Source organism: Larus michahellis, chromosome 1 (genome assembly GCF_964199755.1).
Source record: "Larus michahellis chromosome 1, bLarMic1.1, whole genome shotgun sequence".
Lineage (NCBI taxonomy): Eukaryota > Metazoa > Chordata > Aves > Charadriiformes > Laridae > Larus > Larus michahellis.
In genome coordinates this window covers 169,768,703-169,840,791 of record NC_133896.1, presented here as the reverse complement: position 1 = coordinate 169,840,791, position 72,089 = coordinate 169,768,703, and the positions used below count along the sequence as shown (strand labels likewise).

The following is a 72,089-nucleotide window of genomic DNA, read 5'->3' as shown; positions in this document are numbered from 1 at the left end:
GGAGCCAGGCTATTTTTCGAACCTGCTTTGGCAGGGATGTTGGACTAGGTGGTCTCCATAAGTCCCTTCCAACCCCTGTGACTCTGTGATCCTGTGATTCTCTGCCCAGTGACAGGATCAGAGGCAATGAGAAAAAATTGAGACACAGAAGATTCCCTCTGAACATCAGGAAACACTTTTTCACTGTGAGGGTGACTGAGCACTGGTGTGGGTTGCCCAGACAGGTTGTGGAGTCTCCCTTCTTGGAGATATCCAAAAGCCATATGGACATGGTCCTGGGCAACTGGCTGTAGGTGACCCTGCTTGGGGGGATGGACCAGCTGACCTCCAGACGACCCTTCCAACATCAACTGTTCTGTGATTGTGTGATTCTGTAGTTCATAGTAGTTCATTCTTTCCTCTCAAATGGTGTTCATTTTAATTTTTCATGTATACATGCCTAGTAGCCTCTGGTCCTTTCTCAAACTCTTCGGTTCGTTTTCAAACCTAGCAGAAATTCAGTCTTCCAATGTAATTATTATCTGTCACAACTATAGGTGTCCTCAAATCTTCAGAGTACAAGTTTTGCCTTTAGGCAATGCCCAGCTCTACTTCAATCTGTTTTGAGAGTAGTATTGCTTCTGCACTTCTTCAAATCCCTACTTTTTTAACAAGGAAGAGAAGCAGTATTACATCACATCTGAACTGGTTCTTGAATTCTCCTAAAGGAAAGTTTTCTTTAGGCAACATCCCCATGCAGACCTCATGAACACCTGCACAACAATGGGATATGCCAGATTAAAAGGCTTCTCAACAGAAATCAAGATCCATTTGTGCAGGCAAGCCTGTTCTGTAACTGCAAGTTTGCATACAGAAACAACTATATAGGATGAACTTTATTGGGAATAATGGTCTAGAGAGGTGGTTTTGTGTGACAGCTGGATCACAAAACTTCACATATGAAGGCTGAGCAAGGAAAAGAATTTAAATAAGGTCTTGGTATATCTATTTTCTTACCAAATTTCTTCCATTCCTTTCCACAGGTCATCAGGTACTCAGGAGGATCCTACAGAAAATGACATATGACTCTGTCTCATAAATTCCCTCCAAAGCAAGCATTTAAACACACTCTGTTCAAAAAAGGTCTCTATCGAGTCTTCTGCACAGTTACAATAGTTGCTAGAGCTGGCATAGAGAAATTACTTTGCCTCCAGACTGCGTCCACTTTTTTTTTTTCATTTCCTGTTACACACAGGAATGAGCAGGATGTCAAGAAGAAGACGGATGCAGCCAGAACTAACTGTAGCTATTAGCAGCCAGCTCTGTCTTGAAATTGCAAGGTAATGTAATTCCAATGTACTGTCAGAGCTATTCCCAGCCCTGTTTTCAAGTGTGAATGTGAGGATGTAGGAGGGAACTTCTGTCAAATGTGTTAAGGTTTCTACCTCACTATTGCCAGTTATATTCTGTCTATCTAGAAAGAGAGTACATAAACAGTGCTTACACACACTATACTATATAAATGTACTACGTATTTTTGCCTATTATATACACTGGAGCTAAAACCTACAAGCTAAGGTTTGTAGGCTTTGTTTGAGATTAAAATAGGCTTAAATGGTGTCCAGGTTAAAAGGGGAAGGTCCCTGTATCTCTAACATTTTGTAATCCAGTGAGTACTACTCTAATCTTACCTTTATTCCTTCATTAACTGCTTGAATATTTTAAAACAATGACATGTTCTGCTCCCCTTTCTATTTTATTATCAAAAGAGTAACATTTTTTTGGGGACACCAAAGAAAACAGTAAACCGTTTACATTTCATCACTTGATAGAGAGTGTAAAAATTTGAAAACAACTATTTTAATTTCCTTTTGAATTACAGCCAAGCAACTTTCTTGGGTCTTGATCTCCTCTGGGGCCCTTCTGGTGACCCTCATACCCCAAGTATAATTATTTCTTTGTCTCTCTTTTTATGTAGTTCAAAGTGCCTGGAATAGCATGCAGTGGTGTAACAGCTCAGGAGAACGATTCTTAGAGGACAAAACTGAGCATCTACACTGTATGCCCTGAGATGTAGCATGAGAGCATGTGGGAATGTTTGAGGGTGCAAAACCTGCCAGAAGAGTGGAGAGAACCGCAGACGGTAGAGGAAACTAAAGTTGGTGTAAACATATTAATAACTATCTTCTTGGAGCAACCCTTGAACAAAACTATTCTTGTAACCATATTAAAACAAACTTGGACTTTCAAAAAGATGCTTGGAGAAGTCTAATACAGAGGCAGAGAGTGAGAAAAGAAACATTAGAGCTGATTGAGAGTCTAGTATTTAAGCATTCTCTGACTCTCTAACAGTAGTATAAATATGCCACGAATGCTTTTCTTGACATTTTTTTTTTAAAGTTTTTAAGATGAAGATAAGGTTAATAAGATTTTTTTTCCCTTTGAAACTAAAATGTTATTCCAAACAGAAATTAGCACAGATGGTGGATTCATTTACGTTAATTCTTCTACTTTCTGAAAATACAATAGCAACACATATGTGTTTCCTTTATAATCAGTGGAAAGGAAAATTCCTGTTACTTAACTTCCTGAGTGATCTTAGAAATCTCTCAGTGGAAAAACATATCTTTTTCTATTGAGTGAAAATGAAGCATGGATTTCTGAATTCCTTCTAAAACCCAAATTAAGATGTAAACAATCTCATTCTTACAGGGTACTATGACTGACCAAGAATGTAGAATAGCTTTGTGACATTGCAGTAGTAAAGGCATACCTACCTGACCTCCCTTTAGGTGCTCTATGTAAGTAGGTGTCAGCCATAATAGTCACATCCTTTATTTAAAGCTGTTACTAACATGGCATGTATTAACTGATGCCACATGAATTCAAGAAATTCACATAATAGCACAGAACAGAAGTTTCTGGCTGCCAATGCACTTGTGATTAATATTCCCCTAATAAAGAAAATTATTAAATTAAAATAAAATTATGCATATTCTTTCCAAAATATCATGCTATTCAATTCATACTACAAGCTTTATCAAAAAAAAGTCCTGATTATAAAGCTTAATTGAACCCTTATTAGATCCACAGAGAGGCTATGATCAACTTCAAAACTACACAATATATCAGAATAATTGCTTACATTGTGGTCTAGTGTACTTGAAACATCATGTATACCTATTGCCATATCTTGCATGGCTTAAACACTTAAATGTTTGAATATGGTATTTTTAAATGTTACATTTTGAAAATAATAAATAAAAAACCAAAAAACAATTCTGTGATCAAATTACTGCAAAATAAAGTTATTTTACCTTGTTAAAATATTTATTAGAACATCTGGGCTTCCTCATTTTTATATATATATATATATATATATAAAAAAGCTATTAAGGTGTATGAATAAAAGGGAAAACAAATTTCATAAGACAGAACCCATTATTTCTCACAATTAAGCACCTTATTGGAGTTCAAGCCTACCCTCATTTTCAGAGGTAACATTCCCATGTTTGTATTTTATGCACTCTTTTATAGATAAATGCACAGAAGAGAGGAGGTATTTAAAAAATAAGCAGATGCCAATCTCTCAGTGACATTAAGAGACAGTAAGACAGTAGGTTAGATAGTTATCTTTAAAAATCTGGTTCACAGTTCTGTACATTCAGATTGCGTTTTTACAAATACCAGACTTGGTTCAAAGGTATGTGTCTCAGCTTTTTTAAACTAATCAACATCAGCAATTTCAATTTATGATGGTTTTAAATTAGAAAAAGTATAGCTGACAAACTGGTTAACTTACTATTATGACATTAATAAATCTCTGTTGAAAATCACTAGTGTATAGACAGCCTTTACCATGAGTAGTGCAGATGCAAAGTGGAGCTATGCCAGCTTAGGCCTGTTAAGAGGTTGGCCCATGTTGCCATCTGTACTTCTGTGGCTCTCCTGTTTGAAAAGAGTATGATGGGCCCTCACTGATTTTTTAATCACTGAGCTATAGCAGGTCAAACAATCTTGAGAGACTTCTGTTTCAAGACATACACCACCTTAAACTGACATTACTGAAGGCTTAGCTGTTATGAAAGTGAGATTGTAAATTGTGGCTATTCAAGCTGTTGTTTCCTACCCAGCATGGATTTCAATAAAATTTAGTGCGTGGTCTTAACCACTCTACAACCCTGAGGAATCAGTGACATTTGTACAGGCACGGGAGTCATGGAGAGAGACTATAAATACCATCCAATAGCAAAGGTGAGTTGGACTGAACTTTGTAAATTAAATATTATTGCCTTTGTTAAGTTCAGTAGGTGAAGGGAAGAAAGAGCAATAATATTTTTATTTAATTTTACCTACCTTGTCCCTTGCACTGAGTAATGCCATTGAATTAATCTTTCTTAAAGGAAGCCTGATGATAGGGGATTATATCCCTTTTAGAAAATATGAATTCCTTCCAAACTTTAGATCTTTGCTCTTCCTTAGGATCATTCTCTTTCCTTGTTTGTTTATTTGCTTGCATTGCTCAGAACATCCATTCATTTAAACAGCATTTTTTTCTTATAACTTTGCTAAATTTTTATATGGCTGGGTATTTTTTTGGATCTGGATTGTATCATAACAAAAAGACAAAAACACCATGAGAGAAGCATTTTAAACACAACTGTAAATTCACACATAGCTGTGTTAAAATGCCTTTCTTTTTGGCAACTTCTGATGATCAAAGAGGTCCAACAGATGTGCTGTTTTTCCAGTCTCCACTTTTTCACAGTTGAATATTTGGGATTCATTAATACAGCAGGTTCTTCTTTCCTGTTTCTTTTAAGTCTCAATATTATAATCCAGTACCATTGCACATTTTATACTGGATAAATTACTCAATTTATCTACATTACAAAATTATATTTACAATCATTAAATTATGTTTACAAACTCACTAAGTCACTAAACTATAATTACAGTGTGTACCAAAATGAATATCCACAGCCTGATTCATAATAATATTATTCCAGGATTTGCACTAATATTCTCTGATTCTCTTTCTTTTAATCTTTTCTTCTAGCAATTGCTTGAGGCAGAAGCTTTACATTGTTGATTTTAGATTGTGTAACAAGTTACAGTACTTAATAACATAAATCCTATAATATATCTACTGATTTGTTCCCTATGTTACAATCTGCTCTGCTCTTTCTTGGGCTCCAGTCTTTGTGCTACTGTCTATAGGCACTATGGTGATATAACATTTATTTGGGATTTTTTAATAGATCGGTCCCATTGGAATTCCATAGAAAATATACTGTACAATTCTCTGGTAAGGCCTGGTTAGGCAGCTGCTGATAGCACAGCTGCAATATAGCCAAAAGATTGAGAAAAAACTGTTCAAAGACAACCTGGAAACTAAGTCTTCATGCAGACTAATTTCTGTAAAAATCCTCTGAGATTTGCATAATGGAAGAGAGCCTCCGAGTTCTTCCAGGAGGACAGCCCAATAGCCTGGCTAATGAGGGATTTGTAAAGGGATCTTACGTGGAACTTTTCTCTCCTCAAACCACTATTACAGCATTCTTCAGTGGGAAAAGAGGTATAAGGTATAGACCACTGAGCAATGTCTTGCGACTCTGGTAGGCACCCTCATTGCTCAATGCTGCAAATCTAATTTTGCGTTATTAACTCCACTAAAGCTGCAAAATAGTTTCATGGTGACAAAACCATGTTCATGCACTTTCAGTAGCTGGTACAACAAAATAGAACAGAAATTTGTTTGGAGACCTATTTCATTCTCTGTTTCATTATAAAACCAAGGACATTTTTACTTCAACTTTCAAGTGAAGGAAGAGGCATCTCTGATGTGAATAGGGAGTGGGAAGACAGCTGAGACTCCCTTACTTCACATCACTTCACCTGGCAGGCTGTCTCCCCCTTTCTGTGAAAACATTGAAATAGCAGCAGCCCACCAACCCAGGATTTTTTTTTTACTAGGAAGAGGAATTTCCTCTCCATTTCCTTCTTGTCCCTGACTTTCAGACACATGAAACATCTCTTACATGAACAGTGTTTCATTTGCCTTACAACAGACACCTGCGCTTGAGGGACAGTCCTTCCTGTCTAGAAAGGCAAGGGTCTCCTACAAATCAGGTCTCATAAGTGCAGGTTACATGTAGTTGTCTCAGATACTCTAGAGTCCTTCAAATATTTAAGTAATTGAACTGCACTCATAAAATCAAGGCATGAGTTAACAGCTGAGTTGCTGTTCTGAGACCATGAGTAGCATCAATACTGCAGCAGGAAAGCTGGATATGAGGGCTGATGTGAAGGCTAAAATTTCTTTTCTTCCTCCTCCCCCATCAATCTCACACATAGTTCTTCATTCTAGAATTTCTAAATATACACAATGTTAATAACAGATATATTTAATTTTAGTGCTAAACATGTCAAAATACTACAAAATACTAGAAAAACAGTAAGATTAAAGATGTGGATATGTCTTGATTTCACAGATGGCATTGAAATATGGACTCTTTCATAAAATCTGAGAGGAAGTAAAAGGTAGACACAGGTGACTCTGAAGCAATCAGTGTTTGCCATGTGCTAATTCTGAAAAGAGAGCACAAAGGGGTCTGATTAGGCACTAGCCCAAAATGGAGGATGTAATTAAAAAATAGAGAAATTAGCTGACATCCTCTCTGGCACGTGAAAATGTCTGATAGTCTCCATTAAAACAAAAGGATTTGTGAGAATACTTATTTATAATTATACTAGGATTTTATTTTATTTCAGAGGAGGCTATTATGTTGCCTAAAGACAGTTGAATGATTTTATATATATAGTATGTGACCATATAAAGTAAAGTAAGTCCAGTAAGAAGAACTACAAATGGAACTAGTGAAATTGTGCATTTACAAAATAAATTAATAAATTCTAACCATGTTTGCAACATTTTTTGTTTCACTTGCTTTGAATATTCCAGCAAAGGAACTTCACTAGCAATACAGTCCACAAAAATGGACTGTAAATGTTGATCCTGGGTAAATAAAGACTGACTGGAAGAGTTTGTACAACTGCATACAAACACAGTAAATAGGATTTTTAGACCACAATTGAACTGTTTCCAATTGGTTAGCTGAGTTAGGAAATCAAAGAACATAGGCTGCACTATTCAGTTTTTGCAGTGTTGCAAATTTAAATCATCCTCAATGAATTGTTCAGGAGTAATTTCAGGCTACTATTTGAATTTGATCTGTTTTCTCAGATTAAATGTCTGCACGCTAAGTTCTTTAACTTTTGTGAAAGACTTGATCAACAAAGTATTAGGAATTACTCTCCCAGTTCAGATTTTCATGTCCTTTGGTGTACATTTTCTGGGTTATATAACTGGTGATGGTATTGATCAACTGATCGACTTGAATTCTTTACATACTATAAATCTCATTGAAAATTAAAGGGAGATATGGGTGGTCAAGGACTGCAACATCTAGGAGATGCTGTAGTCTCTTACTGCATCATTTAATTGATTTATTTTAATAGGACCTATAAATCCTGTGGGTTACTTTCCTACACTGGGAAAAAGGGGGAAAAAATCCCATGTTCCTGTCATAAGTAATACTTTATTTTATCCTACATCTTGACAATTTCACTACAGGATGGACTATCCAAGAAGACAAATAGCAGCCTGTTTCCCAGGACCCTTCAATGGAAATCCAAAGTCTTTACACATTTTGGTCCCAAAGAATTTACAAGGCTCTTCACTGCAGAAGAGTAGGTTTGTCTAAGTAAAATTGCACACTGGAGTTTTTTCTGAGAAAAAAGTCATCCTGATACTTTCTTTGGGATAGTGTTATTTAATTTACTCAGCACCTCAACACAAGTAAAGAATTAGATTTTATGACTTATTTTAAACTGCTGTATTGTATAGCAGTAAAAAGTTACTGATTCGGCAAATTTATATACTATAAACCAGATTACATCTTCACACTGAGGAGTCCCACATGTCAATAAAATTAATGTGAATCATACAAACCCCTAAACACTTGAGAGTTTTATGTATTTGAATGGCTTCCAGGTATTAAATGTATAATTTAAAACCTTTGCTATTTCAGTCAGTTACAATGTCAAAAATGGATGTCTGTATTAAAAAAAGCTGCCTATTCATTACTTTTTACAATTTGGACCTTAGTCATGATCAACAAATTAATGGTATAATTGTCATATAGACCTATTTTTCAAATATTATTTCTGATGAAGATAATTGAGAAGAAAAAAGATACAATCATGCATAACCTCGATCTTCTGTGCTTCACATTTTAACTATTGAAATGCATCATTTTAGTATCACCATTCAAAAAAACCCCAAAAACCAACAAATACAGAGAAATTAGACATTACTGTGAAGTCCCTGAGCTTAATTCAAGGATAAAAACACAGATGGAAATAAGAACCATAGGCTAACACATTCCTTCAAAATATTAAATTTATAAAGAATGTAACAGACATTACTTTATATATGAAAAGTATAGTGAGTATAGAGGTTAGATAGTTTAAAACACAGTTGTTTCAGTGGCTTAAAAACATTCTCAGATCTATGAGATTTCAATCTACCAGGGTAGACTTCAATCTACAAGAAACACTGGTGATGCAGGATCAGTTTTGGAACTCTATCACTATGAAAGCAGGATTCATGGTTGCCAAATGGCATCAGGCATATTTACTGCAGTAGTTTGCACTGATTTTCCCTGATATAAATAATTACGTAAAGTATAGGTAGAAAGAAGAATCTCCCAATCGTTCCTAAAATAATCTAGAAAAGATAAAATAATTTTTAATAATATTTTTCTTCAGATTCAACCTACATTTAATTCATAATCAAAACTTCTGTTTACCAAGTAGCACTATTCACACTGTAGAAACAGAAAAAAAAAAAAAAAAATATTTCCACTATACTGCTTTACATGCAAACTGAACAATATTAGCAGAATTTTGTCTAGTCTGTATTGATTTATTTTTTTTTACGTGGGTATACCTGTTTATTTAAATTAGTTTTCATATTAGGATAAAAAAAGTTCTTTCAGCATTTAGGTTAAAATCAGACTAGTTAACATTTTGCCTTAGCCCTGTAAAAGGCACAGCACAGAGTTCTGGTCACTACATAAAATGTTGTTTATGTAGTTTTCCTGTGACTTAAATGAAAGGACAAATGTGTGTAGAGACAAGAATCTGAGACTGTCTTGTCCTAATATAGCACTAAACTACAGACAAATCTTTCTTTTTCTCAGCTAAACCACTTCCTGGCTAAACAGTTGTTCAGCTTGATGGCTGGGGATAGAAAATAATTCACTCCTGGTTTTAGCCTTTATCAGCTGTATCTCTTGCAACGACACTATCTCAAGGTACCAGGCAGCAGTCTCGGGCAAAGAAAAGCCTTAGATGCAGGTCCTGAAAGCAGTACTCTACCTAGCTGGTGAGAATACAGAAGATTATATGATGATCACCAGTGTTTGCCATGGCAACAATGAGGGGCTGTTATCTTACTTAGCAAAGATTATTTTTTTCTATGATCCTAAAATTTCTTGAGTCTACTATTAATCAAGAATCTTGACCCTACTGATCTGTAGAGATTAATTAGAATTCTAAATTATTTCAATTTCTACCTCAGGGATTTTATTTTCCTTATTCTCAGGAATTATCTCTTTTTACAACAGCAATCTTTTTTTATAGTCTTATGCATATTGTTCTTAATTTTTCACAGCTATTCTTCAAAATAAGGTTATATGAAAACATGTTATCTTTGGCACTACACAAATTTATTGATGCATTCTTTTTTTATTACAAAATTCTATCACCTTTTTTTTTTTTTATTAATGGAGAAGTTTAGTTTTGGGCCACAATTGCTGTATCAACTTTGTTGTTGGTGGTGGTTTGTTGTGTTGGGTTTTTTTGCAAAAAGCAGCTGGGTTTCACTTACTCTATAGCATATATTTTTCCCATCCATAGCTGTTATTATTATTATTTAAAACACATCACATTCCAATGAGGAAGGAATTTTGCTCCCACTATACACTTCAGGCACTGTCCCTCCTGTTAAATACCAAAAAAAAAATAATAGTCCATTGTATGTTATTAACGTAGCTGAAAAATCAGTGTGTCAGAATTTTTCATCTCACAATGTCTAAAGAAAGAATGCGGTACTATCACTTCTACCTTTCCAGATCTCTCCCCATCCCACTGTGGGGCAGTGACTGAGCAGCCTTAGCTGTCTATTGGGGTTAGCCCACAACACCCTTCCAATGCTTAAGATCTCTTGGCAACTGTGTCTAGGGGTTTTCTTCTGCCTGTAAAGATTTGGCCTCAGATAATTCACATACTTTTAGTGGAATAACTGCATGGTTGAGATAATTTGTTTGGATTACCTACTTGATGATGGACATATCAATTTCTGTTCAAAGTACTTCTGCTAATATCACTTATGCCAATTCTCTGATTGAAATTATATACAAATACAAATGAGAGTAAATACCCCTACAATACTTTCCACACAGATATGTCTTTTAGGAGTGTCAGGTTTTTGTTTGGTTTTTATTTAAACAATCCTTCAAAAGTGGAAAAGCTTTGTCATTGGCACCAGGTTGAGTTCCATTTAGTAGATGTTAAAAGTGAGAAATTTGTTGTAGGAGGTTCCTTAGTAAACCATCTTAAGAATAATAAATCACTACCTCCATGCCAAATGTTTAAGAAAGCAGATCAGAATAACATTATACAAAGATTTCAGAATTCAATGAAAGGACAGCCCAGATACTTTATGGTATCCCTGAAATAAAGAAACCATGCAATAACATGTCAACGTAAGATGCACGAATGCAAATAATATTGGCAAACCATAAACAAAACATTCTCTATATATGTTAAAATAAAACTTAGTACATACTTTAAATACAGGTCCAAATGCTGATAAATAGAGTAGGTATTTTACCTTCCTCCACAGAACACATTCAAATAACTAGAATCAAGTAAGGTACTACTAAAGCTGAAGAATGGAATAAAAACTGTTCTGTGTTTGACTTTTGTTATTTAGTTATTTATAAAATAGTTTCTATTAATTTCCATTATGTTATTTTATACAAGTTGCTAACCATACTGGTACTTTATATTGTCTTAGTCTAAATACATTATTCAGTGTACTGGTTCATTTTACAAACCATAATCCCTGAAAGAATGGGATTCCATTCATTAAGGTTGAGATCATGTTTTTCTCTCACAAATCAAACTAATTTTATAAGTCAGTAGGCCAAAAGACATAATCTTAAGAAGCTATGTATTAGGTTGAAAGTTGTTCTTTTTCAAATAATAGTCACTTGGAAAGATAGACTTGTGGAGAACTAAGGACATAAAAGTTTTGTGTGTTTAGTTTTTTTTCTTCTTTTAAAGACATACCTTCTGCCACAAAATAAAAATACATCATCAAACCAGATGGATATTCTTTGCAAAATAATAAATAAATAAATTAGCTAAACAAAGATTAGAATCATAAATATAAGATATTTCCTTAAGTTTTTCATGTTCATAAACAAAGGAGAATATTTATTTATACTGTTATGATAGAGAAAAATGTTTTACATTTTAAACAAATGATAACACATTGAACTTCACTGTAAATATTACATAGAACAAGAAGAAACAGCACATGTAAATTTTTCTCTCTTTTTGGGAATTCACTGAAGAACAGAGAATCTGTTCTTTATATTATCCTTCAATGGGATTATATAAGGAGTGAAAGTATATGGCTAAAGCACGATGAACTAAAACTTTTGCCAACAAAAAGGCAAAAAGACTGAGGAAGGGTCAATATCAGAGCTACAATATGGAGAATGTGGAAGTGTTACGAAGCAGCAGTGTCCTCAATCATAATCCTGACCATCTCCAGCAAAAAAAAAAATAAGAAAATGAGGAATTTTCTTGGATTTCCTATTCTTTGGATAGGACTTATCTTAGTAAAATTTAAGTGTCTTCAGTGTATATGTAGGCTTTGTGATATGATCCACCTTGGTTCCCTTTGGGGTTAATATAAAGAGGAATGGTTTCTCTCCATTGGGAAATAGTGTGTGATCACCTTATCTGATGTATTTTAGGATGAGATGAACTACATTTAAAAACTGTCTGTTTTTCTCTAGCAACAGTAAGTGAATTCACACACCCAGCTCAGCTGAGAAGTTTGGAGAATTATTGCAGGCACTTCATGATACAGAAAAAGCAATCTTCTGTTGACTAAACAACCCCTAAAATAAAGGACATTTTTGTCAAAGTGCAGAAAGGGGACTGCTGGAAATAAAAGCCTATTTCATTAGACTTTATTAGAGTTCTTGCTCAGGTATTTCCAGAGCAGGTAGAACTGGGTCTTGCAGAAGTGTGTTACAGGCTAAAAAAATATACTTGTCCAATTGCACCTTTGCATTTCATAGATAGCTTTTTTTACATATTGTATTGTGTTTGCATGGCAAGGTTTTGATAGCAAGGGGGTACAGGGGTGGCTTCTGTGAGAAGATGCCAGAAGCTTTCCCCATGTCTCATAGAGTCAGTGCCAGACAGCTCCAAAATGGATCACTGCTGGCCAAGGCTGAGCCAATCAGTGATGGTGGTAGCATCTCTGTGATAACATATTTAAGAAGTGGGAAAAAACTGTTGGGCAGCACCAGTCAGAAAAGAGGAGTGAGAATATGTGAGAGAAACAACTCTGTAGACACCAAGGTCAGTGAAGAGGGAGGGGAAGCAGGTGCTGCAGGTGCCACTGCAGAGATTTCCTTGTAGCCCATGGCGAAGACCATGGTGAGGCACACTGTCCCCCTGCAGCCCATGGAGGTTAACAGTGGAGCAGATATCCCCGTGCAGCCCCTGGAGGACCCCGCACTGGAGCAGGTGGATATGCCTGAAGGAGGCTGTGACCCGATGGGAAGCCCTCACTGGAGCAGGCTCCTAGCAGGACCTGTGGCCCTGTGGAAAGGACCTATCCTGGAGCGTTTTGTGAAGAACTGCAGCCCATGGGAAGGACCCACATCAGAGAAGTTCATGGAGGACTGTCTCCCGTGGGTGTGACCCCACGCTGGAGCAGGGGAAGAGTGAGGAGGAAGGAGTGGCAGAGACAACACATGATGAACTGACTGCAAATCCCCATTCCCCGTCCCCCTGCACCATGCAGGGGGAAGAGGTAGAGAATTCGGGAGTGAAATTGATCCTGGGAAGAAGGGAGGAATGGGGAGAAGGTATTTTAAGATTTTGTTTTTATTTCTCATTACCTTACTCTGATTTGATTAGCAAGAAATTAATTTCTCCAAGTCGAGTCTCTTTTGCCCGTGATGGTAATTGCTGACTGAACTCTCCCTGTCCTTAACTCAGCCCATGAGCCTTTTGTTACATTTTCTCTCCCACTGTGCAGTTGAGGAGGGGGAGTGATAGAGCAGCTTGGTGGGCACCTGGCATCCAGTATACAATACTCTATCACTCAAAACTAATACAGGCTTATTTTCAAAGGAACTCAAAAGGCATTTCTTATCAATGACTCTGGGTTAATTGAAAGTCAAGTTAAGACAACATAAATTCCTTCATAGATATAAATAAACTTTCAGTTACTCCCTTGATGATTGTGTCGAGTGTTTATAAAAAGGCTGATAAGACCCGATACTTAGAAGCTGGCCCTGCTTTGAGAGGGGAGTCGAAAGAAATGACCTCCAAGGGTCCCCTCTGACATAACCTACTTTGAGCTTATGGTTCTATGATTTGAACAACATCAGTAACTCAATCAAGTCTTTCCAAATGCCATATGAATCTAAAATTGCAACCAGAGAAATAATCCCTAATAAAATGTTTCTTAAGAGGAAAGAACTGTGATAAAAACAAAATTAACCTCTTAAATCAGCATAAATTTCACAATGGAAAAATCCCATTTATTGATTTTAGTGTTTAGTCACATCACAGCGGGTGACCTAAAAATTAGATGGATAGGTGGATAAGTAAATGTCCTTATATACATTTTTCAAGATTATAACATGGTCCCATAGCACAATAACAAATAAGCTTATAAAAATTTATAAATAGCATTTTAAATTAAAGAGCAAAATGTACTCCTTGTATTTTTACAAAGAAGGTGTAAATCAGTCTTAATATTTATCTTCAGAAAGAGAAAGGGGTATAAAAAGGGTCTTGTGACTGCTTGAGAAAAAGATTAATCAAAATAGCACACAATATTTGATGCAGCCCTCAAGAGACAAGACTTTGTCGATACATAAAGACACTGAAACACTAGGTGAGTATAAATGGTCTCAATTTTATATTATTTTTCTCTCTCAAAAGTATTTAAATAGTATTGAATGAAACATCCTACTACTGACAGAAAAAAAGGAAGATAAAATACATGCATATTAACCATATCCAGTGGAGATGATCAAGCATTGTACCCTTAAAAGCAAATTATAATCTTTTGTTTGGCTGTTTGCCAGAGTTCTCAGTTTTTTCTTGCTTCAACTTCTAAAAAAAATTATAGACACATACTATAAACACATGTATGTTGCCCAGAGAGGCTGTGTAATCTCCAACCTTGGAGATATTTAAAAACCATCTGGATATGGTCCTAGGCTGCCTGTTCTAGATGACCTGTCTTGCGCAGAGGAGGTAGACAAGATGACCTCCAGAGGTTCCTTCTGACCTCAGCCTTGCTGTGATTCTGTGATATAATGGTGGTCATATGTGTGTTAGTATATATATATATTTATATATCCATACATATTTATTCATCTGTTTAGGTAACACGTGCTAAAACACAGTGTATCAATTACTAGAAGTCACCAAGATAATATCTTCCAGTTTCCAAAGCAGCCTGTATGGTGCCATTTTAGATTAGTGATCAAAACAGTGTTGACAACATTGAAGTGTTATCACAGCATCAAGGACTTCTTTGTTTCTCAGTCTCACTGCCCCCACAGAGAGTTGGCTGGGGGTGGGCAGGAGGCTGGTATGGGACACAGCCGGGACAGTCGACCCAAATCAACTAAAGGGGTATTCAATACCATATAACACCAAGCTTAGCAATCAAGTGGGGAAAGGAGGGAAGGCCTGGAGCAGGGGTAGTTTTTCTAAGGTAGGTATCGCTTGGAGACTGGCTGAGCATCAGTCTGCTAGTGGGAGGTGGTGAGTGACTGCCTCTGCATCATTTGTTTTGCTTTGTTTTGTTTCTTTTCACTTATTAAACTTTATTTTGACCCATGAGTTTTTCTTGCTTCTGTCCTTACGGTTCTCTCCCCCATCCCACTGATCATCTTGATTCCAAAACTCTATTTTAACAGTTAAACTCCGAATTTTTGCATTATACATATAACATTTAATTCTCGAGTTTTCATAAACATATTGTTCAAGGGCTACCAAGTTATAATGAGTTCCCTGTACTAATCAGGTATTACTAAAAAGTTTTTCCATCATCAACTTTTCTGCTTTTCAGCGTAATTGAGTGACAGTTTATTATTGTGCTAGAAAACAGGATATAAGTATGGGTTCACAAAAAACCAGCAATAATATTTCAAGATTTTTTTTTTCCTGAGCATTTCACCTTTTATTCCATAAACAGTGGCCAAAGTGGAATACAGAATCCAAACAATGACAAATATCTGCTCTTTCATATCCCCCGTGGAAACCTAGTCTTTTGACAACTTGCAAGTCCTGAGATGATGAAAGGTGACTTCATTTGAGTACTTTTCTACCCAAAATGGGCATGTCAAATTTCATGAGATAAAGAGCTCCCAATGGTTTAGAAAGTGAATGCCTCAAGGCTGCTTAGAAACCTGTAGCAACATGATGACAATACAATAATAATGTGCTATTTGGTATAAAGGCTCCACAGGGCTCCACAGGGTAGAGTAACGACCACATCTGTCAACATGCCTTTTCTCTCCTTCTTTCAGGAATGGGAAGAAAATACAATTACTAAGATATCTTTTAAAATAAAATATCAAATTTCTTTTTTGAGTCTCTTTTTGGCTACTGATTTTCACAGCCTTTTTCAACAGTGTTTTCTGACTAAACATCATGGAAGTCATCGCACCTATTTATATGTATGTTACAATGCTTAGAGTGATTTGATAACAGTGAATGATAAAAATATTGTGATTTGGGTCTGGCTTCGAAAAAGAAGTCACAGTAAAAGCATAAAAACAACCAAAAACACTATGTAAAACTATCAAGTAATGGCAGCACAGATGGAAAGTAATTTTCACTGAGTGGCATCCTGATGCACAGTTTAGTATAGCAAGGCAGCACTACTCAAAAGATGGCAACACATTCAAATCCAAGAGACTGTCATCCTGAGGAAATCCTGTGCATGATAAGGCACAGACTCATTCATACAAATACTTCTGTATCTGTGATACTGATATCACAGATACATCCAAAATCACCGGTATCCACTTGTTACTGCAGAAGAAAAACAAACTTGAAATAAATGTTTTTTAAGAACATCAAAAGTACTGAGAACATGCATTTATAGTTCTTTTCCTTTTACATAAATACAGCCCATTATTTTTTCTTCTGGAAATATAAAATCAGTGTATACAAAACTGGACATCTAAGAAGGCTCCCACTGAGCAGCAGTCAGTTACCGTGCTACACAGAGGAGAGCAGCTTGACAGCCTGATACACCCAGCACTGATTGCAGAGGGATTTTCACTGTAACTCCTCAGGAGGTTTTCCACATTTCTATGCCACATGGTCAGTCTCAAGAAGGTAATAAAGCTAAAAGCAATAAGGAACACACAAGTAAGGTGGATCAGGGTCAGGAATAACAAAACAAAGAGAAGTCATGATTCTTAAAATGTCCTCCCCCTCTTTCCTCCCCTTTTTCTTCTTAACAGTGATTCCTTGTATGAACTGGCAAACACTTTCAGCTATTTCCAAGTAACATGAAAAAAAAAAGAAAAGAGAGTTGGGCCAAGGTTCCTTGGCTAAGCTTGTAAGTCCCCTCTGCATTGACACCTAAAATTTTCATACATAAAATGGTAGCCTGAAAACTACCAGATTTATTCATAAGGGAAAAAAAAAAACAAACCAAAAAAACCAAAAAAACCCAAAACACAAACACACACACAAAAAAAAACCTTAGTTAAAAGAAAATTTTGAAACTGCTTTACATGTAAAATACAGGTCATAAAAACTACCCTGATTTTAATTCTTGACTGGTGTCAAATTTATGATTGGATCTCTCTGGCTTCATTGTAGGTTTTTTTTCCCCTGTCCTTTCGTATTTGACATATTCTTTAAGATGACATTCTGGCATATAAGTCAAGAAATGCTGGTGTTTACTATATACAGCTTTATACTATTCTAATGCATACTGTGTGCTTCTCAGAAGAAATAAGAAATTATAGTTTCTGTTCCCAACTGTTTTTCAACTTTTTGCTATAATTATGCAAATTTTACATGGAGAGAATGAGAAAAGGGGATTAGAAAAAGAATTCAGAAAATGTGGCGTAACAGAAACATTTTAGTTCAGGTTATTGCTCTCTTTTCTGAGAAATGCAGTTGCAGAGGAATTTCACAAATGAAAATGAAATCTTTATACTGCATTACATCACAACACGTTTGTTTCTCTGTATATTCAATATGAACAAAAATGAGGAACATTCAGAGTGTCTAGGAGAAATGGAGTTGTGGATAGCATCCTTACTGAAATAAAAACAGGAGGATATGACTATACTTCTGACTGTAGCAAAATTGGGTGGATACAATCCCACCACTCCTATTTAGTTTAAATATTGTTTCTGTTTCTTCTTCATAAATGCTATAAACACAATTTCATATGTCTCAGAGAAACTAAAAAACAGAGTTTACTGCCTTCTATTTGTTCTAGAAGCTTAAAAAAAAAAACCCAGAAGATAATAAGCATTTTATTTCAAAACTTGATATCTTACAATTTCCTACTTCAGAAAAAAAAAAAGTATGTCATTGGAATACAAACCAATAAAAGAGTAATAAAAACATATAAATGGAAATTACAGGCATAGGGCACTGAGACTTTTTTTTTCCTGATAAAGCTTCAAAAATCCCAGTACTAGCGAACAGACTCTGGTTGCCACAGAAGTTGTCAGTATTCTGGAAAAACTGCAGCTGTACTTTGAGTCCCACAGACAGCTAACTTCTGACAGCTGTGAATGCTTCTTTGTAAATGTAGACTTCTCTCTTTGAGTCAAAGCTGAGCTTCTGGAAACTCTCCAAAACAGCCACTCTTGTGTGGCTGAAAAATGCTCTAAATGCATGCTAGGAGATGGCATAGCAGACTAGGCATATCTAAATGTGCATAAAATCTGCCGATGCTCTATCTTTTTTTCCCCATATAGGGACTGCAAGTTGTCTGTGTTGCATTTCCTGTATACTTAAAACTGAGGAACATCAGCAGATAAAAGGAGTACCATAGAAATGCAGGGTCAAAACCAGATTGCAACAGAGCGCTATTGATCTAATGTAAACGGTAACTTAGGTTTCAAGTACTCAAGTACCCCACCAGAAAAAAAACCTCAAAATGTTTAAAGATCTTAGAAACAAAAATTACTTTTTCAATAGCACGATCAACTCAGTTGAAACAGAATTTGTTTCAACAGTATCTTTTCAATCATTAGTGACTCAATCTCAATTAGAATTGGTGAGATTTCCACTGTTTTCTGGGTAAGGAATGTGTTTAAAAAACTGTCTTTATCCTGAATTTTCCTTTTTTAACCTCACAGACACTCAGCTTAGGAAGCTTATTGATCATATGCTCTGACTCATTTTTCCCTATCTTGGGAATGACACACTTACAGCATTCTTAGAAATTAATATGATGCTGCCACCACAGACATCATTTAGGCAATCTGCACACACAGATTCTCCAAGGTATTTAGACACTGAACTTCCACTGATTTCAAACATGTTTTCAAAAAGCTGTTAGACACATAACTGTGGTCCTTAGCTCTTTTTCAAATGCCTCCACTTTATGTAGATTTATTGTCGCAAAATGGTATATGATATTCCACTTGCAGTTACTACGGATACATTCAATTCTTTATTGTATGTACCTTACAGGATTATCAAATTAGCCAAACTCACTAAGCATGCACCTCTGTGTGATGCATGCGTGAAAATCTAATCTAAAAGAGCAGATTCTACTTTAATGTTATGGGGTCTAATTAGTAGTGGAGAGTGTAGAAAAATTACACCCATATTCACATACCCTGCATGTAGGCAAAGAGCAAATGCAGCCACTGTGTCTTGGGGAAATGTTTGATCACTTTTCCTCTGTAGTTGTGTCGCATCTTAAAGAAGGCAGATGAGGCACACACCAAAAAAAAAGAGTTATACTCGTAGATATAACATTGGAGAGTTATACATAGGAGATATATATTTATATGCTCTCTTATACATACATGCAGACACACACACACATACATATGCATATAGGAGAGTTACAACTCTAGGACCTTCATATGCACTCTGCCATGTGCAGAGCCACTCAAGTTAATGTTTCTCTTGAACAGATGCTGTAAGCGTTTTCCTCCCTTATCATGCAGCTCTATCAGCTTTCAGTGGAGAATAACCTTATTCAAGGGTCAGACTGACCTTAAAAGTCTTTGGGAGGGGCAGATTCAATACTGCCTTTGAAATATGATGTGACCATAGGCTATATGAAGCAAAAGCAAGTGCATGTATTTCTCCTTGTCTTGTTACTTTCTCGTATCTGCAATATAGAAAATATTAAAAGAGAATAGGAGTGTATACCCCAGAAAAAAATGCATTTAAGAATTAAAATCATCCTGCTTTAGTGCAATCTATTAAGAAATGACTCTTTTTCAATATTTTTCAGCATGTAGTAGGTGTCTCAGAATGGATTCAGAATTTTTCAGTATGTGTTAACTAGCTGATTTCAAGGAACTAAATTATCCTCAACACAAAGTTAATGCATAGAGCAGTAGCAAATTCTGTGCTGTGAAACTGAATTCTGAAGTCTTATTCAGTTAAAAGTTTTGGCAATTATAGTCTGGCACATTTACGTATCCTGGTATTTTAATGGAGAGCATCTTGCAAAACAAGCGATCAGCAGGAAACATTTAATACCACACAGTAGACTTCATCCGGATCTCAAAGTTCATCTCATATTAATCTTTAGAGTCTCTGGAACTGGTTTCTATTTACATGATATTATTCAAGAGTCTGGTAATTATGATCATTTATTCTCCACTGAAAAAGTAAGATAGGCATGTAGGGTGGAAAGAAAGAAAATAGTATCTGCACGTTCTATTCTGATAGAACTGAAGAGGATTTTTCCTTTGATTGCAAAGTTATCTTTTCCAGATCTTTGTAAACTCCGTGCTGTTTACAAACATATTTTTAAACTTGAAAATGTAACTGTAAGCATTGACCTTCAGTTATTGAGTCATTTCATGTCTTTGGTGAAAAAGTCACCAAAGGAAACTATAACTTTTTAAAATAGTGTTGTCAGCACATGGAGGATCTAGCCAACATTGATAACCACTATGCTAAGCATGGCAGCTCCATACAGCTCTTTTTATATTGGTTAATTTAAATCACTGAAAAAGTAACCCTACTGTTGTTCGTTTAGAGATTGAAAAGGTCATGCCGAACTACTATACAAACAAATTGAATACTACAATCAGTGACTCAAAAGGCATTTCTGGATTGGAATGCCAGGCTAAGGCTGATCAGATCATTTGAAAGATTATTAACTGACTACTATAAATTAAAAAAGGATGTGTAAACAAGCCAAATGAAACAGAGTAAAAATATTAAATGTTAGATCCATAAATGGCTTCGTAAAACATAAAAGCCTAGCCTTCTATGCACAGAGCTTCCTCTGGCTGCAAAGAAGTGTTTTTGAAACTTATCAATTTGAATAGACCATTAAACTCATGTTATCAAGTTCCTTGGTGAAAATTTCTTACCACTGAACTTCTGTATGAAAGGAGTAGTCTCACCACATTTTACAATAAAATAGCATGCTGTGAGGGGCACACTATTCCTTGAATGTTCCTTGAATGACGTATTTGAGACAGCTGAGCCAAATACTCTGTTTTTAATGATCTGTAAAACCAATAATTTGGTATCAAATTACACTGGTGTTCAGAGACACAGAGCTGGAAAGAAAAATATAAATTAAAAAAACCCAAGATGTTAACTTATCCATAGAAAATATATTTTATATAATAAAATAAATATAGGATTTGTGACAGAATCAAGTCATATTAGGTGTTTTATAAAGAAACCAGAACACCACCACAATCAACAGACTAGCAACAACAGAATAACAAGAAGAAACAAAGTAAAATCCCTGTTAGCAGTTTTCAGAATATTGTAAGGTATCAAAAAAAAAGCCCTAGAATACTCCAGGTAAAGCTCCTTCATACTAGCTTATTGCATTCAGACTGAAAATCCTGTGGGCTGGTACTAAAGCCAGTGGCTTCATATGGCAGTTGTTTTTTGTTTCAAAAACCAGTTTTGTACCTGATAAAAATGTAGTGCTAACCTAACATTAGTTATTTCCAACATCCTCAGTATCAGTGTCATTATTTGGTATCCGTATCAGTACAAGTGCCATTATCTGGTTAAGTTGTTGATAGTTGAGGTCAGGACAAGGTAGCTGTGATGAGTAAATTAAGGCTGGAGAGAGGAGATATTCCTCACTTTCTGAATTGGTATAAGCATTATAATGGCTATAACTTTCTTATTGGAGCACATATGTTGAAGAATATGACAAGGAGAGACCTCTTGGAAGATCTTTCTTGTAGATTTTAGGTAGAGATAAGGATGCAGATGATACATGCAAGAATGGCATATCACTCATGCTTAAGAGCTTTGTTAAATATTTGATAAGAGATGGCTACTGATTCTCCATGCTCCAAAACCAAATGGACTGCAGAAAAGTTAGTAAGTCAGAACACAGCGCTGGAAAAAACTTAGCAGAGAAATGAAGATATTTGAATTCATGAGTTGGTTTTAAGACCTACCACATCTCAGCAACCAACTGTGAATTTCTCATGTGCACTGTTTTTCTTTTGGGAGATGAGAAGGGGGAATGTAAGGCTAATTAACTCTTGAACAGGTTTGTACTGAATTATAACACATCATGGAACATTTTGATACAGGTTAATAATAAAAATTTCTGTTAGCAGTCTTACTCAGTCAAACATAATTTTTGTCTGACTCAGAATCTTTTGTCCCTCAGATTTGTTAATTCATCTGCTTTATGATTAAAGACTTCCCACAGACACAACCTCACACTCAGATTTCTCATTACTAACCTTTAAAGAACATAATAGTGCAGATCTTTCATGTAAGCAGCTTCTCTTAATTTCCAAAACTGTGGTTAGCAGCATGAATGCTTACTCATTTTAGTGAATTCTGGCATAGCCAAAAATAGGTCTTGAACTTGGGTTTCTCCCATCTAGCTTTCAGCACTTAAATGAGCCTTTAAATTATCTTAGATCCTTACTTTCCCTGAGGGACAAAGGGACACAGTCAACTGAAAGAAACAGCTATCTTGAGAAGGTGATTCAGTTCTTAAGGAGGCTTTCAACACTTGTTTATCATTAAGTAGAGGCAGCCTAGAGCAAATAAGGCTCGTTAAAACAGGCTCCAGTACCTATTTGCTGTGCTTGAATTTTTCCAGTAAGAACAGCTAGTCTCCCACAGGAGTGATTTCTTGCCTCTTCAGGGTTAGGTATCACAAAAGGGCTCTTCTGAGCTGAAGTGTTTCGAATTATATTCTGATAACCTGAAGTACATCTCAGCCCCCCTTCAATATGCAAGTCCCTGAACTTATCCACAGATTTAACAAGTCATTATTTAATGTCTTTCTTAGTTCATTGAAGCTTTAACTTTGTAATCTGTTGTTATCAACAAACTTTCACTAAAATTTTGTAAAAAAAAAAAAAAGAAAGCAAACAATGATAATAACAAACACCACAGGATGCGTTTTCTCAGGTGATAGTTCATCTAATGTACAGGTCAGATGTCTAAGCAAACACTCTTTAAAGCATCGGCATTCTATAAACTAACAGCTTTAATTAACAGTTTCGTTCATGAAAATTATTGAAAGTATTCTATCCATAATGGAAGAGTATCCAAGGCAATAGATAACTTTTGCAGGTGTGCAAATGATGAAGCAAAACTGAATATAGTTTCATGTGTGCAAATGATGAAGAAAAACAGAAATAGCATCTCCAGAGCTATTTCTTATGAGTGTATTTCAGGCATGCAAATTTTATTCCTACTGGCAAAAAGAAAAAGAAAATTATATAATAAATAATGATAAAATAATTTAAAAAATATTTTCCTTATCTTGGAACAGTTTAAAAGTTCTGTATTACTGGTTCGACTGTCCACTGACATCACATTGTGCAAGGTAGAACGCAGAAACAGATTTGTGAGTGAGGAAGTTATAGGTAGTTCAGGTTTAAATCTTGCCCAATATATATGCAGGACATATTATCATGGGAAGATTTGGAAATGGGATGAATGTCACCTATTACAACTACTTTGAAAGAGTGAAAATATGAACTTTTGATGGAGAAATACCAAAAAGAAAAGTGAAGTCTCTCTGCCCAAACATTTTGTTACTGGGGCTTCCATTTTTCAGGGCTAATAGTATCAGTGGAGTGAAATGCTACCCATAAGGTCAGAATTTGGTCCATAATGAAAATACATTTATGTAAGTTAGGAAATTTTGCAAGAAAACACAAAGATATTTGGATTAGAAAAACAGAAGAAAAAGAAATTGTAGTAATATGTTTATGCCTCAAAATCTGAGAGTATTAATACAGTTTTAAAAATCATAACTGCAGTTTAATAAAGATTAGACAAAGAAACTAAAACCCAATGGAGGCATATCTAAATAGTATGTGCTAATAAACACAAGAGATAATTTACTATTCAACAACGGTATGATAATGCAACATGAATCCATGATACGAAGTTTTTTTCATAAGATGAAAATCTTTATTACTTCTTACTCTACATAAGTAATAGATCTGATATGACATTTAAAAATAGACTCTTTATTTGAAAGAGTATGCTTTAAGCAGCAGCATATGATGAATGACTAGGAATTAAATGCTTGTGATATCTACAAGGGTCAGAAGGTTCTTCATAATAGTACTAGATTTCTACAGCTAAGAATTTGGAGTGAAGACACATATGGGACATGGAAGTTAATCAAATCAGATAGAAATAGAAAATAAACTATGTGTGTTTTATAGTAGCATTTGGGGTGGCTTTTATGTTATTTTATACTTTCCTTTCAGCATAACAATGACAGTTTCTTTATTTTATCTTGGACGTGAAGGTTAACCATTGAGCTTTATTAACTGTATGCTAACCAAAAAATGCAGGTTTAAAACATTATTAACAACAATGGAATATGTAATGAAAGGAAAGGAAATATGAATTAACAGAAAACTCTTTTCATTAAACATAATTTGTTGACTAAATAGTAATTGCTATGCTAGGAAAACATAAGCAAAAAGTAAGGAAATTGATTTCTTATGGCATCCACATGACATTTTAATCCATGTATAAAAGCAAAAAAGGAAACAAACAAAAATCTCCACTTCTGGCTACGCAGGTCTGCTATCACTTCATTAATGCTAACAGCATTCACTCACATCAATTTAATAGAGTAACAAATGAAAAATAAATATTATTATAGATAGAACTATATAAAATAAACTTAGTCATACAGAAATTTTCATATGCATTTGCTAGCAGCCATATGAACAATTTTTTGAAAGAGAACTTAAGATGTTTCCTGTAATATTAAGAACTTAAAAGTACATTTGCTAATGCAAGACTGAATTTTGATACAGTATCTGCCTCATGATGAGTAGCACTGTATTTCCCCAAAAGTCTCACCCAGGTCAATAAGAATACAGATGACATGAAGTATAATTATATGTTAATCTCATTGCAGTTGTATTTAGGTATCCCTGGTTTTAATACATCGATTGACCATTCACCAAGTGTGTTTTAAGCCCACTTGACTTCAGGTATAAGCTCAGGCATTAAGCTAAATGCATTATGTCCCCACAGTCAGTAGAGAGGGACGTGTATTTAGAGTAGACTTCAGGTCACATAAGTAGAAATATCCTTTGGAGATGCCCATCTCACATTGTTATCTATAGGACAGTAAGATGAATTGGCCCTGATGTAGGCACCACGCATGGTTGCCTAGTAAGACTATTTCAAAACATGGTACCTGTCTGCCTTTTAAAAGTATGTTTTATTTGATAAAGCTAAGTAAAATATTTCCTCACTTCCCTGCAATAGTTGGGAAATTGTTCAAGTGGAAGGAATTGAATTTCATTTAGCACTGCATAGATACTTTTCAGAAGTAGGTAACATTTTGTAAAGGAAGACAGTGTTCTAACAAAGCCTGAAGCTTGCAGAACCTATGTAGGCTTCAAAATGCAAAGGTTTATCTTAGACAAGGCAGACTTCACGATTTAGGTACTGATACTATTATTTATTAAACTTCGCTGTTGCCATTCATTTCACCAATATCTTTGCATTAAATAAATGGATTGAAGCAAGACATAAAAGGACATTAAACTTTTCCAACATTTTACTATATTAAGAGTTAGTTTCATTTTCCGGATGAGATATTGCAGAGGGAGTTCTGAGAAATTAATTCATTCAATAAAGCTTTCCATATTCCATATGCAACATTTCAGTTAACTGATCTCACTTTTCTTCAGCTCCTGAAATGAAGACTGGGGATAATATTTCCTTTCACACCTCCTTCATCTGCTTTTTCTAACTTTGGCTGCAAATTTCCAGGTAGCCAAGTATCGTTAAGTAACTTTGCAGTATTCAGTTGCCACTGGATTTCAATAGGACTTACATTCTCACTCCCACTGATTTTTCTGTAAGTCATAGGTAGCAATATGGCAATATGTATTGACACTATCTGATCAGATAGCTCTAATGGAGAATCCAGATGCCATTTGAAACGTCTAGGTATCACAATGGTAGCAATAAACATAGTAAAATCCCATGTGGCTTTCTACTTAAGTTTTGTGGGATGAACAGATTCTATAGTGACATGTATAGAAATCTAGAGCTGAAACTACATTAAATCATCAATTTCATACCACTTCTATGCAGAAATAAACTACTCATCAGCATTTTTTTCCTCTGAAGACTGTAACTCTATATTTCCTTTTAACAGAAGTTATGAAAGGGTGCTTGGCATATTATAATTAGTGATAGAATAAGACTTAAATAATGTTTGCAGGGTGTTTTGATATTCTTAACTAAGGTGTATCATATAGTTATTATGACTTTTTTTCCCTTTTTTATTCAGTGTATTATATTTTTAATGTCTTGCAAGGTATCTGTATACTTTATATAGATACTATATGCAATATAGAAACATATTTATCACTACCATTTTTCACTTAAACTAGTAAATTCACTGGTAAACTAACAAAATACCCATAAAATTCAGTTATTTTACTGATAACAAATCACAAGCAGTTTCTTACTTGTGTTTTCAACTGGTCTATAATAATGATTAAACTTCCTTACTCACAAATCATGTTCTATTCCTTCATTTTGAACAATAAAGCAGCAGTCCTCTTCCTTCCATTGCCTAGTGTATAGAAACTTTAAATTTATTATCAGTTACAGTAAATAGTAATTTAACAGAGTAAAGAAAGAAAAGGCAAGTCCTTACATACCACTAATCTTTTTATGTATTACCATAGAAAATGTAATCAGAAAAGATGCTCAATCTAGCCTGCTCCCAGCCTACGGTTCAAAGAATATGGGACAACACCACAGCATCTATAGAAAAGGATTTTCAGCTTTGTAAAAAAAATTGTCTCATTTCTTTATTGATTTGAGAGAACTCAGTCTTGTCAACTGACCAGATATATTTAATGTTAATTTAATTTAAAATAGGCAAGTGAAAATCCAAACCTAATACCAGATTATCATATCTGTCTTGATACAAGTTGCTTTCCCTTTGACTTTCAGTCATTTTACTTCCAAAGAAGAACCAGTAACATGAAGTAGACAAAGCTGACTGAGAATAATAAGCTACGGTTCATGAATGCACTCATCAGTTCATGAGTTTTCAGTGCAGTGAACTTGTAACTACCTCGCCTTCGGCTAAAAGACTGTGGATTCAAATTTTACACCAAGACCATGACTGTCTTAAAACCAGTAAAGACATTGTAACAAAATTATGTTAAATTAGTAAATAACTTTAAAATAAAACCTCTTTCCCTAATCCCGAATTCTTAAACTATGTGTGATATAAATGTCCATCAGTAAAATGCTTAACAGCGCTGACATCTCCAAAAGAGAATCATTTCATACAAGTTCAAAACAAGTAAGCTCAGAAATAGTTTCAGGATTACCGACTGCAGGTTCAGAAAAGCAGCTTTTCTGTAGTCGTATTTTGAATAGTATTTAGAAGGATGAAAGTAAGTTTGTTTTTTAGGTAAAGGTCTGTATTTTGAAAAAGAGAAGGCACTACTCAAGAACTCGCAGTTTCGAGACATCATCAGTGTAGTGCAGCTCTTGGTGTTCTATATGCTGTGTTTTGATGTTAGAGGGAAAAACTTTTTAATCCTCCGAGGTGTCTGTTCAAGTATCTTTCTTATTATAACTGAAAGGATATATACTCACACCTTTTCTTTAGAAAAATAACAATAATGATAACAAAAATATAAAAAGCTCTCATGTCATAACGGCTGCTGACTTTGATTAAACAACCACCCACTAAAAGCATGTTTGCATAACAGTTAATAACAACTTGATTATGAAAAGAATTATGGTATAAACCAAATTATTTGATATTACTAGTCATCTATTTAAACATTAGTTGTAAGGATTAGATGGCTGTACAATCCATCAAAGGCCTTTAATTGTTGAATCATCCCATTTATCATTTCTAGAGAAGCTAATCACAATAAACATGTTTTTTCATCACTCCTAGACATATATAATTAATTGAAAGTTTACTATCTGAAAATACATTTTTATATCAAACTGCATGAATAATTTTTAAATTACCATAAATTTACCAAATAGAAAACTCAAACTGACATGTTTTTCAGAAGACTTTTTCCTATTTCTACATATATGGCTATGTAATATCAAAAAGACCACTCTAAGATTACATTAATATCCAGTTTTTTAAAAAGTTTATTTTGAAATCTAACTGCAGAATCACGAATCTATTAATATTTCCTCTTCAGTAATATGCAAGATGATAGTCGTCAAACAAAACTCTAAAAATCACAAAGTTTACTATCATGCTTTCTACTCCACCTTCGCAATTTCTCTTCTTTTCCTCCTTCAGTTAATATTTTCATTAAGCAGTTTCCTGCACATAGGTGCATATAGGGACACCTAGTGGCAGTAACTGATGAAAACTCCCCAGCCAGAAGATCTGGAAAAGCCACCAGTGGTATGAAATACAGATCCCACTGAATAGCCAGAACATGCTATTTCAGGTCATTGTAAGTTTTCACCACTTTTATTGGAGTGACTCTACTTACTTAAACAATAAAACAGAACAAAAAAACCCAAAACATTCCTTACTTCCTTTTAATGTAACATAACATAGTTATAATGCCTATTCGGCAGAATGGTTATGTGGTAGATTGATTTTTAATTATCATTGTGTAGATAAAGCTTCATATTTATTTTAGAAACTGTTTCATTAAGAGTCAGCCTATTCTATGTTAACTGAATGCCTTTATATAAATATATGAAATTAACATGTATTATGTTTATATTTTATAAATATATGTTTAAATATACAATGCAGAAATCCAAGTGACTGGTTTTGTTTTTTAGAAATCAGTTTGAGGATTTAGTTGTGGGTTTTTTTTCTAATTTTTATAAATTATTATGTGTGCAGATAGGTTGTCTTAAATAACACTTCCAAAAAAGTAAAACAACTGATTATCCTCAGACGAAATTATTCAAATGATAAAAGACAAAGCTAAGCACTGGTATCCACTTACAGTCACACAGAGCTAAGTTGACAAATGTATATATATGCTATTACCTATAATTTACAGTGTTTAGATCTAGATCCAGTATTCAGAAATCATTGAGACTGACAAAGTTCGTGCTTGGTACCTTCATGTGCCTTAAGAATCTACATTCCTTGCTGTATATTTTACTGCCAATAATATTTAACTAGACAGCAATATTTTCCTAGACATTAGAAATCACTTCAGTGCTGTTACTACCGAGTCACTTGGAAGTCTAATTTATACATAATCACTGATTTTCAGTTTCTGAACTCCCTTGCTTGTGTTGCTTGTAAGAAACAGTTCAATAGAAATTCTCACGGGATGCTTAATGCCCCCCCCACAAGTGAACAGGAAAAAGATAGGTCAGTCTTTTTGTTTGGAGAATAGTATACTCATCATATTCAAGTTTCTATTATCTAATCTGGAGTAAGAATTTTAACCCAGATCCTTCTGCTGAATGTTTTAACCATTAAGACAGAAAACACCTGGTAATTCTCTGAGATTCTCCTGTTAAATCTGTTTTACTTACTGTAAGAAAATTAAAGCAGAAAGACAAGAGGAATAATCTAATAGATTTGTACCTTAGGGTTACCCCTGTGTGTAAGAATAAGCATAAACCTCTGTATAAATCCTATGCTACAATTTCCACCTGAAAAACCAAGAAGCTACCCCAAAGAAAGTGTTCAGATCCAGATGAAATCAGAACCCTTGCATTTCAGTTATTATGGACAGATTTAGATACCTAATATTAGACATATTTGATGTAATACATTTATTTGATAATCCTAAGTATAGCAAGGAGATAAGAGAGCTGAAAAGTCAGATCTAATGTAGAATGACAAAACAGTTTAGGAAACTTTAGAGAGATTTTTTCTTATATGTCACTTAATCCATGCCATGAGATATTAAAAATGCTGAAAGTTTAGCTAATATTTTGGTGAGAACGGAACAGAGTTTAATACGATTTTCATAAGAAGTAGTAATAGGAAGCATTGAAACACAGAGCTGGAAGGGACTATCTACATTTCTACATCCTCATAGTTGTGTGTTACCATATACTAGATATGTAGTAAAAAAAATTAAAATATAATAATTCTACAACACTTTTACTCCAGGTAGTAGTACACACTTTCCACTACCGAAATAAAACTGTTACTTTTGCAGTAAAGACCAAAAGCCAGACCTCTAATATTCCTTGGTGGAAAAGAAAAAAGGGGGGAAGAAGAGGAATAAGGGCACCACCAATTGTCTACTGAGACCCCTGCAATAGGATGAAATATGTTAGAAATTGCTTGCAGAATGTTCTTGGAATTAAAACATGTCCCACTTCACAAAGAAGAACAAAAGAAAGAAAAATTAACAGAACTCAGAATCTAAATTATACAATAAGGGAAGAAAACATCCTTCCTGACCTGAGAGCCTGCAGTAAACCCTGAGGCGGTGAACAGATACAGTATAAATGTAGAACAACCATATTCCATCTTCTTCAAAAAGACCCTTTCTTCCAAACTCAGCACAAATGTCACTTTCCTAACAGGAACTGTCCCATTCAATTGCACAATGCTTTCTGTGTTCTATCTTAAAAGAACTTTGCTTTATTGGCACGATTACCTGTTTGGAAGATGTTTCCAGTATCTCACTTCTCAGACAGTCAGTAAATATCTTCACATTTCCAAGATATGTTAAAATGTAGTCAATACATAAGTATTTGATGGCATTTTAATATAAGTATTTAGTTCAAACACTTTGTCTTTTTCTAGTATTTAACTAGAAATGTATTTGTAAGGAATCACATGTCCTTTTAATATCTATTTGGCTTTGTATGCCTTAAAAAAAAATATAAAAATCTCTCTTCTGTAGACACATTTTCCATGACATAATTACCCTAGTTTCTTTCTGATCTTTAAATTTCATTTTAAGATCTTTGAATGGATGGCTAGAACCATGCATAATACATAATACAAGAGGAACTCATGAAAAAGCACGTAATTTACAATAGTATAAATGCTGTCCCACCTATTAGAATCATAGAATCATAAAATAGTTTGGCTTGGAAGGGATCTTTAAAAGTCATCCAGTCCATCCCACCTGCAATGAGCAGAGACATCTTCAACTACATAAGGTTGCTCAGAGACCCATCCAACCTGACCTTGAATGTTTCCAGGGATGGGGCATCTACCACCTCTCGGAGCAACCTGTTCCAGTGTTTCATCACCCTCATTGTCATTCCTTATATCTAGTCTAATCTACCCTCTTTTAGTTTAAAACCATTACCCCTTGTCCTGTCACAAGAGGCCCTGCTAAAAAGTATGTCCACATCTTTCCAGTAGGCCCCCTTTAAGTACTGAAAGGCTGCAATAAGGTCTCCTGGAGCCTTCTCTTCTCCAGGCTGAATAACCCAACCCACTCAGCCTATCCTCACAGGAGAGGTGTTGCAGCCCTCTGATCATTTTTGTGGCCCTCCTCTGGACCCGCTCCAACAGGTCCTCAGCACAGGAAAGACCTTTGCTGAGGACTCCAGAGCTGGACACAGTACTCCAGGTGGAATCTCACGAAAGCGTAGTAGAGGGGCAGAATCATCTCACTTGACCTGCTGGCCACACTTCTTTTGATGCAGCCCAGGATATGGTTGGCCTTCTGGGCTGCGAGCACGCATTGTCAGCTCATGTCCAGCTTTTCATTCACCAGTACCCCCAAGTTCTTCTTTGCAGGGCTTCTCTCAATCCATTCATCCCCCAGCCTGTATTCATACAAGGGGTTGTGCCAACCCAGGTGCAGGACCCTGTACTTGGCATTGTTGAACCTCACGAGGTTCACACGGGCCCACTTCTGTAGCCTGTCCAGGTCCCTCTGGATGGCATCTCATCCCTCAGGCGTGTCAACTGCACTACTCAGCTTGGGTGCCATCCACAAACTTGGACAATCTGCAAATTAGGACAATACTGCCTAATACATCATAGAATCACATTTCACTTTTCCTTTTATATCAGTACTTCTTTTATAGTGGAACACATAGTCACTTTCTGATTGACCACTACCTTCAGATTTTTATAATTTTGTATAAAATTGGGTCTTCCCTGTTTATAGCAAAAGTTTTCATTCATGAAAAACTTTCATTATGTATCAAAATTTACATATACGGTCTTACCAGAAACAGAGGCAACTTTTCCAGTAACTATTTAGTCCAGGCCTAGTTTATTCTTGATGTCCACCCCATCCTTTAACATCCATCCCACTTCTTAAATTCTCATTTTACTTATATGGCTTAAGAAGTTTTTTACTATGTTTCAGTCTTCTGTGCAAGTTTTGATCTAACAAGGTTTCTGACCATTCTCAGTTTGGTTTTATACCATCTAATTACTGATGCAGATTTCTCCTTGCTAATCAATCTCTCTTTTCCATTCTTTATAGGTTTTGTGCTTATCCTTGATAACTTGCTTAAGGTTTTTTAAGGTGGCATTCTTTTCATCCCTGAAGTTTGGGGTTTTTTTTTGTTTCTCGCCCTCGCTCACAATGTAAACATTCATTACTGTTTGCATTTTTTTACATAAAGTAATATCATGCCCTATCTGAATTCTGATTCTAGTGCTCCTCTCTAAAAACTACCTCCCTAAACTTTCTTGTTTCTCAGTTTGTCTTTCTGAAACACTGGACTGTAGTTAAAGATCTGCACGTTTTCTGTCTTGCAACTTCACATGAAATGGAAAAGCTCAAAACCACCAGATTTAAGATTCTTTTCTGTCATCAGTTTTTCCTGCAGATCCTATCATTCACTCAAACCAAGCCTAGATTACACTCACCTCTTGCTTGCTCAGTGTCTGTTTCATAGTGGGAGGTGGCCCTGCTCATGGCAGGGGGGTTGGAACTAGATGATCTTTAAGGTCCCTTCCAACCCGAACCATTCTGTGATTCTGTGATTCTGTGATATGAAAAGCTCTCCTCTATCTTGTTCAAATTCATATCAATCCCAACATCATTGGTTGATTTTTTTGTCTGATATTTGCCTGTGAGAAATCATACAAATTTGCATGATCACACAATATAATTTTTTACCTTTCCCCCTGCATTTGTAGGCATTATTATCCAGATCAAATATGTACCATATTATGGACCAAATATATGGACCATATGGACCATTATGGACCATATATGGACCAAATATGTCCATATTAATAATGGATTGCATGCTCATGAAGGATTTTTTCCTACCCTTTGCTCCATAATTTTGATTCAAGCAGACACTATCTCATTTTCACCCTCAAATTTAACTTCTTTATAGTGCTATTGCTTAACAGTCCTTACTCTTTAACAGTTTTTAGTGTATTATCATGAAATTATTCCACCACCTTTTTTGTCTTTCCTAAAGAGTATGTATCCATCAGTTCCAAAATATTTCACTTACAACTTTGGTACTTCCAAGTTCCTGTTTTTCCATGTTTGGTTGCACACACTATATCAACTGTTCCCTCTATTCTTATTGACTGAAGTACTATAGAAAGGGGGTAGACCTGTTACAGTTACAAGTTGTCGTAGATATAATCCATGTATTCATCATATCCTTTTCTTTATCTATCTTTTCTGTTCCATCCTCATTCACATCCCTCTATTTGTATTCCATATGAGGTTTATATGAGTTACTTCCAATTTTCCTCCTGAGTTTTTCAGTTTAAAGGTTTTTAGGATCTCCTGACTTAATGAAAGGCAGATGAAAGACAAATTAGCAAAAAGCAACACACTATAGTAATAAAGACCTTTATTTCTCATAAATTGAGCGGCATTTATTGTTTGGTCTTAGTGTGCTCAGGTTTATAATGACAGTTCTGGTTCAACCATTCGGAGAGAACTTTCCACTGTAAGAAACACTTTCAGACCATGTTGACTCCATTCAAACAGAGTCTAATTCCTTACTGATTTCAGCAAGGAATACAGAGCTGTGCCCTCTCATGGTAGTCATGCATACTGAAATAAATATTCTGCAAAACTGTACAGAAATTTAAGGCATTTTAGTAAAAATATAATGATAATCAGAGTAAGAATGAATGGAACAGGAACATGATAGTTCTACACTAATAACTATTTAAACCTTTTGTGTGCTACTAAAATAATCTAGCAGACTAACAACTTGGAAGTAAGATTTTATTAAATCGGATTTTCTACTCATTATACTTTTTAGTTTCTCATTAGCCCAGGACCAGAATAATTAAACGGAAACATATGTACAATACTGACTTCTACATAATAGCTTTTAACATGATTTCAGGTTTATGAAATGTCAACTTTTCCAAAATGGTTTCGTTGAAAGAGTTAAGCTCAGCCTAGCTACCAGGATTATTTAAAATACCTTTCTCTCTTATGAATAAAAAAGTATTTATGTGTGTCTAATTTTGTGTGTCAGAGAGAAAAAGAGCATAGGAACACAGACAGATGCTATAAATACAGCAGGCCTTAAAAATGTATTATGCCATATATGCATAAAACCCCATATATTCAAAATACAGAATTATTAGCAAAATTTTTTTCAAAAGTAGTGAGGTCATACAAAACTCCTGTAAAACATATTTCCTATCTGTGAATTCTTTTTATTACAGTACCATCATATATTTCAAGTGGAATATTATAAAAGCTTTAAAGGGTGGTGGTGGGTGGGAAGTGCCTAGTGTGCTTTGGTATTCTCTTCCTGACTAAAACTACTCTCCCAGAACTCAACCTAAAGCCCTTCAAAACTGTCCACTGAATCAACTGTTTTTGCACCAAAACAGGAATGTCAGAGAATCTTGAATAATAGAAGTACTGTGTCCCACTGAGATGCTTTCCAGAAGCTTCTACAAGGTCAGGAATATCACCTGGTTTATATAAGAAAGTTGTCTTCCATCCAAACACCAGATACTGCTTATTTCAGGCCTAGGGAAAGAGGAATTGAGTCATACTCCTTTTACAGTTGCAAAGAGAAGAATACACTTTTTAGGGAAAGCTGAGCATTAAGAAAAAGGCGATTCTTTACAATCATCCCTGGCTTTAGCATGTTCGGATATTAAGACAGGAGTTGCCAGAGGGCTGCCAAAGACATACATGTGATGAATTTCACTTATTGTATGCAGAGTATTCTTCCCTTTTCAGTGTTTAGACTCGCAGAGGAAAACCCATGAAGGCACAACTACATCTAGCATTACATTTGAGTTAAAGCTGGATTACAATCTCTATGCTTTGCACACGGGATGTAGTTTATGTATTCCTGTATGCATAACACCTATTTGATTTACATACTAAAATGTACACAGCACATAACAGTAATGAATACACAACTGCGAACACGTGCACATCTTTGTATGTATGCAATTAAATTACCTTTTTTTTTTTTTTTGAAGATCAGCCAAATATGTAATTTTGCGGAAAATAAAAAACTAAAGCTAAACGTAAAAAAAACCCCAAACATCACCACTGCCACAGCCAGCTTTGCTCAGAAAAAAAAAACAAAACACAACAAAACCAAACACCAAAACAACAAAAAACCCAAAAACCAACAAAACAAACAACCTCTATGTTCCGTATGCAAACGGAATAACGGCAGTTTCTCCGGATCGGCAGCAAAGAGAACGCAGTCAGCGCAGCATCGCCCACACCGCCTCTCCCTGTCGTGGCCACCGACGACCCCCCTCGCCAGGCCGGCACCCCCGCGGTGCCCGCCCGCCCTGCAGGGCTGCCGGCGGCGGGGGCAGCACCACCCATCCGCCGCCCTGCGCTGCCACCTGGCGGCGGCGGAAGGCACCTCACCCCACCGCACCGCACCGCCCCGCGGCGGCATCCCGCGGCCAGGCAGCCCCGCGGCGGCGGCCGCCCGGGGTACCGCGGCTTCCCCTTCCTTATTTCTGGGAGCGGGCCGGGCCGGGATGAGGGGCGCATCCTCAGAGTCGCTTAGTTGTCGCTGCTGCATCCCCCCTCCGCGCCCCGCCGCTGGGGTGGGCAGAGGGGGAAGGGTAAAAAAACCGACCCCGACACACACCCCGCGTTCCCCGGTTGTCGGGGCACCCGCCGCTTCCTTTCACCGCGACCACCCGCTTCCCCGCGGTCTCTGCGGATGCAGCGGAGCCTCCCGCACAGTGAGCAGCGGCGTCCGCCGGGCCACGGGCTCCCGCCACCCGCTCCGCGCCGCTCCGCGCCGCCTCGGCCATGGCTAGCCAGCGCTGCAAGGGGAGGACGGGGGCGGCTGCGCTACCGCGGGCCGCCGGGCGCCGGCACCACGGCCCGAGGGTGTGGAGGAAAGCGGAGGCGGCGGCGGAGCGCGGAGAAAGTTGGCCGGCGCCGGCGAAAGTGTGAGTACAGCCGCGGGGTGCGTGGGGTGGGGGGTGTGGCGGGGGCGGGAGCGCGGCATTCGTATCGGCATGTGTGTGCCTGCGCGGGTGCGGAGGCGGTGTGTGACCGTGCGTGCGGAGTGCGCGGCACCGAGCGGGGGACGGCCGGCTGCCCGCCCGCCGCGCCATCAGCCGGGGACACCCGGCCCGGACCGCAGCCCTCCCTCCGCCGCCCCCTCCTCCCTCCCACCTCCCTTCCTCCCGCACCCCCCGCCCAACTCAACCCCCCCCGCCCCCAGCCACCGCCCCGCCCTCGCTCCCCTCCCACCACCTACCCCCCCAGTTTCCCGCTGCGCTCAGCGGCGGCGGGGAGAGCGCGGCGCTCCGCCAGCCGCCCCCCGCCGCCCCCACCCCCCCCCTCCGCCCCCACCCCCCCCTCCGCCGTGCCGGGCTGCGCGCCCCCGCGGCCGCCCGGGGCCGCGCGTGTGTGAGTGTGTGCGTGTGTGTGGTGTGTGTGTGGTGTGTGCGTGTGTGGTGTGCGTGTGCGCCCCTGTGCGAGCGCTGGTGTCTCGGCGCCTCCTGCGTGCGGGGGGTGTTTGTGTGCGTTCCGCACCGAGCCTCCCCGACCGCTGCGATACTCGCCGCCTCCGCCGCCGCCGCCCCGGCGGCTCTGCGCGGCGCCCGCGCAGCGGGTAGGCATCTTCATGGGTTGCCACCATGCTTGGGCCCTGGAGATTTCGGGCGAAGTAAGTACCGGGGTTGACTTTTCTCGCGCTCTCTTTCTCTCTTTTCGTCCTCCCTTCCTTTCGCTCCCCCCCCCGCCCCTACACCGCCGGGTCTTTCCTTGCTGTTGCTTTCCACCCCCGACCCCTCCCCCGTCGTGTCGTCGTCGTCGTCGTCCCCCCCCCCCCCACACACCCCCGGAAAGCCATTTCTCCCAACTGTGGGTGCCGCTCAGTTGGGTGGCAGTGTCCGGCTGGGGCTGCTGGCTTTGCCTGCTGCTGTCGGCGGTACTGAAAGCTGCTTAGAGCCGGATATGCAGTGCGGTAATCTAAGGGTTGAAGCCTTCGGGTAAAAAAAAAAACCCTAAACCCAACACACACACACACAAGAGAAATCCCGATGCAACCCCCTTTCTTCTTCTCCCCTCCCCCCACGCCCCCGCGTCGTCCCCCCCCTCCCTTTCTTCCCCCCCCCCCCCCAATCTGAACCTCTGTAGGGAGCTGGCGAACAGCAGCACGCAGTCATCACAGAGGGGTTTCCAGGGCGGGATTGCAACCTTGCATATAGCCAGCTACAACTTTATTTTCTTTACCTCCCATCCCCCCCACCACCTTTTTTCAGGGAAAGGGAGAAAAGAGGAGGGAGGGAATATTGTATTTGCCTCCTTTACTAGCCATAATTGAATTAAAGTTGTAAAATGCCTGGGAGTTTAACACTGACCGGGCAGGTTTTCAATGCCTTTTTTTTTTTTTTTTCCTCCGAAGAACTGTCGGTTAATGGATGAATGGATCTGATCGAGCTGAGAAAGAATATGCTAGATACATGCCTTTGAGTAAGATTTCTGCTGCCTTTATGCAGTGAAGCCTTTTGCTTTGAGTAATTCTGATCCAATTGACGTCTGGTCAGAATTAGAGAGATTCGCCGAGACTTCCGATTTCTTGCTGCATGACTGCCTTTGCTGCAAGTGCTAGATTTGCAGCGTTGAACCAGATGCCACAGGAGATGTCTTGCAGTACTGAGACTTGCCGGTTTTTAGGATGCGTTCCTTCAAACCAGAGTTGTGGCATGAGGATTGGAGTTCTGAGGTGGACGATAGAAAATGCAAGCCTGCTCCAAGATCCCAGCATTTAAGCCTGGATGATTTATTAGTCTTCCCCTACCAACACACACAATGCATTTATTTTCCCTATTCATATTGCTTTTAGACTAGCAGAAGTAGAAGAAAGCCAGAAGGAGTCAGAAAGACTGCAAGAAGGAATGAAAATGGGATTTGTTTCCAGCTAGGTGAAATTTGGGCATTAAATTACTGACATAGGTCAATGGTAGGGTTTCCCTTCCACCCCCCTTAGCTTTCAATCAGCCTGGGTGTCTTTTCCCCTTAAAGGATGAAGAGTACTGACAGCCATCGCTGCTTATAATCAGTAACTCTGATGCTTGGAGTGTTGTCGATGAGATATTTACGTGAGACCTATTTAGATCTCTCCTCTTCAACCAGGCTAGTTTTGCAGAATGTTGGGAATAAGCAGTATGTCAGATATGGCTGAGACTCCGAAGATGATCCGCATGTTTTACAATTTTCACAAATTTTGGGTGAGTGGTTAAAACATTTCCTTTAAGAGCGTGTGTGTGTGTGTGTGTGTGCGCGCGTGTGTGTGTAGAAACTGAAGACCTCTGCTCGATAGCTCTGTTACATTGTATATAACTGGGGGGGGGGGAGATCATAAAATCAATTAAAATTATGTACTTGTGTAAAGATACAAAATTTCTGTCACTGAAGAGAGCTGTTAAGTGCACTGAAGTAGGAGGTTAATGTATTTAATCTCATTACTGAAGAATTCCTCCACAAAAGTCATTTGGGGGTGCATGTGTGTGCTTGCATGTCTGTGTGGGTGTATGTGTGCTTTGTAAATGTATAGATAGAAAAAAAAATCATAAAAGAGTTTTAAGAAATGTGTGATGTGGAGAATGTGTCAGTATTCTGTCTGTGGAATTAAGCTGCCGTTTTCAGCAGTGAGCTTTTTTCTTTGGATTCCTACCACGGTATTTCCACCACCGGTTAAAAATCAAGGTAGAAGGAGGGGAAGACCTTGGTGCGCTGTTCACTGGGGAGGTTCTGAAGGGAACGGGGATCGGGATAACAGGGGAGGTAGGAAACCTCGTAAAATGGTGCTTCTTTTCTCTTAAATTAGAACTGTGAAACTGAACTGACAGCCATTTTATGTATATTTATGGGGCTGGTCGTGAAAAAGAAATCCAAGGAAGCATTGAAATGCACCCCACATGAACAGAAGTGGAACAATTCCTACTGTGACCTCACCTTCTTAAACACCGCAGGCATTTGACTTGCTAGGAGTTGCCCATCAACCTTTTAATCAATGTATGTCATCCAGTTTTCAGAAGTGTGGGAATTAGAAGTGACAGAAGGGTGGTTTTTTGTTTGATTAACAATCCATTCTCTACCCCACTGAAGACATATATAAACTTTGTGTCCATTTTAAATTTTATGGGGCTATGCTATTATGCCACTTTCTTTTTTCTCCTTATCCTTACAGGAAATAAAATGTACGCTTGCTGCTCTACAGTAACTTTGGAACAGGACCTCAACAAAAAAATGCATATCTGGATGCTGCAGACGATCGTGTTTGCTTTAACATCGCTAGTCCTTTCGTGGGCAGAAAGCATCGAGTATTATGGGGAAATCTGTGATAATGCGTGTCCTTGTGAGGAGAAGGACAGCATCTTAACAGTGAGCTGTGAAAACAGAGGGATCATCAGTCTTTTTGAGATCAGTCCACCAAGGTTCCCTGTCTACCACCTCTTGTTGTCTGGGAACCTTTTGAACAGGCTGTACCCAAACCAGTTTGTCAATTACACGGGGGCTTCAATTTTGCATCTGGGGAGCAATGACATACAAGACATCGAAACCGGGGCCTTTCATGGTCTGAGAGGTTTAAGGAGGCTGCACCTGAACAATAACAAGCTGGAACTTTTACGGGATGACACTTTCCTTGGGCTAGAGAGTTTGGAATACCTACAGGTCGATTATAATTATATTAGCATCATTGAACCCAATGCCTTCAGCAAACTGCATTTGCTGCAGGTGCTGATTCTCAATGATAACCTCCTCTCCAGTTTGCCCAATAACCTTTTCCGTTTTGTGCCCTTAACTCACCTGGACCTGAGGGGTAACCGGCTGAAGCTGTTGCCCTATGCGGGCCTTTTGCAGCACATGGATAAAGTGGTGGAGCTGCAGCTGGAGGAAAACCCCTGGAATTGCTCTTGTGAATTGATTGCTCTAAAGGATTGGCTGGACAGTATCTCCTACTCCGCTTTGGTGGGAGATGTGGTTTGTGAGACCCCTTTCCGCTTACATGGTCGAGACTTGGATGAAGTCTCCAAGCAGGAGCTTTGCCCCAGGAGGCTCATCTCGGATTATGAAATGAGACCGCAGACACCATTGAGCACCACCGGGTATTTCCACACTACCCCGGCCTCGGTCAACTCTGTGGCCACTTCTTCTTCAGCTGTTTACAAGTCCCCCTTGAAGCCCCCCAAAGGGACCCGCCAGCCCAACAAGACAAGGGTGCGCCCCACCTCCCGCCTGCCCTCAAAAGACCTGGGATACAGCAACTATGGCCCCAGCATTGCCTACCAGACCAAATCCCCGGTGCCTTTGGAGTGCCCCACTGCCTGCACTTGCAACTTGCAGATTTCTGACTTGGGCCTCAATGTAAATTGCCAGGAGAGGAAGATTGAGAGCATTTCTGAACTGCAGCCCAAACCCTATAATCCTAAGAAGATGTACCTGACGGAAAACTACATTGCTCTGGTACGCAGGGCAGATTTTGTGGATGCCACTGGGCTGGATTTGCTGCATCTAGGCAATAATCGGATCTCGGTCATTCAGGACCGGGCTTTTGGGGATTTAACTAATTTGCGAAGGCTGTACCTGAATGGGAACCGGATCGAGCGGCTGAGCCCAGAGCTGTTCTATGGGCTGCAAAGCCTGCAGTACCTCTTCCTGCAGTACAACGTCATCCGGGAGATAGAGGCGGGCACCTTTGAACCTGTCCCCAACCTTCAGCTCTTGTTTTTGAACAACAATCTGCTGAGATCTTTGCCGGGGAACATTTTTTCTGGTCTGTCTCTCTACAGGCTGAGCCTGCGGAGCAACCATTTCTCCTACTTGCCAGTGAGTGGGGTGCTGGACCAGCTGAAATCCCTGCTGCAGATTGACCTGCACGAGAACCCCTGGGACTGCACTTGCGACGTGGTGGGCATGAAGCTGTGGCTGGAGCAGCTCAACACAGGTGTCCTGGTGGACCAGGTTATCTGCGAATCCCCTAAGAAGTTTGCCCAGAGCGACATGCGAGCTGTCCGGGCAGAGCTGCTGTGTCCCGACTACTCGGACATCGTCGTCTCTACGCCCACGCCGTCCCCGGGCCAGCTGCCGGCCAGGACCACCCCCTCCTCCTCCACCGTGCACCTCAACGGCACGGCGGCGGCGGGCGGCTCATCGCCCGCGGGCGGCGCCGGCGGCGGCAGCTCCTCGGTGCCGCTCTCGGTGCTGATCCTCAGCCTGCTGCTGGTCTTCATCATGTCCGTCTTCGTGGCGGCGGGGCTCTTCGTCCTGGTGATGAAGCGGCGCAAGAAGGGCCAGGGTGACCACGCCAGCGCCAACAACTCCGACGTGAGCTCCTTCAACATGCAGTACAGCGTCTACAGCGGCGGCCACCACCACCACCACCACCACCACCCCCACCTTCAGCAGCACCCGCCCCACCGCGGCGGCGGCGGGGGAGGCGGCGGCGGGGGGGGCGCGGCGCTGCCCAAAGTGAAGACCCCCGCCGGACACGTCTACGAGTACATCCCGCACCCCCTGGGCCACATGTGCAAAAACCCCATCTACCGCTCCCGGGAGGGCAACGCGGGCGAGGATTACAAGGACCTCCACGAGCTCAAGGTCACCTACAGCAGCCACCCCCTGCAACCCGGGGGGGGGGCGCCGCCGCCCCCGCCGCCTCCGCCGCCGCCGGCCCCCGGCGGGGAGGATGCGCCCGTGCGCAGCCCCGCGTACAGCGTGAGCACCATCGAGCCGCGGGAGGAGCTGCTCTCCCCGGTGCAAGACGCCGATCGCTTTTACAGGGGCATTTTGGAGCCCGACAAACACTCCTCCTCCTCCACGCTGGGCACACCCGGCTCCACCCTCCCCGACTACCCCAAGCTCCCCGCCGCCTACACCTACTCCCCCAACTATGACCTTAGGCGTGCCCACCAGTACTTGCACCCGGGGCCGGGGGACGGCAGGCTCCGGGAGACGGTGCTCTACAGCCCCCCGAGTACTGTCTATGTAGAGCCCAACAGGAACGAGTACCTGGAGCTAAAAGCAAAACTAAACGCAGAGCCGGACTACCTCGAAGTGCTGGAAAAACAGACCACATTCAGCCAGTTCTGAGAAAAAGCCCCCCTCCCCTCCCCCTGCCCCCCCGCCAGCCACAGCAGCTCCTTCTCTAGAGTATTTGTATTTAACAACCACACGTAAAACAAAGAAACGTAAATGCTGACCTCCCCCTCCCCACCTCGGCCCCCTCCTTTTTTCCCCGTTAATTCGTTTTGTTGTAGGGTGAAGTGCCTTGGCACAGGATTTTTCAGCTTCGGGGAATGATTCAGAAAGGGTGTGCTGTTTATTATTTTATTTTATTTTATTTTATTTTATTTTATTTTATTTTATTTTATTTTATTTTATTTTATTTTATTTTATTTTATTTTCAGGGTTTTTTTTTCTCTTTTTTCTTTTTTTTCCCCTTTTTACTGTGTTTGCAAGTAGGAAACCACCTATTGTGTAAATTGGGCACAACACTGGCATTCCGTGTGTGTCCATGTGTGCTTGGGGAAGGTGTCAGGAGGGTTTTGTCAGGTGATATTCAGGTTACAAGTCCAAAAGTCACAGTCACTTTCTATTTTCCTTTTTTTTTTTTTACAGGCATTGTTTAATTTTGTTTTCTTTCTGGTTGAAGAGTACAGCGCACATTTTCCCCTTTTAGCCATGGGTGAGTCTAAATGGCTTTTATGGAGAGATTAGCACACCCCGACTTTAATACAAGGTTTCCTTTTTTTAAGGATGTGTTTGTATGCTTTCTGGACTTTTGAATTAAAAAATATATTATGATCTTTAAAAGGATCACTGTAGATGTGGACAAATCATTAAAGAGTGCAGAGATATATGATCCATAACTGGTTAGTGAAAATAACTTATTGATGAAATATAAAAAATATTTTATTGTAGCACCTATTTTTATATGCACATTAGCATTTCTCTTTCCTTCACTATTTTAGAGCCTAATTCTGCAAATTCTTACTCACTTGAGTATCTCTACTTGTGAAAGAAGTCCCAGCTTAGGCCTTCGTCCTGCAGGCACTTAAGCACATGGACAACTTTACCAATGCGTCTAGTCCGATAGACTCACTCATTGAGCAAAGTTAGTCAAATGCCCAAAATATTAGGATAGAGGATGCAGAACTATTCTTACAGGTAAAACTACTGGGAGGTTTAGGTGTTTGTTCTTTTTTTCAGGACGGGGTCCAAAGGCTGTGGATTGCTTTAAAGTGTTGCACTACATTGAGAGCTTTTTTTTCCCAAAGCTGATGTAGTATCAGAAGGACCTTTTAAATCATTACAGATAATGCGAATTATGACCAAGTCTTAACAGACAATCTAAGACATAAAATCTGATCACAATAGAAAAAAAAAATCATGTTTCTCTATTTAAAAATGTACCTTTTAGCAACGTCCTGCTCAGGCATCTGGTTGGGCAAACTAGTGAGGGACATGAAGAAAACATTCATTTTACAAGGAAAAAGAAAGTGTTTCATTTTTGATTTGTCAGTTGGTTGTTTTTTTCCCTTTTTTCCCCTTTTTTATTAGTTAAACAAAATATAATGATTTTACAACTGTTGTAGCCATTTTCTGGTTGTTTAGTCAAGTACAATTGCACTTGTACAGATCCATGTGTTTACTGGCATCCTGAAAGACCAAATGATGGACTGTACACATCTATATACAATGTCTTTACCCCTTTGGGCAGCAGGCAATGGCAAGGATATTCATAAAAACAGCATCACTGTAAGATGGGACAACTTATGTCTCATATGTATCCCAGCACATGTGATTTTTTTAATAATTTCTGAATAAACACTTGATAAATATTTCAAATGTAAGATCATGAAGTAACGAGTATCTGAAGTTTAAAATTTCTTGCCAAAATCATCTGTTTGTATGATGGATTCTCTTGACTAGCAATTCTGGCTCATCAGAAAGATATAACATTTTTAGGCAAAATGTAATGTGTTCTCTATTTTCAAAACATGACATACGGTAATTACCAGCATACTTATAACATGGGTCAGAGAGCAACACAGGGATATGTGTTTCACCAACATATAGATAAGGGATAGTTTTATATTTACATTTTGTTTTGTTACTGAAGTGCTTTTTAATATATGGAACAGGGTGATATTTCACATGTGGTTTTGTCTTTCTTCATTAGGTTATCATGTTTGGTGTTGTTTGCAGAGTTGCTCACTAGTACATCTTTTATTGCAAAAGGACTCTGTTCTGTTCTGCTTTTCCTATCCATGTACAATCTGTCACTTTCTACAAAAACAAAGCTATATAACTGGTCTCTTGAAATTCAAGATAAATGTTTTGTTGGCATGTGTTCTTCCCTCAATGCCACCCACACTGAGCAAAAGCAAAGGAAAAAAAAAAAAAGCATGACTGTATTTAGCTTGGACAGTTTAGTAAGTGGAGTGTTATTTCAGTTTGAAATGCAGATATGAGGAGTGTTCTTTTGTCACAAGGGACACAGCACATGGCTGTTCTGTACACCACTCTCAATTTCCTGCAGTAGTGAGAGGTGTGAGTGTTGCTGCCTGAGGGGCAGTTTTGGAGCCCTAATTTTGAATTGCTGCCTTGTATAACTATTGCTGAAACCAGTGGCCTGGTTCTCCTTCCATTTAAACTCAGTCGAGGCACGTTGTTGTTAAATGGGTATAAGTAAGAAAATTTTCAGCCTCACTGGCTTTGTCATTCACGAAGAGAAAGGCTAACTCAGTAAGGACTGAATGAGAAGGTCCTGCAAAACTATGTGTTTGTTCATGTGTGTATTTATATATTTCCTGTGTGATTCTAAACTCATAAACAGGAATTTGCACAGGTGTCAAAACAAATGTAGGATTACGTCCTTAATGTGAAAGGTACATTTTACATGGCATTCTGCCACAAAGAGGCAGCATCCACAAATGAGTAAATGAGCAGGAATTGCTTGGATTTGTAAGAAATAGCTAATAGAAACGCCTCAGCAGTCTGTTTATGCTTACATTCTGATGTTGCCATTTCTGAAGTAGCGCTGCTACTTCCATGTTTTCTACATGCACTTAATAACTGGTAATGAAGAGTTTTTCTAATGGTCTACACTAAAATCAAAATAATTAATTTAAATCTCTTCAACTTCTCATCTTCAGTAGAAAGAATAGATTATCAGTTCCATTGTTGGAGAAAAAAATTAAATGGCATCAATTACCTTCAGATAGTGCATTCTTGAAGATAAATCCTTAAAAAAGGATACAGAGTGCAAAATAATATTCTTTATTCCGTAATTATCCTGAAACACACCTGAAAGGATTATTTGTGAATGAGGACTTGAATGGAAGCAGGATTTCCCACTTAGTGGCTACAATGATATATCATCTGTGGAAATTATATTAAGTAGATGGGAATATGACTTGACAAAGGGAGATGTGCCTCTGATTTGAAAACAGGATAATTTGATTAAAGAAAAAATGTTTGTATAAGAATATGACCTTTTGTTTTGTTAGCAAGATCAGTGAAACCTTCTACAGGATGATCTGATGAGTTAGTGCTGACCAAAGGGGTAAAAGTGTAAGAAGAAAAAAAAAAATCCCTATTTTGAGAACTCTGAATATTATTTTAGCTTGTTTTTATCAGACTTGTTGGTTATCAGACTGGTTTAGGTTGGTTGTTAGAGTGATTTTTTTCCCCTCTGTTTTGGTTTGGTTTTTTTTTTAGTCTTTTGACAGCTAATATTGAGCTTATTGAATCACTCATATGGCCTCACATTTTATTTCAAAAGTGCATGAAATTCTGTGATAAAGAGCAAAAAAGGTGGAAATGAATCCTAATTTCTTAATCTAACTACTAGAATCAAAACATGGATTGTGATAATATAGAGCATTTATTCTTACGAAGTAAAAGAAATATTCTTTGTACTTTCTTTTGTTTTTTTCATATTCTGATCTAAGTATTAATGGTGAGTTTAGGGGTGAGATATCTTTTTCACTCTTCTCTTCTCTTCTCTTCTCTTCTCTTCTCTTCTCTTCTCTTCTCTTCTCTTCTCTTCTCTTCTCTTCTCTTCTCCTGTTTTTTTTTTTGTTTTTTTTTTTTTTTTTGTTTTTTTTTTTTAATAACGCTTATAGCTAATTCTTAGGAGTATTCCTTTTAGGAAAACATATTAGAAGTAGTGGCACCTGTTCTCATATCACATAATAATTTAATTCATAAAGTAATATAACAAAATTAATGGTAAAATATCATTAAAAAATGAGCCTCTGACCCATGGAAACCACAATTTAGAAAATATGTCTGGAAAGGCAGGAATAGCTAATCATGGTTGTAGGTAAAATATGAAGATAACATCCTGGTTCTGTAGGTTGTTTAGACTTCTGTTTAGTTGGAGCTAAAATGTCTGACCAGCGTGTTGTGTGTTTCTTACAGAAACTTCAGAGTCTGCTTAATGCATATGGTTCTTTCTCAGGGGGCACAGTCCATTAAGGCACTACATCCTGAAGGACAGGGTAAACAAGAGATCCTTCATTTTTAGAGGGCAGGTTCTTTATATTGCTCAGTGTCTCCAGGGAACCTGAATAGCTTTTCATTTGGTTAAAGACTGGCATACTGAAATGCAGCATCTCCAAACCAGCCTCTAGAGAAGGGGGGCAAAATCTTTGGTTGTCGTATGCAGAACTGAGAATGCTATTGGCGCTACTGGCATTAAACAAGAAAAATGGGAAGAGAAGAGAGAGTGAATGGCAGACACAATTCCATACCTGTCAGCCTTCAAATGGTCTTCACATTTCTATTGATTATTTGATTGTAGGGAACTTTTACCTCCTTTCTGCAGCATCCATTTGCTCTGGAAAATGTAGAACCTCAAGCTAAGGAGTGACAAGAGGATGGAGGAGTAGACAAGTGAGGCGGTTCTGTGAGAGGAGTGGGCAGGATAGCAGCACTCTGAACGGGGCAGCTGTACTACTTGTTCATCTACATCATTTCCCATCCTTTCTAAGAAGCTTTGCAATGTGCTCTGATGAAATGAGAGAATATAGATCTCCTTGCAGTCCAGCAATACTGTCTTACAGCTTTGTGTTTATCCATCTATGTATAAATACTATTCTAATATAAATATCAAAAGTCTTTACAATTTATATTGCTTTTTTTCTTTTCATTATTCAGCTACATTTCCGAGTACCTAGCAATATGATAACACTCCAGAAATGCTAAGCACAGCTATGCTTTAGAATAATTGTTTATTCTTAAAACACTGAACAGAACAGTTAAGAAACAGAAAGAGGCACATTTAGGTCCTAGGAACCAGAGGCATTTAATTAATTGAATATACAAAGAAATAAAGTGTAATGAAGTTTGTAATTAAATGGTTCTCAAATTAACTATTTAACTTACAGCTAATGGGCCACATTTTGCTTCTAGTTGTCTAAGTACGAAACTGGATTCCATTGACTTAAAGAAGTTACAAAACATTTACCTTGCTTTTATGAGTTTGGCTTTTTGTCATTGAAATAAGCCATTCTCTTAGCATTTCTGTTTTGTAAAGTGAAAAATTTGAATACAGTAATGATAAACTTTTGTAGTTCTGCTATGTACCTCCAAAATTAATTACATCTGTTTTCAATCTGCTGACAAATGAACTGAATATTAATGTAGTACGGAACTGTAAAATTTATCTCAGAACCATATTGTCCTGATTATGCAGGAAGTTCAGTTTACATCCACATATACAGATGTAGATCTTGAGAATGATGGACCATATGAATTGACAACATATCTTTATTTAATTCTATGTGTTTGGTCCTAAAACCTTGAATTAGATGAAATAACTATTGATAAAAATTGTTCCCTTTGTGGCGTTCTCGCCATAGAACATTCATCCACTTTTACTGCACTTTTGCAGCCTTATATTTACAGTATTTTTAAATTTTGCAGAAAACTATAGACCATGTCAATCGTAAATGATTTTTTTTTCCCCTTTTTGGACACATAATTACTATTGTATATCATGACATGGTTCTGGATGACCTTCCAAAAATATGTCTAGAGTCGGGTAAGATAAAAAGTTGAAATAACAATTGTTTAGTTCAATATTTCATGTAATAAAGCATTTTATTCTCATGATTTCAACAGTATATCTGATTTTGTGAACATTAGATTATCAACACCTTCTGGTAATTTTGTGCCAATACTGTGGCAAAAAAATTATATTCTTATTTGGGAAAGGGGACAATGTGCGAAATTGCTGTTGTCAGAGACATCATATCAACTTTATTCATAAATACTTTTAAATAAAAGTATTGAGTTAGATTCTTAAAATAAAACTTGAAAGGTGACAATCTAGTACAGTTTTCTCATTTCTGAAAACAGATTTTAATTACCAAGTAGATTATTATTTTAACCATCTGTATTTTTAAAAAAGAAATATATATATATGTGTGTATATGTATGGAAGTGTGTGTATACATATATAAGTATGCATATATATACGTGTATATGTATTCATGCACTTATATTTATCTACATCTCTTTAATTAACATTGTCTTTACTGTGATGTAAGAATATTTCCTTGTGTGTTTCGAAAGGTTTTAGGCCTGGAATGAAGCAAATTTTTTCATATAGCACATGAAGCATATAAATGCTATATCTGCAGTCACCGAAAAGTCACTCCAGTCCTACAAGACTGCAGTTGTCCAGTGTAGTAATATAAGTGTTGATTTGGGGTTGCTAAGAAGAAAAGTTCAGGCCCAAATCCAGTTTGCAACTGGCTGAATATAGACTGAGGGGCATTAATATTCCTTAAAACTCTATCTTTTACATTTCAAATGGTATCACATAACAGGAGTGGCCTGAATTTAACTTTGCTGTAACTTCATTACAATAGCAATTAGTTTATCCAGTCAAATGGGTAAATGAACAGATACCAAATGTATTTATGAAAATGAAAACAATTCTTACAAAGCTCTCACTATTAGATATGTGAATTTAGTTTTAAAATAATAAATTCATAACTGTATTTAATTATACAGTAATTATTACATGATAAAGATTTGTTCTCTTTCTAAATGCTGAACTTAGGCGAACTATTCAGTTTTTTAGTCACAATTACAATAAGTCTGGTAGTCCCAATGGCGGTTGCTTTCTGCTAAAATTTAAGCAGAGTTGTTCACAGTATTCATACACTTCAGCTAAGATACAGTTTTATCATTTTAAATTTTATTTTAAAATTTAGAAAATTAAACATTTTAAATAGATTTTCAGGTAGGCAGTTTATTAAGTTGAATCAATTATGTCATTACTTTATCTAAAATTCGTTGGTCATCCAATTTTAAATAGTTTTTACATAGTTTTTTTAAGTCTTTAATAGAACTATTTTTAAGTGATATGATGATGTGGTTACAAGAATTTATGCATAGTTACATACAGCAATGCACATTCTGTTAGATTTTATCTGATAATTTATAGCAAACCCAAATGTATAGGTTACAGTATGTTTCACGTTAAGATCAAAATTGAAGAATATGTACATTTTCCTGTTTTCAGAATTATAAGAAATGCCTATGTTAAGATCAAAGAACTTGAACCATATACTTTCAAAGAATGAATATTCTGCTGAATCATTTATTCTCAAGTATAAATATCTTCCTTTAGTGATGATGAAAAGTGCATCAAAGGAAAAATTGGCTAATCAGTATATTTGATGTTTTTGAAGTGAATGAAAATTCTCCCATTGATTTTATTTTTTGAAAGTATGAAATGTCTTTATAGTTTGTTTTATGTTTTTGTCTCTTCCTGTTAGAGACTGTTTATTAGCTTACCCTGTATAGGGAAAATACCTGCTGCAAAAGTGTTTCAAATCTCAATTGGTTATAACATCTCTACCAGTTATAACTTTGGCTGTTTCTAAAGGTTGTTTTCTTTCTTCAGTGATAAAATTATGCTTAGTCTTTTAAGGGTGGAAATTTTTAGTTTATTTCCATCCAAAGATAGCATGCAATGTAGTCAATACTGGTTAAGGAAATGATTTAAAAATACTATATATTGATGAGTTCATGAAGGCTATAACATTAATGTTTAAAAACATTCTGACTCTTTAAAGCGGAGTTAGCAGTTACACATTTTCTATTTCAATTTTCTGTTTACTTGTCTTATTCTTTTTTCCTGAACATTACTGAATCAAACTGCTTGCCTTTGTTTTGAAGCCTGCTTTTTATTTAAGTACGGAGCCCAATTGTCTGTAGAGGGATCTCAGCTATTGTTCTTAAACGTGTATATTTTCTGTTAAAGAAAAATATTGTACTCGTTTAGATAGCTGTTGATTTTCTAAGCAGAATCACATGGTCAACATTTCTCCCCTCCTTCTCTCTCCATTCTTCCACTGTGAGGCAGTGAAAAGGCATAATAAGTGTGTGCTTTTGGAGCTCTGATAGCTGGAGTAAGACATTAAGCAGTGGTCCTCATCAATGGCAAAGGAAATTATGTTTTTCGTATGGATTTATTTATTTTTTTTAATTTTATCTATAGGATCATTACTATAAATCTGTAACATGAATACATACATGCATAAATATATAAATATGCATGTATTTATGTCTGGGGCACCAGACAGTGCAGAATGAGGCTTTTTTTTTTTATTGTAGTTGACTTTTTTAAATGCACCTTGTCTCAAAAAGAGGAACTGTCTTATAAGTAGGCAATGCTTATATAATGAAGCTTTTCAGCAGAGTAATTTAAGTGGTAAAATGAACTCCTTATTGACAACTTCTGATCGGGTCTGAAATGCTTCTTTTTACCTTTTTGGCATGGCAGGTAATAGCTACCAACAAGTAAGTGGCAAAGTACCATAAAATCATGTTGTACAGTATAATCTATTAGGTTTATTGTGCAATATATTACTTAATAAGTTTTAAATGTTAGAAGACGACTAATGCTTATTATACTAACTTGTACATCAACTCTTCCTTAACAATTTTTTTTTCCTAAAGAATAAGAAGTTGCTACTTTTTTGAGAGAAGTTGTTTCTATAAATATGAAAAGTAGTTAAAATAATGATTCTAAATTCACCAATTTTTAGAAATATCATTGAATGTATTTATAATGGTTAATAATTTTTCATCCATAAGTAATTTTATACAATGACTGTGTTCTATAGTTTTCAGTATATTTTATATACTGAATGTTATCTGCAATTAAATATTTCTTAAGAATTCTTGAATTACTAAGAAGTTTTTGTTAGATTGGTAGGATCAGAGGTTTAATTATGGAGGGAAAAAAAGCATCCTCTCATCGTTTTGTCTCCATAAATCAGATTTATTTTTTAAATGTTAAAATATGTATTAATTTTACCTTATTTGCTTCTTGAATGTTTGAGAATTATTTACTGTTCTATGTAATCATCTATGGTGAAGTATCAAAATTTCCCAGCTTTTGCTTTATCAGTACTATGTAATTTCAATTTACAGTTACATAGTGAAACAATATTTCTTTTATGTTTGTCTTATACTTAGTTACCCTTATCTCCTGCTCTGTGTGTTGATGTAAGGCCTCAAAAATGTTCATTTAATCATTAAAGCTCGATGTTACTTCACAACCCTAACGGAAAGACAATTTAACGCAGCAATGGCGACAAAAGTTCAAAGGTAGATTTTTATTCTCTAACTACTTCCACACATGAATAATTTGACTGATGTGAGTAGTCTCATCAGATTCAGTCAGAATTTCTTGTGTAATATACTTTTATGTTTGGAGAAAAGGAATTCAAATATATGTTTGATACATACAGGCTTAAGTCAGTCCTTAGTCTCAGTGCTGGTTTGCTTGATGGCGGAGCAAGAGTTTCTGAACATATTTAAATAGGAACTTTCTGGTTTTATTCATGTAGACAATATGCAACTAGGTGTGTGTATTACAGAGCATTTTCATATACTCAGAAAGGCCTGAGAACCTTGAAATCTAATACTAGTTCAATTTCTGAAATGCTTACTTTTTGTTTTCCTGTATTTTGTTTTTAATTGACTGTTACTGACTTGAAAAGGTAATTCGTAATAATGTTTAAGCCTAATGACAGAAAGGTAATATTCATATTAATGAATATTTTTATTTATTCAGAGATTTGAACTGTAAAGCCGTATATAGAAGATAAGTAGTTATAGGTTCTGAGTTTCTTCGTTTTGTCTTATCTTCTAAAAAAGTTATGTTTGTTTGTTTGTTTTTTTTTATTCGAACAGGAATTACAGGATTTGAATGAAATATAAAGGTGTTAAATAGCTGTCATCCAAAGGCTTCAATAAGAATTGTTGTTATTATTATTGTTGTTGTCATTGAACTCTGAAAAATCAGGTCATGTTTATTTTTGGGACTCACTGGGTTTTTAGGAGGTGAATGAACAATGGCTAAGAGACCTTGTACCTCTCCATATGACAACTAGCTAAATGACCACAGTGATTAAATAGGAGCCCTTTTTAGTGGATTTGTGTTTTGGGAATATTGTCAATTTATATTTATCTCTGCACTTTAAATATCTGAAAGATAATTGTTGTCAAAATTATTTCTTGATACTGAGAAGAAAGTAGCTATTTGCAGGGCAGAGACTCTGAAAGCAAGGATTGTTGTTACCAGAAGTGAAAATGATGATTTTATTTTCATTGTCGAATTGTAGAGATGCAAAAGTAAAAACATACAGAACATAGTGTACTGAATACCTAAAACATTACAAAATCTTTAACTTGTAAGCATCCTTTTTAGATATTTACAAACGTTTAACCCTCAATATGACATTCTTACATATAAAGGAGGTTTTAGCTATAGTTAGGGCAACACAGTCAGAAGAGAGGCAGGTATTTTGGTCTATCTTATTTTATATAATGTTAGAAAAATCCTTTTGGTTGGCTTAATTTATTTTTTTTCTGTTACACAGGAATCAAAATTCTTCATGTCAAAGTTGGAAATTATGGTGTCACAAAATGTCTCAGTGCCTGGACAAATAATTATTCAGCAGCAGCATTAAAATTGCTACAGCAAACTGAAATTTGAAATTAAGATATGATGTTCTGTGACCATGGGAGATGTTTGTGCGAGTGCTTTGTTGACAACTAATTGATAATTATGGCTTGTATTCTTCTAACACCTTTCTTCCCAAAGGATCCTAAAGTGCCTTACAAAATTAGGGCCTGTTCCTGCCCTGATTGAAGTCAATGGGAGCACTGCCAATGGGAACAGCACTGGGCACTTAAGAAGCTAATAAAAGCTGCATTCAAACATCACTTCTGCCACTGAAATGTGTAACTGTTCAACTTACACAGCAATACTCCCCAGTGGTTTGAGACAGGAAGTGAATATTATCATATACAGATTGCAAATTTTAAAAAGAAAATATATTTTTAAAGGGATACATTGTCCAAATAGTAGTGTTAATAGCCCAGCTTTTGGTTAAGATTTCTGTTTGAGACTTCATCCAGGCTCATTTTTGTATTTTTTTCAAAAGATTTGACCATTACTTCCAGTAGTTCTAATGACTGATAGCACTTTCATTAAACATATGGTGTATACACATGTTTTGGAGCTCTGATTTGCATTTTTTGTGCAATAATATAATTTCAGAAAAAATACAACATGGAAATACAAGAAATTTTCTATATTTATTCTATTGTTTTGCTGATTATTTTTTAATTTCTGCCTGAGGAAAGCTTGATATTACAATCAGTATTTGGCATATATTTCCATACTCTTTCATTTTACATATTTAGCTGATTGCTGTGATACGTCAAGGACACGATTTGATATTTGTATACCTGAGATGCCAGTTGGAAGCAAGCCTTTTACCATGTATTCTGATATTTTTGTTTATTTTTAATATAGGGCTTTTTGTATAAAATTTGTCAACTACAAGAACACTAAGTGGCATGAATTGATGCAAAAAAAAAAAAAAAGGGAACTATCATATATTGTAATACTACGAAAAGGCCTGAATTGTTTTTTATTCAGCATTTTTTCTCAACCATTCATATTGATGAATGAGGAAATAATTAAATTATTTAACATTTTAAAAATTATTAAAATTTAACAAATGAAACAGGAAAACCTTCAAGACACCATAGAAAGTTCCTTAGCTGTTGGACTGTTTTATTTGACTCTAGTTAGATGCTTTAAGAGGGGACTGAAAAATAAACGGTTCCAATAGTAGACTAACCATCACAACAACATATGTAGTGGAATACGCAGCAACTGAAGTGTTTGAATCAGATGGTGTATACATGCTGTATATTCAAAAAGAAGTTTGAGATTACAGGGCTGGATAAATTCAACACTAGTCTTACTGAATCCTTCCAGTCTTATTGAATAAACGTTTATTAAATCCTCTGGCAAAATCACAGAAGTTGCAGCTTTGCATTTTTGATATGTCCAAGCTGAAAATACTCTGTATAGTTAATTGAAAAACGAAAAACTGATGTAATCCCAATTTTTAAAGATTGTTCTCTTTTTCATGCTGTACCTCGATAAAATATTTACTGTGTAATTGAATTCCCTTTGCCATCCCAGAACAAAAGGTTAAGAAGGTAGTTCATAAAAGGGGTTGTCAGAGAAATCACAGCATATTGTATGCATATGTTGTATAGATGTGGCTTTCAAGTAGTTTCGAATGTGTTAGAGGAAGGCACTCTGTTAGAACTTAATTTATCAGTAAATCTAAATGTCTCCATCTACTAGAAACACAGTATTTCACAGCTTTTTATAACAATAAAAACCAGGAAATATACAAATTACTAAGTCTATTCTGGATGGACAAATGCCATGTTTTCTTACCTATGTTTCTGGCTAGAAAACTCACATGTTCTCCAATAATAATTTGACATAAGTAAAAATAATTTGATGTAACTGTTCCAGAAAGCTACAGGCAGATATGGAAAACAGTCACTGAAAGTAACAGCCAATTCTTTTAATTTTCTTTCATAAGTTTTTTTCAATAAAAGTATTATATTTTTTATACTTTTAATTAAGCCATTACTATGTCATAAACACATTTTATAGGTTATAATATAATAAAAGACATATTAAGGTTGATATTGCACTGCCTCTTTTACACACACATAAAAAAGCAAGAAAGAAGTAAATATGCATGTGCTGTTGACAGGCCGGGAGGAATTTAGCACTTCAGTCAAAAATAGGATTAGATTTTATCGTTAGGATAGGATTAATGTGTGATCTCATGGTCACTTAATAGGTTTCCTATTAGATCTTCCCTAAGGCCAGTTTTTGCAGTCCTTAATCAGGCAAAACGCCCAAAGAAATCAGTGCACTTTTGCTTAGCAAAGAAATTTTCAATCTCTTCTTTAGACTTCAAATTATTTAATCCATACACAATTATATAGTAATAAAGGGCTAAATGACAGTTACTCAAAAAAATTAAGGTGAAGTCTTATGCCTTGAAGGATCTGGGCCTAAATGACTAATGCAATACTAAGATCATATATCCATCTTGTATCAGAAATAAATTAGCTATTGTCAAATTCTGCATTCTTTGCTAATTTCCATCTAGCTCAGCAAAGCATTGTAGGATCCAAACTTTAAAATCTTTTGTTTTGTATTGCTTCACCAATAAATATTTTGTAAGACTTTACTGGGTACTACAATACTTTTTTTCTTTTCATTAATTTTCATTAAACATGTTTTTATTGGCATATCTGTAACAATTATAGGTAATATGAACTTTGTATTAGAAAGTGAGGTGAAAATAGCATTTTTTTTTAACATGCTCAATATAAAAAAAACGCACCTTTTTCCTGACAAAGTACTATTTTTCAAATGTATTTTAGAATTTCTTAAATAAAAATATTCCTGACAAACAAAACATGACTTTGCCTAAAATAAAAACAATACCAAACATTCACCATCTAGTTTTATATTGAACTAAAACCTTTTTCAAAAGTGAATACTGCTTAATATTTGTATACATTTCACCAATCTTGCCCCCCAAAACACCCAACAAAACCTGTCAGTAAATGTGGTTGATTTAAACTGCTGGAAACAGTTGCTTTCAGCTATCTTACAGAATATATCACTTTATACTCTTAAGTTTAATATACCATAGTAATTAAGAGTATAAAATACACATTTTCATACACAGTCATCTCATAATTGCAAACTGTAACAACAGATTGTTACCAATGCATTATGTTGTTTAGGTTTCAAAATATTTTAATTAATTAATATTTAAATAATCCTTTAAGATTTATTTTAATATATCTTTAAAAAGCCATACTCAAAAAAACTGAGGTCAAGCAATGTTTTTTCCACAGAATGGTTTTAAATGTGTTATTGTCAAATAGAGTTATAAGTGCAGTTCTATAATAAAATTAACACTTTTAATAGTTAATATATTGCTGATATTTAGACTTGCAGGCTCTGAACCGTATGAGTAATTTTACTTTCATACATTAAATAATATCACCAAGAGCTACTTATGGGAGTAAAATTCTTCATATGTCTAAGCATTTGCAGGACTGAGCCTTCAGATTCTGATTGTTTGATCAAATGGAAAAAAGCTACTGAAGATTCAGTGGAGCTTTTGACCTCATAAAATTGGTTCATATATTTTTGTCTGACAGTTTGTACATGGTCCTTCAATGAACAGTAAAGAAAGCAAATATCAAATAATATTAATACCTCAGAAATGCAGTGAGATACTTAACAGAATAATCCAAAGACTGTCTTTAGTTTTATAATATTTATATTTGTGGTGTTAAACATTAAGCATCAAGAACAATAGAGAACATCATATATACATAACTTTAGAAATGCATATATTTCTTTGTATAATTTTCATACTCATTTATACAGCATCATACATGTACATGATATCTATGTATGCTCATATATGTAAATAAAAGTCTCATGTACTTTATAGAACATTAGAGCTAAATTATGCAGAAAAGTGCCACCATAATGTATCTGACAATTTCATTGAATTCTGTTGCAATATTAGTTTATTAAATGGTGTCAGATAATTTTCATTGTTACTAGTATATTTCTGGGGAAAAAAGAAAGCTGGAATATGTAATGAAGACTCTTTTCATTCTGACAGAGAAGTACTATTCCTGTGGTGCTTAGGCATTTCACAAGAGAAGAGTTTTTTGCAATATGATGCCTCCTGAGGTGCAGCGAGGTATGAAGTGATATGAGAGGTAGACGGAACTGAAGAATGTCATAAGTGGAAACACTGCATCATAGGAAACATTCACAAGGGGAAGACAGCTGTTGTTATGAACTATTAAAGCCAGCAGCAGGGTGTTCTTTTCTTTCAAGGTTTTAGAAGCCTGAGATGGCATTTCCTTCTGTCTTCTTCCCTTTGCTGTCTGTCCTCCTCCCTCTCAAAGGAGTTCTGTGATGTCAGGCAGCTTTCATCGTGGCATGCACTGTATCATGAGAGTTCTGCCTTTCATTGCCCTCTCTTTTGCCCTGCAGTTAAGGATTATCCGGGACTGGGCATCAGAGTGCCAAAGAAAAATTCTCATGCTTAAAAAATCACTGCGGGTATGACTAAATAGAAATGACAAGCAGACAAGCTGAAAACCTACTGAAATGGCTGAAAATATATATTGTTTGGAGGGAGATGCATTTATAATTGTATGCTTATGTCTATGGAAGCAACGTAAGAGATATCCTCAGCTTAGTACAATTATAAGATTATTAAATTTAGACACAGTGGCCTCTGATCTTCAAGGACAGAGTGGGGGGTGGGGATGAGAAAGGGTAAAAGCAAAGTAGCAATAACATTGACTGTTATTATTAGACCAAATATGAGTCCTAAGTTACATACACATAACTCCCTTAACTTTAGTAGGCTTGTTTTGCTGAAATCAAACTATATGTGTGATTAGCTGGCAGTATGCTTTAATTTTTGTATACATATACATATACAAAAAATACATGCATAGATTTCCACGCTGTGTTTTTTTACAGGATTGCAACAAAATAGCGGCCTAAAACTTTCGTGCTAAAAAAACTTGATAGCTGTAACATCCAGGTTGTATAATCTACAGATGATTCATATAGTGCTTTCCTGTGAAGATTAGTATACAAATTGTGGCCTTGAGTTCTCCACATGCCTTATACTGATGAACTCCGTTGACGTTTCTGTCTGGCAGTTACTCTCGGTTTAGATCAGACTAAGTGAAAGGATGTGTAAAGGATGTGTCCAGAGTACATTAATCTGCTGCTTGAGGTGAAGCACTTCACAATAACGAAGAATACCTCTAAATTAGATTTATATTCTAGATCTGTGAAACCTAATTTAGGCTATTGTCACTTACTTAGCATACAACATGGTTCAAAAGTAACTGACATAAAGGTCACATACAGCAGACATAAAAATTCATAGCATTGTGTTACATTGTGACAGGCTCTTTTTCAGAGCAGTTACGTATAATTGAGAATGACAAATAAAATGCAAAAACCCCAAACCGACAGCCATATAATAATAATGCCAGTGGGACTAATATTTTCTCAGGGATTTACCTGATTGAAGCATTTGACAATATTTAAACAGCAGAGATGTTTTTTCACCGTACTGCTTTCATTTCTGCAAATTCTTCAGAAAACAGTATCTGAATTAATCTAGACATCATGTAGAGGGAATACAAGTATTCTTAGTTGTATTTTTTTTTTTTCAAATACTGTTTCAATACCAAATTTGAAGATGCAGAGCTATATTACCCTGAAAAAATAATGTCAAGGGGGTTTTGAGTTTTTCATTACACTAGGGCCAGAAGTGTCTTTTATGAAGAACATTTTTTCTATTTATTTATTTTTTTTTAATTTAAATGCATTTTATTAAGATATCGTAATACCAAATGTTAAAATAATACTGTGATTACCTGCATTTAAAGACACAATATAAGATCTTCAGCAAAGCAATAATCTGATAATTGCTAATTAAGGATCTTTATTTTGTAGAAGAATGCTCTAAGATAACTGTTTCAATAGCTTTGTTCTCTTGACATTATTACACAGTGTTTCTATTGCTTTCACACATTTGTTAGTATCTGCCAAGCAGAATCAAATTTAGCCTGAAGCCTGGAGGAAGATAGAAGGAAAATATGTTATGTATGTGGATGATAATCTGGAGGAAAAAGAAAATGTGTTGAGGATTTTATGCTCTTATTTTTGGTTGCACAACCTATGTGCCAAATTTTGCATATACCCATTATGGAAAATTGCAGATGTCAAAGTTTACATCAACAGAAAAAAGTTGTATATGAAAAATTACACCCAGATTTTTGTATCCACATTTTAATATTGCACATACAGCAGGTTATGTAGGAAAATTGACCCGACTAACAGGAAAAGTTCAGAGCAGTTGGAAAATCTGGTATTAAAATTCTGATCATTACCAGGAAGTGCTAACAGTGTGCTGAAAAATACTTATCCACATATTTTCTGACATTAATAGAACATCATCTTCACTACACCTTGCTGTGATACTTTTGGTTAGTATAAAGCTTTCCATCTCTAAGAATTCTATATATATTACAAATTATTTCTAATTGTATCACCCCTCCAAACTCTTAATTATCACTAAATTGGAAATGTTTTATTTTTCAGTTATCATTTTATTTACTTTATTTATAGGCATATACTTAAGTAGTTCTAATTAAGCTCAATACAGTTGGTTGACATGATATCATATGTACTTGTTGAATTTTCTTTTTTTCTGTGTTAGTCAGGCCAGCTGCGTTGCATGGACATACAAATGGTCTATTGTTTTGAATAGGGTTCTTAAAATGTACCGAGTGTACCAAGCAAAGATGTACTTTCTCTCTTAGATGTGTCCTAACACATTCTTACTCAGTCTCTTTACAAGTCAACCATTGCAAAATGAAAAGAAAATCTGATCTTATTAAAATTATCAGACCTATGTTGAGTCAGGTTTTCCCAACCTGTTCTAAGTAGTGGTACTATGGGCAATATATAGCTAGAAATGACACTGGTCTGAAGCAAAAGTGGAGTGTGGATTCTTATTATATTCTATAAGACTTAGATACTGTAAGTTGTATGCATTTTTGTGATTACAGATTATATTTTGTGATAATATTTCATTGTAAGTGAGAAATGCACTTCATATTAATTTCAGGGTAAATTCTTTATTTTGATCATTGTGATGTGACCAGAATCACAGATCCAAAAAATACTTTATTTGAAGCCTTTGCAAGGTTATTCACTACTCAATGTGGATATTATCTAACCTTAATGCATGAGTTCACTTCTTATTTTAAATCTATATTAGTTCAGTACGTAAAGTCATATTAAGAAGAATAGGCTGTGCTCAGTAGATCCATTCTGCAAACAAAATTATTTCCTTAATGAAACCTAAATCTTTAACCTTAAACTAAAGGCATGAAGACGTCTTAAATTTCTTTTAGAAGAATGGTGAAGTTCCTCTTTTTAATTGTTATTTCTTTTGTTCAAAGCACAGAACAACACATAAATGCTGAATATTAATAAAGACAACATTCTTGGAGACTTTAGGGGTGTAACAACTTTGAATCACTCTAAGTGATACACACCAAAATTTTAAGGTGTTTTTTTATTCAGTAACAAAGCTGCTTCAGTCAAAAGATGGGAAAAGATTTTCTTTTTCAATTTTTAAATTTTCAGCCAAGGAAACACTTGTGGAAGTCACAATCTGTCTTTCACATAGTGGCCAGTATATCGGGAATTATTTTTGCTAAGAATCAAGTATATTAAAATCTGGGCAACAGACTTATTCTTGTCCTGCAGTCTGTACATTAAAAGTGTTCTCAACAAAATAGTATCCAAAGGAATCATCAGCACTGACATATACGCAGTAAAATGCCTTCCCTGATGTGTGAGATGTATTAAACTTGTGAAGACTGGTGCTCCCGTGCATCTGTTGAAGTAACTAGCTGTCAGTCACTATGGAGATTGGAGAAGAAAAAGCCCCCTGTTGATACAACTCCTCCTGTCTTTCTCCCACACATGAACACACATACATGCATATACCCATATTCCCACAAACAAAAAATCCCACAAACCAACTTTTTAAAAAATCTTTATAACTCTGGGCACTGACATGTGGAAGGATTGCTAAAACTCTGAAATTATTAGAGGAAAAACCTATTCTGAATATTTTTAACTATATTAGAATTTCATCTTTCATGAGTGGTGGCATAAATTGGATATTTAAAATATATGGAACTATTTTAAAATGTGTATAATAATCAGAAAAATTTTAAATGAACTTTTGATAATTCTGTTATTATACTTTTTATGCCACTGTGCTTCAGTGCCTAACAGGCATTTAAGCTACCTCATACAAAATGATATCTTAAAGTATTCATGGTCTTGCTTGAGACAATTCTGTGGTCAGTAAAGGATCATAGTGAGACATTCTAACTTTAATACAATGTGAATATTTTGCGATAGGTTCTTAGATCAAATTTCAGAATGCTGATATTTAACATGTACCCCTATGTAACCTGCTGAGCCATTTACACTTCTATTGATGGTTTTATCTAAAACCAAAACCCTTTAATCAGTGGCATCAATTTACTTTCCAGAGCACTTAATTACCTAATGTTCAAAACACACATAAATTGAATAGTAATTTAGGAATTTCATTATCTTAAAAGTATTGATAAATTGAATTAAAAAAAAAGAAAAGACTGGCTGGCCTGGATTTACAATAAAAAAGGTAAATATAGCAAACTCAGAGAAATGTAAGTAGCAAGGCAATATGTCAGGGAATATTGCAAAGTTAAACTTACTGTGGGAGTAGAAGAATCTCTTAAGTTACAGTAGCAATTTTTAGTGGAAAAGTTTGTGATGAAAAGAGGAAACAGGATCTTACCATTAAGAAAAATATTCTGATTAAAACCATTCTGAAATACTAAAATGATCTGTAGTAGTAGGTAGGGTGCATTTGCATTAGTCTGTGTGTGGCCCATTGAGCGAGAGCCTTTGATCTAACAACCTGATGTGAATATTGCATATATTCTAGTAATTTTGTGCTTAATAGAAGAAGTGTGATGATCAGAATCAGAGAAACCTCATTATTTTCTAAACAGGGTAGGTGATACATTGGAAATATTATTCTAGAGAAGAAGAATACGGAATTACTTTGCAGTGAGCAGTGACTGGGAAAGATGAATTTAGTTACACCTTATTGACCTCTAATTCGTATGATTTTATGTTCCTTTTCAGTGTAATGGAAAATTGCCTACTGAAAACTGTGGGGTTCAGTATTTTAGACTCAGTTGGATAACTTGTATATAATATTCCCTAGTATTACAGCATTGCACTTTAGACCAAATTCTGTTTTCTTCATTTATCTCAGAATCCTCCCATCCATATAATTCTTAGACACTATTTCCATCTCAAAACTAGTAAAAAGTTGATTTTTTCTTTTATTTTTTTTGTCATTTGTTTTGTTTTGTTTTGTTTTTTAATTCTTTTACTCACACAAGGTTTAGTCTCACCAACTAATTTCAAGCAACTTGCATAAATGTCTAAATTCTAAGGCTTGTTCTTCATGTCATCTGGCAGATAGACAGTGGAGAGTTGCTAGATTCTGTGATCTTCCAGGGAATTAATCTCAATCATTCTCCAATCTGCCTCTTTGAGGATGAATGCACAGCAGAGATGCAGGATGAATCAAATATTGTTTGCCTCAGTAATGCATGAAATTTTTAAAATTCAGAATTATCTAGCTGAAAGTGGGAGCTGAATGTAAGTTGTGTCAGGCTATCTGCTGGTACTACTGTTTTACTGAATTTTTTAGCCTTCTCATTTCTTACAAATGTAATTACCGGGAAATGGGTCTTTTTATGCAAGAAATACTTATGTCAAGAATGAACCATTTTCCTAAGAAATATGGCTATTGCAAAAAAGGTCATTTTGAAAGTACAGTTTTCAAGAAAAGGGCTTTCTCACACGAGAGGTACAGATACTAGAAAAGTACATTAATATTCTTCCAATTTTATTAAATACTTGAAGTTTTACTTATGTTAAATGTAGTTTGATATCAAATGTCATCAGTTTCCATTATGACTTTGATGCCCTTCCTTGATACAAGAAAGATATAGAATATGCTTGACAGATCCTTCCCACAGAAATTAGAAGCTAAGGCACTGTGAAAAATATCACCTCTGCACCTAAATATTATATTCAAAGAAAAATAATTGAATACATTAAAAAAAAGAAAAGTTTGTTAACACTATATGTCAGCTGACTGCACTGGGGGTCTTTCACAAACTTTTAAATCTGGTCAAGGAGGAGAATGACACACGTGCTATCATTTCTTTTCCTGCAGTGGCTAACATCATGACCATGAACAAGAGAATACATCCATAACTATCATGCTACTTTTATCTGGGGTGTGTGCGATACCAATCACCAGAAACAATAGCCCTGCTGCTACAAAGCTGCTAAAGCAGAAAAAAGGTTTTGAGTGGATAAGATACTTTTTTTCTGACCCAACAGTCACATTTACTACAAGTATTTAGTTTTGTATGGATCACCGTCTCTTTTGTAAAAATAGGGGTGTGTTTTCAGAAGTGCTTAGTTTCTTTTTTGGTTGATCTTTGTCCAAGTATTTCATACATGACTTTGTGTCATGACTTGATTCATCATTTATTGACATCTGTATAAATCAGGAATAGCTACTGCGAAGAATTACAGTGGCAGAAACACACAGTTCTCTAGGAGAGAAGAATTAGACTGTATCTCTCTTAGTTCATCATGCCATAATGAAATGCTGAACCAAATAGTAACTTCTATTATTAGAATAACTTCGACTATTCTAACATATTTCTAATAGTTACTTCTAGTGAATTCTATTATTATAACAGTAACTTCTAAACCCCATGCTTTTCACACTGTTCCCTAAACTTCCTGTTATTTTCTAATACAGCTTAGTGTTTCAATAATAAAAAAACAAAACAAAACAAAAGAAAAAACCCAACAAACCAAACAACTCATTTCAATTCACCTTTAAACATTTTCCTGATAAAGTACCACAATGTCCCTCCTCAGGAACAAGTACATGTACTGGTGAAATATATCTTCAGAAAGATGGTGATTTACACTGAGATGATTTAAAAATAGTTAATTTAGGTGTTCTGAATAGAAGTTTGTATTTTTAAGGACTTATTTTCCCAGATTCAGAATAAAATAAAATAGAACAGAACTTTTCAGTTGGAAGGGACCTACAGTGATCATCCAATGCAACTGCCTGACCACTTCCAGGCTGACTAAAAGTTAAATCATGTTCTTAAGGGCATTGCCCAAATTCCTCTTAAACGCTGACAGGCTTGGGGCATCAATCATCTCTTTAGGAAGCCTGTTCTAGTGTTTGACGACTCTCTCTGTAAAGAAATGCTTGCTAATGGCAAGTCTAATGTCAAGAAACATCTCTTAACATAGCTGTTAACATAATCTATCATGTGATTTTCATTTTCTTCTTAATTTCCTAAGTTCCATTAAATGACAACTTAAATTCAATTGTTGTTGATATGAATTCTGGTTTGCTTTTGGTTTTATTCCATCGATCTCATTTGGCTAAAAATAAGAAACTAAGTCATACTTCTGGAATTTACTAGGAGTAATAGTACTGAATTAGGTAAAAAATAAGAATTTCCAAGAATAAGAAAGAATACATTGGGTGCAGTACCAAGGGCTGTTCTTACATCTCACATAAAATATTTTATATGTCAAACAAAAACAAAATATTACTTCAAGGTCTACCGACCTACCTACATTTGTATCATTAACATGAACCTAAAAGGTAGTTACATCCCAAAAGACCTAGCTATCTATATTAGGCTTAACCAAAATCTACATTAGGCTTATGTGCCATAGTTAATGATGAGATGCAACAATAAGGCTGGAAACAAATCAAATTGTAGTTATTTAGCAAAGAAAGATCAAGCAGAGTAATATTCACTTTAACAAACATTGTAAGTAGAGGTTAAAACTGCCTCAAAAAATAACTGCATCTCTAATTACAATGCACTTTTTCTTTTGCAATCTTCTTCAGAAAGCTACATTCCACATTACATGGTCTTCCTTAGGCTTAGATAACAGTAAAATTACAAAAACTTCATCTGATCCTAAAACATTATATTATCTTTAACTCAGTGGTACCCAATGGACAATATGGTGGGGGAAAAAAAAAACAACTGTTAACCCATTCCCTACTTTTCTTTCAATCAATTTGTATGAGATTGCTAAACCAGCTAAAAGCTGTGAACCAAGCCGAACTGGGGAAAACCAAGCCAAGCTTACAAAGAAAATTATACTCTTATGGAAGAAAAAACAGATAGTAAGGGAAAATATATGGCGTATCCATTCTGAGGAAGAAAAATGAGATATTCAAAGGCATTTGAAGGTCTTCAGCATATTACGTATGTAGTCAAATACTACTCAGTTAGTATTGTAAAATAGTTATTATTTTTATGTTTCTTTTTTTTTAATTAAATCCAGGAGATTTTCCTTATTAGATAAGGTTAATAACTATCTTTCCATTATAAACTAGAGGATAGATGCTTTACACTACAAGAAATTTGAGTCTGTGATATAGAAAACTCAGACACTGAAAGAAAAATGTGGTTTTCTGTTTTAGCAGCAATCTATTTTGTCTTTACAACTGAATTTTCCACAGGCTATATACAGAAAAATTAGTAACACCTGCAAACTCAAAATGGAACAGAATTTTAAGTAATGTGTGTATATACAAATATTTTATCCAGAAATCTCCTATAGAATATACTAGTAAAGTAAAAATAATAACGTTAATAAGTCTAGTGTATATATTTTAGGCGAGTAGGACAAAGTCAATGGAAATATGAGCGAATAGGTTGCAGAAAGATTTAATTTATAGCTCTAGAAGATAATATCTAACATGTCTGGGAAGCCATTTAAGTAATTCCATTGGGGAGAAGAAAAAAGCAAACCTGTATTAACCTTCCTTGGGGAAAAATATTAAAGAGATGGATACATATGAGGAAATTGATTTAAAGATCCGTTTCATCCTCTGTGTCTGGGAGACAGGGTCCTCTGAGCGTACCACCATATCTGGCAAATTGACATAAGGCTGTATAGGACATGATGCCTTGCATATTCATAAGATTGTAGAGTGGCAATGTGTCTCTGTACAGTTCATATCTCTCATACAGTTCTATCTCATACTTAGAGACAGACAATCCTTACATCATAAATTGAGAAACATGACAAAAAGCAGAGGAATTTCTTTCTTCACTGTCTGCCAACTAATTATCAGTACAACAGAACTGCATCCTCATCTCACTTGAATCCCTAGGCATAGACCACACCATTGTGTTAGGAGCTGTATATACCAATTGTTGCCCCAAACATCTTGAAGGATAAATCAAGAGATGGAGGGCAGATAATACAATAAAAAACCACAAGATGAACAGTCGTTTTTATTTTACAATTTAGAAAAAAAATTATTTATAGGGGGCTTTGAAAGAGAAACACTATTAGCAGTGACAATAATCACAGGTTTCAGAACCTGTGAAACCTAAATTTAATTTAGGTAATAGTGTAATTCTAATCCTAATGCTATTGTTTGGGCTTCTCTGTGGAAAACAAACGAACAAACAAACCCCCTATATCCATTATTTACCTTTTTACACTGGCAAATGAAAATACAAAAGGATAAGCAAGCATAGATTAAAGCCAACAATGAGAAAACTCAGCAATCTTTAGTTAATCAGATTAATTCTAATTTACAGAATTGTACAATTCAGGGTCTTGTTCGAGGAACTAAATAAGACTTTGGGACCATATATAGAATTAATTTTGTCCAATGAAAAGGGGCCTTTGGAAAGTCCTTCTTTGCCTAATCATTGCAGTCTTGCTTGTTTCTGTAAGTTTTAAAAAAAGAGTATATTAGAGCATTTTTGGATAGGTTGGAAAAGATATCTGTCATTTTCTTTTGCCTGTATTTGTGTGATAAATAGATATTAACTCTGGTTCACAGCCATAAAAGGAAAAGTTTAGGAAAGAGCAACTGTAATTTAGCATAGAGAGAAAAATAAATAAATAAATAAATGCATTATTTTATTGTCACATACTTCTTTCTGAGTCTACTTGGCAAATGTAGTCTCAGTGTTTTTATTTAAATCTGCAGTTTTTGTCAGGATAACTTTCATCAATAGACCACCCTCCAAAGAAGATGCAGATATTTTCTGTGCAGATGTTAAGGCTCATTAAAATTGTCAGTTACATAAATATCCTTCCTGCAATTGGTGGAAACACAGTAATGACCCTTATACATAGTTTTGTACTGGCTAAAACACAGCAATCTGCAAGTTGCAATATCCGCTTGAAAGGTCAGATAAAAAATTGTGCAGTTAGCCTGCACTGAGCTCCATGTTAAGCCAAAAGGCAGCGATATATCCAAATGGACTTAAGAGTCACATAAGTGACTATATTCTAAAAAAATAATCAGTAAAAATAGTCCATTTCATACTAATTTATTTTGGAAATAGGAAGATGTTTTTGGCAACGTTTAACCAGTATTTTCAATGTTTAGAGTTTTGCTTTTAATTTACATGCAGAAAGAAATTGCATGAAACTTGTACTAGTGAAGAATGTCAGCTTTACTTTCTGTTTAACATCAGTGATGCTTTTTATCTCAAAAAATGTGTATATAATTCATACAGTGGATATGGCAACGTAATGCTATGCAGGGTGGGAAAATATGAAAAATATTGTAAATGATCTTGACATTTAAGAAAAATATATCCATCTTACCATTTGCAGGCTAGATCTTAAACAGAAGCAGCAATATTTTTAGAGTATTAGGTAATGCACTATATTTAGTTTTAGGTAATGGGTTCTAAACTCTGCTTTTAGGTCAAAGGGCATTTTCATGCATGCGAAATAGGAGCTTTAGTGGTGTCTAGGTCTTTTTCTTCTCTAGTTTTTTTTTTTTTTTTTTAAGCATGTAATTTATCTATGGGGTTGGAAGCTAGAAACACTTATGGAACAAAAACTTAAAATGGTGTCTCCAATAAATTAATAATTTATGTTCCATTGCACAGTCTAAATCTGGTGAAGATGAAGGGCATTAATATACCTTTGGCAATATCTTATTTTAGAGTAATATGTTATGAAGAATAACTCTTTTGAAAATAACATTTTCTTATACTGAAATCATTTAATTAGCACCTTGTTACCTCAGCTACACCAACACAAGGTCGTGACCTAACTGCACAAAATCAATTAGTAACTTCACTCATTTTTATTAAACATTTATAATCTTCTATTAAAGGTTATAAAAAATAGAAGTTTGCATATATAAAAAGAAAATATTTTGTCTACAATATATATATTTTTTACTTGTTTGATGATGGTGTATAAGTTCTTTAGGTGAATTTATGGATTTATCTTCTTAATATATATGTTAGACATTGAAGTGCTAACCCAAATTGACTCTTATAGATTGTAAATTTATCATTTGGATTTTCAAAGCCTTCAACACTTACACTTTGAATTCTATGTGATGCTATTAATATAGACAAGTTGCATAATATCACAGAAAACTCTCATACATCCAACTATGGAACTAAGACTTTTAAGACTTGCAATCCAAGGCTTGATCTCAAGACTGCAATCTGCTAAAGATTGCATGTGCTATTTGCTGAATCAGCCAATATTTGGTCATCATATAATTTATCACAACATCAGGGTAAACACTGAAATTTCCAGGTGATTCTTTACAGTTCAGGCTTTTTTAAAAATACATGAATTCTATCATATTGAACACTTAATGAAAACAGGCTGTATGCATGAATGATTAAAGTTGTAAAAAGGTAAAATTATCTGCTAAAATGTTATATATACAATAATAAAAAATGGTCATTTAGAAAAAAAAATCATCAAAGTTTTGTTAAAATTCAAATGTGAAAAAATGCAAAATACCATTTGTTATTAATTTGTATTTTTAACCATTAAGATATTGGAACTGAAAGGAAATCAAAATGTTTGTGATTAATTCTTCTCGTTCATACTGACAGGTATGACAAAGCTACCAAACCAGACTACGGTACAAGAAACTGATATTATGTAGTTGTAAGAGCTTTGTTGGAAAAACAGGATCAGGAGAAGTTTTGCTCCAATTTCTGATGGCACATATTTTTTTCCTTTTATTTTGGATATGAAGGACCCCCCAAATTCAGTCTATAGTACAATAATGCAATATTGCTGTACAGCTTTGGTTTTGGTTTTGACTTTTTTTTCTTTTTAATTGTAATTATTTTATTTTTTATTATATACAAACAGCAGTATGAAATAGACCTTTACTTTTTCAGTAGGCAGCAGAAAAGATGTTTTATAGTCTGATCTCTCTCCCAGTTTTTGCTACAGTATTGCCTGCATCTGTGCCAGAAACATGCAACAAAGTAAATCTCGCAGGGATTACAATATCTCATTGGTTACATATTTTGTGTCAGTGTTTAAAGTGTATCATTCCTTCTTAAAATTTTTAACATTCCCATTTCTATGTCATCATAGTAAGTTCCTGGTACAGTATCAGCAGGTTCAACACCAGAAGAACCTCGATCCATTTATTCTGAAGAGCATGACATATCTTCTTTAAACTCAGCGTAGGTTTTAACAGAACCAGTAAAGCTATTGCTGTAGAAAATTCATTTTCTGGACTGAAAATTCGGAAAGAAGGCTTGCTCCCCTTCCCACAAGCAGGTGCAGAATTCATCTATAAAACCTGATCTGCATTTTCTTATCAGTGTCTACAGAGTACAAGTTATTTCTCATATGAGCAATCCCTCAGGAACATAAGAACAGCCATATTTGTTCAGACTGAGGGTCCATAGTCCCAGTATTCTGTATACAACAACAGCTATAAATGGATGATTGAGAAGAGCAGGAACAAAGCAAGAATATTTTATATACTCACCTAACAGAACCCTCCCTACCAAAATTGTTTATAACCTCAGAAGACTTTTGAAGTCTGGGTTATTGATTTTTAAACTACTTAACTTGTCTCACTGGATTTTCCCTCAAAGTCCAAATCCTAAAAAACATTGTTCTCTCTGTGTGTTGAAATACAATACACAATTGCGCTACATGAATGTCAAATCCTGCTTTTCACATATCTTATAAAAGGTAGCAAAACTCACCTTATCTTCAGCTGCAAAAAAAAAACCAAAACAAAAAAAAAAACAAACAAACAAACATGCTAACTCTCTGGTCACATATCGTTATTCCTATTGTTCTCCTCTAAAATATATCTAACACTTCCCCTCTTGCAGTGATGAAAGTTTAATCCTATGCAGCTCTGGTCCTTGGAATCATTCTTTAGTTCCTCTGTGTCATTTCACTTTATCTAGCTTTGAGGCCTCTTATCACTTTCAGTGTTTTAATATGATCATTTCATCTTTTTTCCCCATTTTTCTAAAACAAACAAATAATTAAAGAAGTGAATGGATAAAACCAAACAGGTGTATAATGGATTTAATGTTATACAAGATTCTGAGGCAAAGAGAAGCAGACAAATAAAAAAAAAAAAAAAAAAGGTATAGGAGAAAATATTTGAGCTAATTTGTAAAAATATGGGCTATTAGTTTTATTAACAATACTAATAGATAACACAGTGTCAGCACAAAATGATAGTACTCATTTGCATCATAAGATCTCTGTTCTAACTACAGAATCTAAGTGCTGCCTCTTAAATATGGTATGTCTAGTTAGGTCAGTGATGAATTTGCTAAATCAGATTTTCTGATGGAATATATTGCTGTAAAAACAGTAGTACCATAGCAGGAATATTGATTTATTTCTTCTGGAAAAAAAAAATCTCACAGGTTTTCCTATGTTAGAAGGGACTTTATTTGGGATGAACATGCATTTCTTTTCTGTCAGGACCACTGATTTTTTTCTTTTTTTTTTTTTTTTTTTTTTATTTTTTTGGCTTGACAATCCCACTTCTGTAACTTTTTCTCTCCATTAATACAGGAATGGTGGAAATATATTTAATTCAATATAATTCAATGTACAATATGATAATTCTGTGTTTATAATATCTTTCACTGTGGAGAATTCTGAAGTGAGGTGCAGCACACAAAAAAGACTCTGCAACATGACAATAGTTGTAAACCTTAATCTTGGTATGCCAGAATAAATTAGGGAATAAAGTGAAGAACTTCCTTTTTTTTTTTTTTCTTTTTTCTTTTTTTTTTCTTTTTATGACACCAAAAACCTAAAAAAAAAAAAAGATACCAAAACTCCAGAGTGAACAAATGTTGATGTAATTGTCTTGGCTGGAACCTGTAAAAGACATTAACATTAAAACCTTCCTCTTTCTGTAGATCTTAAAATGGCTAGAATGTTTTCAGGTTATGGTTTCATTTGTCAAGCATTACATTCAACACACAATTTAGCACACTGAGGTAATACTGATATTCTAAGGTCACAGAGGAGAATGCCACTAATAAATCACCAGAATTAAAGTTGGTAGCACCTATGGGTTCAGCAGGAACAGGCTTTCTTAGCTTGTCACTAGCCATCTAAAAGCAAAGGTTCTTACCTTCTCCTTTTACAGGCAGTGGAGAAAGAAAATACCTCCACCAAATGTCCTTTATCTACCCATCACAGAGGGAGCTAAGAGAATGATA

At 36.1% G+C, this 72,089-nt stretch overlaps 1 protein-coding gene and 1 long non-coding RNA gene across 7 annotated transcripts; one reads left to right on the top strand and one right to left on the bottom strand.

The window, feature by feature from the left end:
* Nucleotides 1–14,129: 14,129 nt before the first annotated feature.
* On the bottom strand, nt 14,130–35,823 carry LOC141733182 (uncharacterized). Its single transcript, XR_012584231.1, has 4 exons — nt 35,574–35,823; nt 19,594–19,711; nt 19,208–19,289; nt 14,130–16,737 (listed from the first exon to the last, which is right to left on the bottom strand). It is a non-coding gene; the product is annotated as an uncharacterized LOC141733182 (long non-coding RNA).
* A 4-nt stretch (nt 35,824–35,827) lies between these two features.
* Nucleotides 35,828–61,490, top strand: SLITRK5 (SLIT and NTRK like family member 5). 6 transcript variants are annotated; one of them, XM_074563192.1, is made up of 3 exons: nt 35,828–36,349; nt 38,547–38,641; nt 39,604–61,490. In XM_074563192.1, exon 3 carries the CDS (start codon nt 39,612–39,614, stop codon nt 42,504–42,506), a length of 2,895 nt encoding a protein of 964 aa, XP_074419293.1. In that variant the 5' UTR covers nt 35,828–36,349; nt 38,547–38,641; nt 39,604–39,611; the 3' UTR covers nt 42,507–61,490. The 6 variants fall into 6 exon arrangements, 5 of the variants coding, with proteins under 5 accessions (XP_074419293.1, XP_074419275.1, XP_074419300.1 ...); XM_074563174.1 differs by having other exon boundaries at nt 38,436–38,641; XM_074563199.1 differs by lacking the exon at nt 35,828–36,349 and adding an exon at nt 36,756–37,074.
* Nucleotides 61,491–72,089: the final 10,599 nt, after the last annotated feature.

What these genes read in the sequence shown, in the direction of transcription:
- SLITRK5 (XM_074563192.1), top strand. Translation starts at nt 39,612, where the DNA reads ATGTACGCTTGCTGCTCTACAGTAACTTTGGAACAGGACCTCAACAAA.